Genomic DNA, 72,089 nt, shown 5'->3' with positions numbered 1-72,089 from the left:
CAGGGAAATAGAGAAACTAGCCCATAATTATTACTTCAGATATGACATGTGACCTTGAATAAAAGAACAGAATATGCAACCATCATGTGTGAAAGGAGTCTTGAGAAGTTCATTTAAGATGCCTGACATTTTCTTTGACCTGAGTTGTGCAGAAAAAGCAGGAAACTTATTAAGCACCCCTTTTATGGTGCAGTTTTATGAGAAGAAATCCATAAAGTCTTTTTATAAGTTCTTCCCACTGGGTGAGAAATAGGACATACACTGTACTGAAATGAGTTTTAAAATGACTAACAACATACACTGTAAGGCTGTCTCCAGCTGGTGTAACCAATTAGTAGAACAAATACCAAATAGTCTAAAATATGCATATGTGTGTGTGTGTGTGTGTGTGTGTGTGTGTGTGTGTGTGTGTGTGTGTGTGTGTGTGTGTGTGTGTGTTTGTGTGTGTGTGTAGGGGCCTCCTCTGCAAGAAACATTTTTTTATTTTCTTTGAATTGTGTTGGATTTTGGAGAAGTGTGTGCAGATAAGTTCTGTTTAGATTACTTGTGCTTGTGTGTGTGTGTGTGTGTGTGTGTGTGTGTGTGTGTGTGTGTGTGTGTGTGTGTGTGTGTGTGTGTGTGTGTGTGTGTGTGTGTGTGTGTGTGTGTGTGTGTGTGTGTGTGTGTGTGTGTGTAGGAGCCTCCAATGTAAGAAACATTTTTTTTATTTTCTTTGAGTTGTGTTAGATTTAGGAGAAGTGTGTGCAGATAACTTCTGTTTAGATTACTTGTGCATGTGTGTGTGTGTGTGTGTGTGTGTGTGTGTGTGTGTGTGCATGCACGCGCAAGTATATATTTATATACACACACACACACACACACACACACACACACACACACACACACACACTACAATTCATATATCGCTCACTCTGTGTACACACACTTACACACACACACACACACACACACACACACACACACACACACACACACACACACACACACACACACATCATATATCTCCGTGTTTCTCACCTTCTGTGTACATACACACACAAAAATAGCCATCCATTGACTTTTTGCATCCTGATGGAATGAAAAACAGCATAGACAAAATAATTCTCCTTGTGTAGGGTGGTTTCTTGAAAAAATAAATGAAGTTTGGAAATGAAATGCAGCTCATATACAAGTTAGTCTGCAGTCCACCTCTCAGTATTCTTTTCTGAACAGGATTAAGACAAGAGTAGCCAACAAAAAATTAATTAGTACCTTCCAGGGCCTCTAGATACCAAATTAGCTCTCTTATCGATTCTAGCAACAGGAAGCAGCAAAACGTTTCACATTCTACCCAGCCAATGGAACAGTCAGCTGGCTTTTCCTCTCAAGGGTTTGGTCCTTTCATCACATGGATAGTGTCTGGATTCCCTTTATCTTTCAACTAAACTACTCTCCATACCCTCCTCAGACCCAAAAGTCACAAATCTAATGTGTACTAGGGCACCCTTTTTCAGTTACACCTACGTGCAACTCTCTCTTAGTACTAGCATCCTTGGTTATTTCTAGTTTAATCTCCTTAAAAGGATCATCCACTACTATTCTATCTGGTACTTCTAGGCTAGCACACATAAAAGGCTGTCACCATTATGCTACAGTATATCAATATCTACATCTTTATATCTGTATCTTTTTCTGGAAGTATAGCTAGGATGAGGCAAAGGGGGCAGCCGTCCCCTATGCAAAATGTCAGGGGGTATGATCCCCAGTACTGGCTGATACTGCATTTGCTGAAGCACTTCGGCACAAAGTGTGTGGGCTAATGTAGTGCTGGCATTCAGAAATGAATGCATGCAAGGTTCAATGAATGTTTGCACTTAACAGTTGTAAGCCACATGATATAGTTTTAGTAATCATTTGCTACAGTTTAAAGATGAGAAAGGACCTTTTTTAGCTCTTTAATGTTAAGGTAGAGATCAGGGAGGAGAGGAGATGGATGAATGCAAATGAACAGATAACATATCTTATTTTTCTTGCTTCTCAACTCTAAGGCGATCCATTTCAGGGAATTATCTCTCTATCTATATGAGTATATATCATGTTACTGAGTACACTACCTATCATAACCCAACCTATCAAAAAATTGATCGCTATCACAACTTACCGAGAGTTAACCCAACCTTTCAAAAACTTGATGACTATCACAACTTGAGCTCATGTAAAAATACACCCATAACCATACCTAGAATTAAAGCATTTCCTACACATTCATATAGACTAAAGGCAAGAAAGTGTAAGACACCATAACCTCCATCCTCCATTTTTTATCTCTCTAATTCAGTTATTATTCTGCATAAAAACACTATATGTGCATTTGAAGTAGTGATCTATGTATAATACAATTGTCTGTGTACTTCATTTAGCGTGCATGTCAGTCGACTGATAGTACTTTCAGTGAGTACCAAATAATCTAGGAAATTTAGCCAAAAACAACTTTCACCAACAATGAAGTTCTCTTTTTGCTCCACTGTTCTGCAACCTTAGAATAGGTATATTTAAGTTTGGGGGTGTGGGAGGTGTTCAGCCACATCAGAATGCACCCTGAAAAAAAGGATACCCCCAAGGTTCACTTTAAGTTATTTTGGTCATTTATTTCAATTGATCAACACTTGATAATAGAGTTGTTGATCAATTGACATAATTCCATTAATTAGTTATGCCATGTGAAATCTGTGCTGATCAGTAATTGTGGACCTGATAAATTCATACAAGATGTGTAGTAAACACATTTTACCACATGCATTTAATTACTGTGTTAAAACTCCTAAGAATTTGGATACAGACCATCATCTCTACCCCTCCAGAACCATTGTCTATGCTCCTCAATTTTAATTTAAACATGGCAAAACAAAAAGATTCAGAAATTATTCTGCAACAAATAAAAGCGGACAGCCTACCAGGTGTATACGGCCTCTAGCCCTGGTTCATATACCTCTGCAAAAACTTCTTCACAGCTCCCTTGCAACACATCTTCAGTCTCTGCCTTACAGAAGATATGCCAAAATACATGGAAAATAGCCATTATCAGCACAATCCCAAAGCAATCTAAAGACACCAGAACTTCCCAGTACAAACGAATCTCTATCTTCTTCACTCTAGGCAAACTAAATTATCTCTGTTCAGCTTAACCAAAATATCACTACCTACAGCTTAACCAGTTCCTATGGCAAATACATGGAAAATAGCCATTATAAGCCCAATTACAAAGCAATCTAACCACACCAAAACCTTCCCAGTACAAACCAATCTCTATCTTCTTCACTCTAGGCAAACTAAATTATCTCTGTTCAGCTTAACCAAAATATCACTACCTACAGCTTAACCAGTTCCTCACTACCTACTTCCTACTCTTCCATAAACATGAATTCTGGTCTTTTCAGAGCATGTTCACAGCCTTACTTGCCTTAAATAATGAAATACTAAAACCTATGTATGGAGACCAGCTCACTGGTGCCATCTTTATTGACCTTACAAAAGCCTTTGACCTCACTGACCTCAACATTTTACTCCATCACTTATTAAAAAAGGCATAAGCTACAATTCCCTACTTTGGTTTCAGAATTACCTTACCAATTGCCACTTCTCCATCCAAAATCATACCTTGACCTTTCAGCATTCAGAAAGAAGTACCACAAGGTTCCATACTTGCTTGTCTACTATTCTCCATTTTACAAATGAGCTTCCCTGTAAAGTATTTCATTTCACTCTCCTACTCTACACAGATTATTTGGTATTATTTTGTAATAGCACATCAGTACCTAGCCTCCAGAATGACGTGTAAATAGATTTCCTAGACCTAATCCACTGATTTGCTGTCACAAGCCTCCTTCTCAACTCAATGACTTTTTTTTTGGCACCAAACAGAAACTTAACAAAATGCCCTCTTTGCATATATATGAGAACATCAACACCCTGAAAGAAAACACTGCTTCATTTAAATACCTTGACATTTGGTTTTGCCCCTCCCTTACCTTCCTCCTCTACCCTGACTATACTAGAAAATGTTAAGTCTCTTCTATTTTGGGTCAATAAAGGGCCGGATTCACAAAACCTCCGTGTAAGACTTAATATGTCTTACTCGGAGGCTGCAGTTGAACGGTATGACGTCAGTGTTCCATGAATATTCATGAGGGCATGCTGACTCATCCGTAACTCTTACACGGACTAAGTAGGCAAGCAGGGGGCGTGTCTGACTGCCGAGCAGTCTAAAAGTCCACGCTCCTGCAAGGTTTTAAAAAGCATAATGTCAACAGACAAGAGCGAGTCCACTCAAATGTACTTGCACCCAACACCACACTCCCTGACACTGTAAACCCCCATCAGAGTTATAAAACGGAAAACATTATTATTTTTTTTAAATCCACGATATAGCTGCCCATATTTGCGCTTGTTTGCACGGGTGTGCCCATTGCTTAACCACAGTTAGCAATTGTGACATTAAAGAGCATATAAGAACTACTTATGCAAATTAATCCAAATAGTAATAGCAGAATGGTAGAGCGTATGCACAAAGAGAAGGCATTCACGGTTCGAGTCTCACCACTCCCCTTTTTATTTATGTTTTAAATCAGTATTTGAAATAATACCAGACAAATATGATTAAAATTTTATTAAAAGCAGTGACATGGCCAATGTATCAGCGAACAAAATATATATTTTTAAAAGACCCAGATATATAATAGCCTGCCATTAAGCAACATTTTACACAGCTAAACACAGGTGCCCATAGTTTAATAGCATTATACCCATCTAAACAGAGGTGCCCATAGGTTAATATCGCTTTATCCAGCTAAACAGAGTTGCCCATAGTTTAATAGCGCTTCACCCAGCTAAATAGAGTTGCCCATAGTGTAATAGCGCTTTACCCAGCGCAATAGAGTTGCACAACATTTAAAAACGCTTTACCCAGCGCAATGTGTTTGCGCGGATGTGCATGCCGCGCCAACCATGGCACCGTAGGGCACAGGGGAGCAACTTAGAGCTAAGTTGCTTAAATGCAGCGACACCCCCGTAGCCTGTCTAGACAGTATTAAAATAAAAGAATGACAAGGTTTGAACCCAGGACCCTTTGCATCATAATCAAAGTACAGAAACACTAAGCCATGACAACATAGGGGAAACAGCCACTATTAACATACATAAACTTAGGAATGGTAGTTTAACCATTACTAAGCAGGTCTGCAGTCAGCCGAGAATTTTACAAAATGGCCAATCACAAAAAAGTACGGGAAATGCAGCATATTTAAGCCCCACAGGTGGGAATACACACCATAACTGATTGTAGCTCACATCTGTGGTCAGAATGTCTGGTGTTGGAGAGGGAGTGTGCTTCCGAGTGCAGAGATGGGGCATCGAGGAGTCCAAATACATGGCTTGGCTCCTAGTCCACCGTCACGAGGCAAGACTCCTGCAGGGCCAGTTCCAAGGGACGGAGTACAAGGCAGAGGCTTGGAACCAGTTAGCTTGTGACCTCACTAGTGCCACAGGCGTTCCCTGGACTGGTGAGCAGGTCCATCACCACCATGCAGACCTGAAGAGACGAAAGGAGGACCACCTGAACCAGTGGATACAGGAGGACTGTGAAATGCGGGATGCCCCACAACTGAGTATGTAGCCATAGAACGCAGTATGTACGGATTTAAAATGGAGTATGTATAACGGATAGGAATGTCTCAATATCCCTTCATTTACTTTACAGCTGCAGGTGACCATGTTATGAATCAGCAAGCCTATGAAGATAGGCTGCTAAGGCTGCGCCGCCAGGCAGGTTAGTGATTATTCTGCATGTATTGTTATATAAAATATGGGAGAGAGCATGAAAGAAAGTGTTGTAGTCCAATAATACAGCCATAAAATGGACTGAATAAGTCCTGTGCATGTACTGTCAGATAAAAATGTTAGAGAGGCAGAAAAAGAGTGTAGTAATCCATTAAGAAAGGTAAGAAATGTCTGGAATAATATCTCTGCAGGCACTGTCATATAAAATGTGAGTGAGCCTGAAAAAAGAGTGTGCTAACCTATTAATAAAGGTATAATATGTCATGAACATGTCTGCCATATATACCATTAAAACAAATAAAGGAGTGAGCCTGTGGAAAAGTGTGTAATGTCATTAATAAAGATCTAAAACCCAGAGTGTGTCTGTTTCACTTAGTATGAAATGTTGTTGTACCCTTGCATTATACAAATAGTAATGTGTTAGAAAGTGCTGGCAACTTCTGCAGTCCCATCTAAAGTGGGTGATGGAAGTGCTAGTAGCTGTGAAATAAATATACAGTCCTCAACAGTCAGTTACTGGCTGGCATGCATAAGTAAATCTGGCACACGAGTAGCATGCAAATATGTTCCCCAGAAATGTAAGTGTGCTTCAATAAATGCAGGGTTCTGTACAATTAGAAGTGAAAATGTCATGTGAAAACATCCAGATATGTAGATAAAGAAATATAAATGCAACCATGAAATATGTAGCAGTAACATCTGCATCCTGGACAGTTAGTATGTGAGATATAGGTCAAGTATAGATTGAACTAGCCAAACCCATTACACAACCTAATGCATGGTGGCAAGTGTAATAATACATGTAGGGAATATACACCTGCAGTCACTAGGAATGTAGTGTAGAGTAAAAATGTTTATAAGATGTTAATGGAGGTTTTTTCTACACCCTACTGTTTGTGCATAAACCATGCATGTGTAATCTTAAATATTTGTCGGGATATGTGTCCTATTGTTCCATAAATATTTGCACTCATGTTGATGCATGTGCCCTGTTCAAACACCATGTTCATGGTGCCTGTTGCTGCCAATCATCCCTGCATGTGGTTGGAATAACCACTGTTGTTCAATATATGCATGTGAAATGTTTGCTGTTCAACTGTTGGTACTGTGGTGTGTTGGGTTAATGGGAATATTACTGCATGCTGTTACAACTAATCTGGAATGTTGTCATTTATGTTGTAATGAAACACCCCGAATCACAGAATGTATGGGAAGGCCGGTCCCAGCGGACCCACCTGTCCCTCCTCAGTTGGCGTGTGCACCTGGCACCAGTGGCTCTGGTGCACAGCCCGGACTCCCCTCCTCCATTGGTCCTGTGCCACCTTCAGGTGGAAGTGCTGCAGGGGATGGGGCTTGTCCCCCCGTGCAAGCGGGGTGGAGAAGCGCCAACCATCACCCTTTGAAGGGTCCGGGCTGTGGTGCGTAGGGAGATCCAGCGTTCAGTCGCTGATCCTCTATGCCAGCTTGAGGCGAGAGTGGCGCATCTCACGGGTGAGCCTGCCCGTCCTACTCAGCCCCCAGCACAGCCACCCCCGGGGCTGTGAAGGTGCAGTGGTGACTGCCCATGGGTGGGGATCTCAGTTCCACTGTTACCATATGTGGGCTCATGGGCTTGCAATTTCCAAACAACCTTCCCCGTCAATTGTGTTCACCCACCCCATGTGTCAAATTCTGCCCCTGTATGCATCTTGTTTGTCTTGTCTATTTACCTCCCCAACCTACCTCCCCAAATATACCTATTTCCCCTACCTCACTTACCACTCTCACCTGGAAAAAAAAAAAAGGGGGCAATCTTTACCCGAAAAAAAATTATGCCCCATACATAGCTTCCGATTTTGCACACATGTCCATAGGACATGTACACTGATAATTCTAATTGGCAGTGCAACAAACTATGTTGTCCTCACCCCTCTCTCAGGGGTGGAAGGTCTCAAAACTCACTCCAAATTTTCAACATATGCACAGCTGTTGCTGTTAAAGAAATGGTCAGCTATGGGCCTTCCCTACACCCTTCCTGCACATCCCGAGCTTGTTTTCCTACTGTCTGTCCCTCTCTGTGCCCCCTTTTTTCACCACTGTCCTATCTCCCCATTTTCTTTTCTTTAAAAGAAATTAGCGCGGGGGTTAGTGGGAGTAAGCATTTTTAAATAGTAGTTAGCGGGGGTGCATGAGTGTGAGTTTGTGTGCTTAGCTAAGTATTGCTAAGCGTCCCGCAAACCCACGCCAACCCACTTACAACTGCTTAAAAGTGCCCTAGTCACTCTGTATGACAAGGCCCTTGTATTGCTCAGCAGCAAAATAAAAATATCCTTGTCAATCTCGAACCCGGGACCTTGGACTCACCAGTCTGCATGAAGTACCAGTAAACCACAGCAGATATACCATAACTTAGTGCTGAAAGCAATTTATCATGCATTACCATGAGGGAATGTAAAGGGAAAATAGGAATGGCATAACACAAATATTGTTCTGTGGGCCTTACCCAGCAGGTGTTGTTGAATTGCATGACATGACTTTGAAAAGAGTATCAGCCATGCTAGTAGGGAATAAGGTTACAGTAGCAGCTTACAAACCCCACACAGTATCAGAGCAGGATAAACACTGGCATATTTGCATAGGTCACAGGCCAGACCTCCCAACAGTGACTGCTCTACAGTGATGACCCTGATTTGTAAACAAATGTTAGCTGTGCCCCTCTGACACCCTGTGAAATGTACTAACAGTAGGCAGAAAGGTGTTGAATCTCGCTTAATAACAAATGTCAGTAAGTGAGAGTAGACACCGCTTGCACGTCAGAAAAGGTGTAGTAATAGAAATGCTCTGAATCACCCAAAGTCTGAACTGCAAAATGTCAGAACTTTATCACAGGTGTATCCCAGTTATATGTACCTTTCCCTGAGGCTGTTCAAATATATATGTGAGAGTATCTGAGGCCTGGAAGAGTCAGAAACACACAGGCATATCAGCTTGTCTGCTGTTACACACTCTGCAAATAGCTGTAGAATGAATCCCACAAGCATGCCCTTATGTAGAAGTACAACACAGAAATAGCAAAGGATGTAGCCATGTACTGCTAGGAACCACCTGTGACAATGCCATTGTTCAGGTGCTGATAAGACTGCTGTGGTGCGCAGTCAAAGAATACTAGGCTGACCTCTGTCTACCATCTGGATATGTACACAGGTGGGAGCTACTCAGACAGACTACAAGCCTTCATAGACTTACAGGTACACAGCAACTCTGCATGTTCAGCAAGATAAACATCACATGATAATAAATAATGCACACTGCAGTTCTGCACCCCTACCCAAAGGTACTATATACCCATGTAGTCAGGCACAACCAAGGGTGTAGGTAGGCATACACAGTACAGAAATATGTCCAGTCATCCTGAGCAGACTGTGCTAATGCCAACACAAACCACAAACTGTTCAGATGTGAGTAATGTGCTAATGACAGTATAGCAGTTCACAAACAGTGCATGTGCCTGATATTCATAATTGGTAGTACAACATACTTAGATGTCCTCACCACTCTCTCAGGGGTGGAAGGTTTCAAATATCCCACCTAATGTATTGCATATGCACAGCTGTTGCTGGTAAAGAAATGGGCAGCTATGGACCTTCTCCACACCCATCGTGTACATCCCAAGCTAGTTTCCCTAATGTCTTCCCCTCTTTGAGCACCCTTTATCACCACATTCCTATCTCCCCATTTACTTTTCTGTCAAAGACATGAGTGCGGGGGTTAGTGGGAGTGAGCACTTGTAAACAGTAGTAAGCGTGTTTGCATCAGTGTGCGCATGTGTGCGCCTAGCTTAGCATTGCTAAGATATGATAAGCTATGCCAAGCTTAGCTTACTATTGCTAACATAAAATAAGCTAAGCTTAGCTTAGTATTGCTAAAATACAATCAGCTAAGCTAAGCATCGCACAAACCCACGCCAACTCGTTTACAACTGCTTAAAAGTGCCTTTGTCACTCTGTATGACAAGACCCTTTTATTGCTCAGCAGCAAAATAAAATACCCTTGTCAGTCTCAAACCCCACACCTTGGACTCACTAGTCTGCATGATGTATCACTAAGCCACAGCAGATATACAATAACGTGGTACTGAAAGAAATATAACATGCATTACAAGGCGTGAATGTAAAGGGAAAATAGGAAAGCCATAGGAATACATTGCAATAAAGAAATATAACATGCATTACTAGGAGTGAATGTAAAGGGAAAATAGGAAAGCCATAAGGAATACATTGCAATAAAGAAATATGACATGCATTACAAGGAGTGAATGTAAAGGGAAAATAGGAAAGCCATAGGAATACATTGCAATAAAGAAATATAACATGCATTACAAGGAGTGAATGTAAAGGGAAAATAAGAAAGCCATAGGAATACATTGCAATAACTACTGTTGTATGCCAGTTAATTCCCTAATTCCAAAAGAAAGTACATACTCCCATGTATCCAGTGTTAGCATTAGGAGGTGTGAGTAAACTTACACACTGAGACGAGTGTACTGGAAGAAGCAACAGTCAGGTTTCAGTACAACATGCATTTCACTGGCTACAACCCAGCTTCAGATATGAGACATATACCAACCTTTGACTGACACAACAGTGTCCACAGCAAACAAGCATGGTCCCCACCTTGCAAAACTGAAAGGCCTACGCCTACCTAACCTATCCTTTTATAGCAGTGTCCTGACATCACAGTGAGAACTGCAATTACCACACAGCAGGCTGCATGCAATCACTAAATGGTGGGCACTGGGCACCAATTGGTGCAGAGGCCATCACATGCACATGTGCAGATACCTACAAAAGCAGCCTGTACTTGCTGTCCACACATGCAATAATATCATTGCAGCAACTGGAGAGAGAGAGAGAGAGAGAGAGCAAGCGAGAAACAGACAGACAGACAGACAGACAGACAAACAAACAAACAAACTGAGGCAGTTGGAGACCAACCCAATAAATAGCAACAAACAGAGGCAGTTGGATACACCAACCCCCAAAAAAAAAGAAAACAGAGGCGGTTGTAGACACCAACCAAAACAAAAGAAAAAAAAAAACACAGGCAGTGGAAGACACCAACCTAAACAAATAAAAAAAAAAAACATCAACAGGTACAACAGACTGAGGTGAGAAATACAAAGGTAAGGTATGTAACACAGATGTATTTTCTGGCATCTGAATGATGTGTTTGAAGGGTACTCCACATTCTGTGAACACTCCTTATGTGGTAGCAGTCCGTATCTATATGTATATGCAGATGTGCAAAGGGCAAGGGACATACTGCAACTGTTAATGAGGGCTGGACATATATATGTATTTAAAGGTTGCTATGTGCACATATCTATGTAGGTTGTAGTGTGTGGCACTGAAAACAGCAAGCAGTGCAGGTATATGTCATGTGGTGGTTAAATGCTGTGGGACTGAGTCACAGCCAGTGAGGTCTGCTACGGCTATATGGCCTGAGGACAGTGAAATGCATTCTGCACAACACTGTGCAATATTATTACATAATTGTATGTCTCACAACTGTTCCATAATTAATATTCCCACCATGAAAGGTGGGCAGTATATGTGCATATATGTGCATGTATATGTACAGCAGTGGCTGTTTACAAGTATGTGTATATAGATATATATATGTATATATATATATATATATATATATATATATATATATATATATATATATATACATATATATATATATATATATATATATATATATATATATATATATATATATATATATATATATATATATATATATATATATATATATATATATATATATATATAGATACATATATATATATATATATATATATATATATATATATATATATAGATACATATATATATATATATATATAGATACATATATAATATATAGATACATATACATATATAGATATATGCATATATAGATATATATAGATATATACATATATAGATATATATATATATATATAGAGATACAGATATATATGGATATCTATGGATATATATAGATATGTATATATATATATATATATATATATATATATATATATATATGTACATAGATATATATAGATATGTATATATAGAGTGATATATAAATATATATGTATATATATATATATATATATATATATATATATATATATATATATATATATATATATATATATGTAGTGAGAGAGGGAGACACAGGGTCAGACATATTGCAACAGGTACCTGGTGACCAAGGCATGGACTGAATACCAGTGTTGATACTGCAGTGCCATACCCCATTCCAAAACACTTTACCCACTAACTACCAGATAGGTGGTTGCCTGACTAGCGCTGAAGGTGTCAGAAGGGAACATGGGACACAGGTGAACAGTACTCTCCCCTTTGATATTCACAGTGCCACACTAGTCTTGTAATCTGTCTACGTGGTACATGTCATCACAAACGATGTGTCATGTACGGAAATATAGGTCAGTGTTCCCCTGTACTCATCACAATGTCCCATGTGGTATGTACCTCACATGACAACTACAGCAAGTGGAAAGGCCACAGACATACCTTACAAAAGGTAATATTGCCCTGAAACACATCCCCTATGCAGACTGACTCACATAACCACAGCTACAGTGTGTTGCATACCGTCCACCCAGAGGTTACCTCTGCCGAACATACAGAGGTATGCCACACCCATAGCAGTCAGACAACCACCATGTCAAGACCTCACAATCCCACTGGGTTACACGGCCTAGGTCCCTAATCCCTGCAACCTCACTAAACAGCACATGCTGGAGGGATAAGCTCCTTTTGGCAAATATGCCATACTCTGGAGTAAACCACCCAGTATGAACAAACAAGGCTCCTCAGTAGCAGATGTCAGACATACCCCTGATGATTGTCTGGGGGATAGGTAACACGCCCTGGGAATCACCTCTGTGTATCCGGTTGACAGGAGGAAGTGAAATCTAATTACATGTGTGTCAAAGGCCAGGGTAGCATATGGCTAGGCTGCTGTAGGCCCCAGGGACAATAGCGTATTACCTACTTATGACACAATGCACACAGACATTTACACAGTGCAATACCTGCTATGTGAGGTGGAATGAGTGTGACAGTGAATGTGTGCAAGGTCTGTAATGATGTGATAGCGAAGTGTGAGGTTGTTTCTGTCATGGTCGATTGTGTCCTAAGTGTGAGGCCAGAGAAAGATGTGTCAGTTATTGGGATGCAGACATAGTAGGATGGTATATGTTGTGATGTAGTTCCTTGTGTATGACTGTGGTGTCCCATGATAGGCTGAAGCAATACATGTATGCTCAGTAAGTGGTACTGCTGGTGAATCCAGCCGACATTTGAACTGTTGTACCACCTGAAGTTGTAGGCCTAAACAGCACAGTATGGTGTATGTTCACATTTCCTGGTAACACTGTCTTGTGTGTTTCCTGTAGTCTGCACAGATTACATTCCTCAGGCATAGGTATCTGTAAGTAGGGGCACACAGTACTGTAAGGTACACAGGAAATGCTCATCTGTGTCAGCATACATTTGTGTGTTGTATGAATGTCTGATGTGTGTGTAATGATGCCTGTACCATATCCGCAATCACATGTGTGATGCAGGGTTTGCGTGTGTACCTAGCAACATGTATACTCTGTTACAGCAGTATGCCAGCTGTATTAACAACTGTGCACATATGTTAGATAGGGGTATGGCATCAACGGCTAGGGTGGGTTACTGGTTATACTTTAACTGTACTTCACATTCATTGCAATGCATGACATATTTCTGCATGCATTAGCTTGACATGTACCCCCCCCTGGCAAGGCTGTGTATTGGATCCCAAACAGTGAGCCGAGTACTCGTGTATACTGGTGTGTCATATGGAGTGTGGCAGGCACTGTCAGCCAGTTGTGGGCTGAGCACTGATATGTGGTATTGAATGTGTGTATCCCCTGACAGACGAACAGATGCTATATATGGCAGTTAACTGATATCTGTACTCTATAATGTTAAGTGTGCCACATGACTTGCTCACACATATCGTTTACTTGTCTTCCAGGCTTATGGCTCATCACAGGAATCCCTGCTACACAGCTGCAGAGGAATAGGAAATCCACCACAGCCTGGTTCAGCACTATACCCTGCTGTTTTCCAGGGCCAGCCAGCACCAGCAGGAGCATACTGCACTGTGGCAAGAACTTGTTTGTCAGGTAAATGACATAGGCATACATAACCGGACATATGAGCAGGTACGCCATCACTGCAGTGATTTAATTAGACATGTGTGGCGGCGTGCGTCTGATATCCACAGACAACAGCTTGCCACAGGTGGTGGGGTGGCCATACATTCCCCCTCCCCAGAGTGGAGGAACTGCTACTAAGTGTGGTGGCTCCTGGCCTACAGCAGCAACAACATCACACATGCGTCATCGTGGAGGCCGGAGCCAGCCAGCATGGTGACATGGAGCGTGCCGATAACATGCCCTAACTGTAGACTACTGTTACCTGTATTGTTAGATTATGCATGTGTGAGATGTGTACTGTGTTTAGCAGTTGTGATGCCTATTGTGTGCAATACTGATAATTTGAATAGTATCTGCACACCTATGCCTGTTGTTCTACTGTAGTTTAGCACACTCACAGTAGCAATGCCACAGTTGTGGCCACTGACAAACTGTGTCATATTCTTGCAGGTCGCTCTGGTGTAACAGCAGTGCAGACATTACATGCTGATGAGTGTGTTAACACTTTAAACTTGGTATTGAACTGTGCATGTCATAGGTGAGGTGTAAGCCATGTACACATAACACACCTACACATAATGCATGCTGTGCATGTTTGCTGTGAGACGTGAAACATCTCAGTAATGTCAGTAGCTGCCTCAATCACATGCAGTGCACAGAGCATCAGACACAAATGTTGCAACACTGTACTGCCCATTGGATAGGCATAGTTGACCATGTACACAACATAACACATTTGTCATACGCAGTACACCTTAACATGCTACACACAGTGTAACTGGACACCCGCTGCCAGGTCCGACTTCAGTATCCCACATGTCATCCACACACCACACATAATATACCTGAGGGGTAGGGGCCTAGCATGGGGCTGTGCAACACTCCTCAACACATAACACAGTCATGTTAGGCAATGCTCCCTATTGGGCACCTCACACATCCTTGTGCAACATGGCTGTGTAATTGTGAACTTAGCCACAGCACTGCGGTTCAGGTACAGCATGCTAGGCGGTGGTCTAGCACACTTTAGTGGCCTTGAGTGACCACATGATGCATGATGATGATGGCTAATGGTACTACACCCCATACTGTTACAATGGCCATGTCCAGGATTGGTATCCTGTCATGTATACATGCACCACTCATCACTTGTGTGTACATAGCATGCATGTGCTACACCTGTGTCCACAATTATCTGCTACAGACACAGACACTGCAATCAGACATGGAAATCCATTTGACACACAGATAACACATGCAGCCATGGTATGTATACCTGTGTGTGATGTTGCACAGGACATTTCAGAGCTTATAATACTTGCACAGAAATGTCTTGTCCTTGTACACATTGTGTTCCAGGGTGTAGGAAATCACTGAACATGTACACACATGCACCACAGCCATGTACACTGTCATTAACTATGGCTGTCTACACTCACACTGCATGGACTTGATCAACACTTATTCTGTATGCTGACATGTGTGACGTGACTGTTTGCCTTGTGATACTGTCACCCACCTTCAACCAGTATTGAATATGATTTGGATTTCTGTTGTGTGTGTGTATCTGCTGTAGTGAGGAGTGTGCATGTGTTCCTGTGTGCATGTGTTCCTGTGTTCCTGTGTGCATGTGTGCATGTGTTCATGTATGCATGTGTGCATGTGTTCATGTGTGCATGTGTGCATGTGCAGACCATAACGTGTGTTTCCTGTTTTCCTCTCACAGATGCTGAGGTAGGGGTTGGCGAAAGCAGCAGGCAACCTGAAGCCACTGCCACGGATAGTGGTGATGATGACACATGTATTTTGGCACAGGGAGATTTGACAAGGTCTGTCATTGGTCCGCCAATCAACAGTACACGGCATTCAACCCCATCTATATGCACACTCATACTGCCATTACATCCCTCAATACCAATGGCCATAGGGGAGGAACAGCATACAGTTGGCATTAACCAGGAGAGTGTGGTACCCATGGCACTTGCATCCCCTCACAGCAGCCATAGCCATAGACCCGGAACAGTACCACATAGGCGGAGGTCCAGGGGTTCTCGGGGGAGCACCACTGGACGTATTGCCCCTGGCAGGCATGCCCTCACAGGTCTTACGATGACCACTATGTTCCGGGCTGTAATGCAGGCTCAGGCACGTATGGAACAGTACACCAGGCAGGGACTTAGGGTGCAGAGGGCACATTACACCGCTATCAATGACAGCATCCGTGACCTTGCCGGTGCCAACCGGATGTACACCGAGGTCATTGATAGACATTGGGGGGAGACAATAGATGCCCTCCACAACATGTCTTCCTCGAACCAGGACCATGCAGGATGGTTGCGACATCAACATGGATGCATGCCAGCAGCAGCAACAGCTGGCAATGGTCGCTGACAGCCCACAGTTCATAACCGCTCCCGTAGTGGCAGTACCAGCTGCAGCAATGCTGGGGCTGGCCTGTCCATTGTCCGTCCCAGTAGACCATGTGCACATGGCTCTGGCCAGTCCTAGCAGGGACATGGGTCCAGTCATCATACCTCTGCCTCTGATGACAGTACCCAGTCAGGGTTGGTACCCAATACGGTCCATAGCACCCCTGCCAAGCACAGGTACTGTTTCCATGGCCAGAGACAGTGATCTGTACAGCCAAGCATGTACAGTCTGTGGCTGTCCCACAAACCACTGTATATGGCAGCCACATGGTGGAGCTGTGTGCATGCACACACACATACACATTAACCAAACAACTAGGGCTCACACATACACACATACATTACATCAACATTGGCCCATGCTGTACTGTTGTCCCTCACACACACACACACACACACACACACACACACACACACACATGTCGATTGGATGGGTCAATGTCAGGCTCTGGCAAACAACAAAATGCCCTGTGCATATGATGATACCTGTGCCGCCTCCTGTCATCTGCATTATCGACGGAGGGACAGCTAACATGGTGCTGATGCACAGGGTGACACTATAGCAGTGTAGCAGTAATAGCACGTTGATAACAAGGAAGTGTAACGATGTCCTTGTAGGTATATCTGAGCAGACATTATGCATCAAAGCTCTGTTTGTCAATGTAGCATTGTTTACACCACTGTTAGGTCTGAGTATGTATTATCCACCCATGTGCCACTTGGCTGATGTGTGATGTGTTGCCAGCATGTGTTAGTGAGTGGACAGTACGTGGGTGATGTGTGCAGTACAGATTAGCAAGTGTACATCTCTGAACATCGTGGGTGCGCACTGTCTGGATGTATGTGCATAGTGGACACATGGGATGTGTGGGATACCCTGTCGTACACATTGTTAACATCTCATTGCATCTTTCAATGGCCAGTATGCATTCTACTATAGTTATGTAATAACATGGGTAGACGTGTGTATGACATGGGTTGACACTATGCTGCAGGTGATACCGTTAATATCAGTCATTGATTTGCGGTCTGATAGTATACACAACCTCAACAGCATGACTATAAGCAATCATTGGATGATGTCCTGACAAATGACACACAGTAATAGGGAACCCAGTATCAATTGGATTCTTCTGGTGCTACACTATAACACTAACCAGTGGTGATGACCGCCACCCATTACTGTGACCACACCTGTGTGTCATATAGCCCCCTTAGGTACATGCAGACACACTAGGGATGTGTCCATCCAAATCTGAGAATGCATGGATTGGCCTACAATGCATTCCCTGGATGGGACGCATATCCTACAATGCATTCCCTGGATGGGACGCATATCCTACACAAGGGTATCATACAGACAGATACCTGTTGTGTGATACATGCTGTATAGCAGTATGCCAACTATGGCATAGTCATCCTCATGTACTAAACATACTATCCCATCAGTACCACACAGGTGGTAGCCCTCAGCATGTATGTCAGGTACCATTGTGTACATACAGACCCATGTTATGTCATGTGCCCCTTGGTATCCACATATCCATAGGTATTGTGGAGTCCTAAGGTGTATCACATAAGACATTAGAGGCCTGAATGCATATCCACAAGGCAGTCATACACCTATATAGACTTTCCATTCTTGGCAGACTTTGTTGTGTATGACCATGTCTGACATATACCCCAGGCACATACCCTCACTCACACTACTCTTAAGTAGCTGTCATGGGTGTGTGTGCCACAGATGACCTTGGCCACAGAACACGACAGTGGATGGCTGTGTCACATACATACATATGTGACCTACGATCTGAGAAGCAGTGGCACAACCTGTCAATGGAAATAAATGTATTCATGTAGTATGCAGGCTTCACACCTATGTACTGATTGAGGGGACATGTACCCATATATATTTGCCACGCAGATACCTGATGTCTGCAATGCACTTACTGTTGTCATCATACTATGTCATACCATAGTAAAAGCAAAACCCACACTGCGTTGACCAACAGTGACACACACACAGTCAGCATTTGTAGGATTCAACCCCCTACCTAACTATGTTATGATACTAGAGAAAAACACATTAACACAGGGCGCTACTTGTTTTACTGGCTGGTTTCCCTTCTCCTGCAGTCTTTGTAGGATGGTGACATCATTAGACTTTCCAAAGAGGAATGTACCTCTTTCAGGGTATTTTCACAGTCTCCAAAAAGGGCACTCCTTTCAAAGACAATTGCACACATACACACACACTCACTGTTTGCAGGATTCAAACCCCTACCAAACTATGTTATGACACTAGAGAGAGACACACTAACACAGCACGCTATTTGCTTTACTGGTTGGTTTCCCTTCTCCTGCAGTATTTGTAGGATGGTGACATCATCAGACTTTCCAAAGAGTAATGTACCTCTTTTAGTGTGTTTTCACAGTCTCCAAAAAGGACACTCCTTTCAAAGACAATTGAACACATACGTACAACCCCCCCCACACACACACACACAAACACATACTGTTTGCAGGATTTAAACCCCTACTTAACTATTTTATGATACTAAAGAGTGATGCATTAACACAGCGCGCTATTTGCTTTACTGGCTGGTTTCCCTTCTCCTGCTGTATTTGTAGGATGGTGACATCATCAGACTTTCCAAAGAGGAATGTACCTCTTTTAGTGTGTTTTCACAGTCTCCAAAAAGGGCACTCTTTTCAAAGACAATTGCACACATACACACACACTCACTGTTTGCAGGGTTATGATACTAGAGAGAGAGACACACTAACAAACACGGCACGCTATTTGCTTTACTGGCTGGTTTTCCTTCTCCTGCAGTATTTGTAGGATGGTGACATCATCAGACTTTCCAAAGAGGAATGTACCTCCTTTACTGAGTTTTCCCAGTCTCCAAAAAGGGAACACGTCTCAAAGGAAACTGCACACATACACCCCCCCAACACACACGCAGTTTGCAGGATTCAAACCCCTACTTAACTATGTTATGATAATGGAAAGAGACACATTAACATGGCGTGCTATTTGCTTTACTGGCTGGTTTCCCTTCTCCTGCTGTATTTATAGGATGGTGTCATCAGACTGGACATGGGGATGTGTGTACACTTTGTTTTTTGCCATTCCAGGAATGGTCCATGTGGGTCAGCAGGTGTCAACAGCTTGCACATGACCTCAGTATCCTTACCTTGTGTGATCTATCTGTGGACAGATTGACATTCCGTCATATGTCAACACATATTTATGTACACCTTCTTGGTTTTGTGGATACTACATGTGTCTGGGATGTTGATAAAGGGCTATTCAAAGTCTATGTGACACATGTGTAGATGTGTTCATTGATGTATGTCCTGGGTGGCTGCCTTGCAAACAGTCTAGCATGTTTGGGAACCATGATCTGCACATGAACATACCACAGTTGGTAGGGTTGTGTGTGTATCAGCTTCCAATAGCTCTGTTTATGACTGCAACCATGATGGACTCCATGACCTTGCAGATCAGACCTCATAGGCGTACTGGACTTGACTTCCCATGGTGTGATGTGCACCAACACTTGTGGGGAGTGTCATATGTAGCTGTGACACATTCAACGGTTCCACATCCTGTGTAGGGGGTGCGGCTCAGCTGACTGTTCAGGTGCATGATCTGTTTGTTCTGTAGTTTGTGCATGACACATATTGGGAATCAATGTATTCCACCTGCTGCCATGCTTTTGGCAGTGGGGGTAGCTGCTCATCCATTCTACATGTGATATCTCCTGGTATGATTATGTGGACTATTGTCAGTGGGGGATGGGTATGTACATATCGGCCTGTCTGTCATGATGTCGGCATTGACACTCAGGTACAGTTGGCCCTGACTCAGGACATATATGGGTGTACATTGATATTTATGACATAGCTGAATGTGTGTCATGATTCAGTCTGGACTCCTTCTCAGCTCCTCTTTACAAAACACTAATGAACATGAGCACTAATCCCTGTTATACTCTTTTCCACGCTTAACACCCTACTGATCCTTTGTGAACAGGCTACAGAGTATGTCATGATAATATCCTGGCATGTCCAGGGGTCGGTTTCATGTGTAGTCTTCAGTCCAGCTGGTGGATATTGTGATATTGGCACAATGTCACATCTGCCTCATGTACACAGACAACCCTCTCCTCCTCCCGACAAACTCAGATATATGTGTGAGATGCACCTATATAGACATACAGGGAGCTGAACTCTCTCGACCCATGACTGGCACAGTCTATCAGGTGGTGAAAGTAACCACACACACCACATATCAGTCTCACATATCCTCTAGCAACAGCACTCAAACCACATTAGCACACATTGACATACTCATATGCTGTAAATATACTCTACCTAAGCAGCAGAGACCTCCAAAGCAGACACACACACACCTACTACCCCACTACAATACCCACATATCACAAAGTTCACAGTGTCAGTGTGCCACACAGTCACTGCCTTTCGGGCTAAACAACACACCTAATACACTTGTAATAGGTGACACTTATGTTCAGACACACTGACGTACCACTCACCAGCCCTGACAAGGGAATAGTCACTTTGGGCTGTCTGTTGGGTGCCAGGATCTGCCGCATAACACAGGCAGTCAGGTCACTCCAAAGCAAGTACAAGACTGGCACCATCATTGTCCATGCTGGTGTATGTAACCTCAGACGTTACTCCCTGGACCACATGACATGATTCATGGAGGTACACTCTGATCATGTAGCTCAGGCCAGTATGACCCTGACCTTGTCTAGCATCTTACACCCACCAATTATGATGTCACAGTATATGGACACATATATAACATTTAACAGTTGGCTAACAAATTTGTTTCATTCATAGGGAATACAGTGTCTTTCAGCATATGGTGACATGCTCAACATGCCACGTAGCTTCACTATGGACAGCTTGCACCTGTCACCCTTGGACTTTGGTATGCTGGCTAAGGCTCTTGCTACCACCAGAATGCCTTTTTTAAGCAGGGCCCAGAAGACAAACCCACCTCCATAGACATTACAGGTTAAATGAAGCTAAGGGTAATGCTGCTCAACAACAGTTGTGTTAACCTCATATTGTGGCCACTCAGGACTCTCCTCAGTATGGAGGAGAACAATATCTGTGCTCTGACAGACACCTGGTTCAGGCTCGCTTATGCACACCAGCACTACCAGGTTATGTTTCATACCATGCTGTCTGACAACAAAACTTGGAACAGACAACACAACTAGGGGGAGTATCCATATACATCACAGATACACACACCTCCAGGTTAGTAGCACTGCACAAAGCATCACAGACCATACATATACAACTACCATTGTGCAATACTGCCTTTCAGTTTGTTGCCTGCTACAGAACACACTCCCAAAGTCAGGAACCACACTCGGCTTTTGTGGGAACTATGGTGAATATGTAGGTCTCCACAGACACCATTATATTGTGTGACTTCATATACACACATATTAACTGGGGATACTACTCAAGCCCCAACAACCTCACCCAACAGTCACTACAATTTGTGGACTCATATGCTTTGGCACAACCAGTCAGCACAGCCACAAGGGGGAATACATATTGGACCTGCTCATCACCAACATGGGGACTCTATGTTCCACACCAGTGATATACCTCTCATTGGTAAGGTCAGAACATACATGTATTTCTCAGGACATACATATACCCTCCACACACCCATCCTGGGTAATCTTGGTGAACTTCTCATGAGCCAACATCTCACTTCACCAAAGCAAGGTGGTATCCTTCAGAGATCCTGAGACAGTGGCATACATGGCTCACACTGCTGCATCCTTTACATACACATTCTATGGACACCTAGTGGACTGCATGGATTGTGCTATCCCAAATAACAACAAGACCCACTACTACAATGGCAGGGGACCTGTCTGGTAGACCCCAGCCATTAATAAGCTGTACAATGTCAGGAGAATGCTACTACATGATAGAGCACAATCCCAGACTGGGAAGGCATCTGTGATCTGTACTAGCAGACAGCTACAATCACTCATGGACTTTTCTAAGGGCTGCTTCTACCAGACAATTGCACCTGACAGAAAAGAGAAAACTTGCAGAGAAAACCAGTTTAATAAAAAGCAGAGCTTTCGGGCGTAACCCTTCTTCAATACTAATACATTCAAACACTAAACTCTAGAAGCTTAAATACAGGTCTAAAATCACATGACCAGCAGCCAAATGAAATCATGTGACAGAAAACAAATTAAAAATTAAAGACATATACATATAAATATATTAAAAGATGTGTAGATACACAGTATAAAATATTTACTTTACAATATTACGTAGCTTAACTAACACAGGTTTTAAACTGACAGTGCTGTTTAAACCAGGATGAGTGTCAGCAGCTAATCTCAATATCCATTCAAATTCTTTGAGCTCAAGGCGGTTGTTGACATCACCACCTCTTTCATTTGGACATAGAGCATCAATCACTCTAAACTTAAATGTATGTGTTTCACCACAAGTTTTAATATGTTTACATAGTGCATTATTGTCACAATTTCTCCTAATTTCAGAATTATGGTCTATAACACGTTCCTTAAGCTTACGTATTGTTTTTCCCACATAAAATGAACTGTATGAGATGCAGGTAGCCAAATAAACCACAAAAGTGGTGTTACAAGTAGCTGTAATTTTAAAATTAAATACTTGTCCATTGGCAGGATGAGTGAAGATATCACTCCCATTCCCAAAGATGTAAGCACAGGCAACACAGTTAAAAACATGGAAAAGTACCAGTTTTAGCAGCCAATTGTGTATAACAGGGTCTATAAAAATCTTTATAACAGAGTAAACTTTTAATCGTCCTCATATTTTTATATGTAAAATGTGGCTTGGTGCCCAATATAGTTTTTAGTTCATCCAATGCCATCAGAATGGGCCAGTTCCTGTTAATAATTTGTCTAATTGAACTTGACCTACCATTAAAAGTTGTGACGTACCTTATTTCATGTTGAGTAATGGTGTTATTACACTATCTGTAAGGCTTGACCTGTCTTCCAAAAAAGTTGGTATAAGTGATGTCTGCCTAGCTTCCATTACATCAGATTTAAGCTTGGATAATAAATTCATATCATATCCACTAGAAAAAAAGTCCTCTACCATATTATCAAGTTGTGAAACAAATGTAGTATTATCAGTAGTTAGTCTACTTGTTCTAATAAATTGAGATTTTGCTACACCTTTAAAGACATGTGGCGCGTGCATACTACTGTGATGCATATATCTTCCATTACTAACATTCTTTCTATAAATACTAGTGTTTAATATGCCATCATTCAATTGCAGTTTGACATCTAAAAAACATATACTGCTGTCAGACACATCCATTTTAAATTTCAAAAAATTAGTACTAGAATTTAAATAATCAATGAAAATATTCAAATCATCCAAAGTACCATTCCATATTAGTAGACAATCGTCTACAAATCGCTGATAGAAACTAATGTTACTAAGAAATAGATTTTGTGCATTAAACAAATAATTGCATTCCCATTGGTAAAGCACTAAATTAGCGTAAGTATTTGCTACGGATGTGCCCATAGCTACGCCTGTTAACTGAAGAAATAAGGTATTATTAAACATAAACACATTGTTCCTCAGAACTACATCCATAAGGCAACAGATATTGCTAATGAGCCTATGGTCAGGACTAGGTTGAGAAGACAAAAATTCTCTAAGTAGTTCTATTCCCACATCATTGGGGATAACTGTGAAAAGGGACATGATATCAAGCGTCACTAAATAATATTTCTTGGTATTTAAATCAGTTTTACATTATTATACCATACCCGTAGCTTTGACAATAAATCACAAGTATCCTTTAGAATAGAACTACATTTAGGTAAATAAACTTCTAATTGCCTATGCAAATAAATTGATATGGGTTCAGTAACCCAACCACCTCCAGAGACAATCGGTCTCATGGGTGGATTTTCCAGGGATTTATGAATCTTAGGGATCCCATATAAATGTGGAATCAGAGGACAAGGTACTGTAAAATAGTTAAAAGATCAATATCTATGTCATTATTAAGCTGCAGCTCATACACAACCATGTTCACATAACTTATACAATTTTTACATCAGTTCTAGTGATAACTTTAAAGGCAGTATCATCATTTAAAAGCAGAGAAACAGCTGAAAAATAATTATCACGATTCATTAAGACAGCCTTGCCACCTTTATCAGCTTGTTTTATAATAATGTCATTACACTGTTGTAAACTTTTAAGGCTTTATACTCAGAGAAGCTTAAATTATATGCCTTGTTTTTAACAGGTTTTAAATAGAGTTCTCTAATCTGAAACTAAAATGTCATGAAAAGCCTTTAGTACAGGAACACTAACTGGCATAAAAGTGCTACTACGTTTACAACATTTTTCAGGCAGGAGTATTACCAAATAGCAGTCTTAAGTTGAGATTTCGAACAAAGATTTTTAGTTCTGTTAAAGCAGAGACAATATTGTCACAACCACATGGTATAAATTTAAAACCTTTACTGAAAAGCGAAAAGTGCTGATTGTAATTCAAAAGTGGAGAGGTTTAATACACTGTTCATTTTGACTTACTTTGTTCAGTCCTAAAGGGCTTTGATTCTTCCTTTTGTTTGTAGATGTAATTTGTGTAGACAACAAGCCCCTCGACTTGGGGATTTATTTCCAACTGCTTCTGGTTGTTCTAACTGAAAACGCTTAGGTACAAAGCTAAAAGTAAGTTGTTGAGTCTTTTTCCAGTTAGCGTATTCACGTTGTCAGCGCCATCATTCTTATTTCAGATCCTAACAGATGCGCTGCTGGTTACAGGCGTAGGTGTAGGTTGGACTATCCCATCAGATGTTGTATTGGGGAATCTCTTTAGTTGTAGGTGTTTCTACGACATTAGTGTTGCATACAGGTTCATCAAAAGTATCTAAGGCATCAAGTGCTTCTTTATAAGTAGGCTTTTGATAATTGGAGGTTGTATGATAATCAGATTTAGGCCAAGAGAAAATATTCCCCTTTTGGAAGTCCCCAATGTCACGTAAAAGTTTACGTTTCTTAGTAGCTTCCATTCTTATGTCGAGGGTATGCAGTCTATCTAGCATTTGATGATAGACATGAATTAACTTAGAAAAAACAGAAAGTTCCATAATGGCATTTTCCATGGTGAAGATTTCATTTTTATATTCATCTTCTATTTTAACAAAGAAATCATTCATTAAGCACATATAGTCTAAAGACAACTTGATGTTCAACTGTTGCCATGATTTTAAAAGTTCAGGAAAAGTATTGCCATATGAAGGCATTTTAAGAATCCTAAGCCCACGTGGGACAATACCTCTTTCCACATAAGCTAAAAAGCTAAAACGCTGCCACTGCAAGCGTTTAAATGCAGTTACCTTTCTCTCTAATTGTTGCAAGATTTTATGAAACTCTGCCAGGCTTTCTGGCTCAGGAACAACATCAGACAAAGTAGCAGAGTTTGTAGAGTCCACACAGTTCAGTAAAGGGTTGGTCTCAATATTAATCAGAGACTTTAATGAATCGTGATAATTATTTTTCAGCTGTTTCTCTGCTTTTAAATGATGATACTGCCTTTAAAGTTATCACTAGAACTGATGTAAAAAATTGTATAAGTTATGTGAACATGGTTGTGTATGAGCTGCAGCTTAATAATGACATAGATATTGATCTTTTTAACTATTTTACAGTACCTTGTCCTCTGATTCCACATTTATATGGGATCCCTAAGATTCATAAATCCCTGGAAAATCCACCCATGAGACCGATTGTCTCTGGAGGTGGTTGGGTTACTGAACCCATATCAGTTTATTTGCATAGGCAATTAGAAGTTTATTTACCTAAATGTAGTTCTATTCTAAAGGATACTTGTGATTTATTGTCAAAGCTACGGGTATGGTATAATAATGTAAAAACTGATTTAAATACCAAGAAATATTATTTAGTGATGCTTGATATCATGTCCCTTTTCACAGTTATCCCCAATGATGTGGGAATAGAACTACTTAGAGAATTTTTGTCTTCTCAACCTAGTCCTGACCATAGGCTCATTAGCAATATCTGTTGCCTTATGGATGTAGTTCTGAGGAACAATGTGTTTATGTTTAATAATACCTTATTTCTTCAGTTAACAGGCGTAGCTATGGGCACATCCGTAGCAAATACTTACGCTAATTTAGTGCTTTACCAATGGGAATGCAATTGTTTAATGCACAAAATCTATTTCTTAGTAACATTAGTTTCTATCAGCGATTTGTAGACGATTGTTTACTAATATGGAATGGTACTTTGGATGATTTGAATATTTTCATTGATTATTTAAATTCTAGTACTAATTTTTTGAAATTTAAAATGGATGTGTCTGACAGCAGTATATGTTTTTTAGATGTCAAACTGCAATTGAATGATGGCATATTAAACACTAGTATTTATAGAAAGGATGTTAGTAATGGAAGATATACATCACAGTAGTATGCACGCGCCACATGTCTTTAAAGGTGTAGCAAAATCTCAATTTATTAGAGCAAGTAGACTAACTACTGATAATACTACATTTGTTTCACAACTTGATAATATGGTAGAGGACTTTTTTTCTAGTGGATATGATATGAATTTATTATCCAAGCTTAAATCTGATGTAATGGAAGCTAGGCAGACATCACTTATACCAACTTTTTTTGGAAGATAGGTCAAGCCTCACAGATAGTCAGTGTAATAACACCATTACTCAACGTGAAATAAGATACGTCACAACTTTTAATGGTAGGTCAAGTTCAATTAGACAAATTATTAACAGGAACTGGCCCATTCTGATGGCATTGGATGAACTAAAAACTATATTGGGCACCAAGCCACATTTACATATAAAAATATGAGGGCGATTAAAAGTTTACTCTGTTATAAAGATTTTATAGACCCTGTTATACACAATTGGCTGCTAAAACTGGTACTTTTCCATGTTTTAACTGTGTTGCCTGTGCTTACATCTTAGGGAATGGTAGTGATATCTTCACTCATCCTGCCAATGGACAAGTATTTAATTTTAAAATTACAGCTACTTGTAACACCACTTGTGGTTTATTTGGCTACCTGCATCTCATGCAGTTCATTTTACATGGGAAAAACAATACGTAAGCAAGGAACGTGTTATAGACCATAATTCTGAAATTAGGAGAAATTGTGACAATAATGCACTATGTAAACATATTAAAACTTGTGGTGAAACACATACATTTAAGTTTAGAGTGATTGATGCTCTATGTCCAAATGAAAGAGGTGGTGATGTCAACAACCGCCTTGAGCTCAAAGAATTTGAATGGATATTGAGATTAGCTGCTGACACTCATCCTGGTTTAAACAGCACTGTCAGTTTAAAACCTGTGTTAGTTAAGCTACATAATATTGTAAAGTAAATATTTTATACTGTGTATCTACACATCTTTTAATATATTTATATGTATATGTCTTTAATTTTTAATTTGTTTTCTGTCACATGATTTCATTTGGCTGCTGGTCATGTGATTTTAGACCTGTATTTAAGCTTCTAGAGTTTAGTGTTTGAATGTATTAGTATTGAAGAAGGGTTGAAGCTCTGCTTTTATTAAACTGGTTTTCTCTGCAAGTTTCTCTTCTTTGAGTTCGTGTTTTGCAGCTGGTTTTACTTGTGCTGTTACTGTTTCTGCTGTTATTGGGAATTCCTGTTGGAGGTCTATCTAGCCCTTAGCCTGGATATGGCAGTTGGAACTAGCATTCTTTAAAGTCTCTGATTAATATTGAGACCAACCCTTTACTGAACTGTGTGGACTCTACAAACTCTGCTACTTTGTCTGATGTTGTTCCTGAGCCAGAAAGCCTGGCAGAGTTTCATAAAATCTTGCAACAATTAGAAGGTAACTGCATTTAAGCGCTTGCAGTGGCAGCGTTTTAGCTTTGCTTATGTGGAAAGAGGTATTGTCCCATGGGCTTAGGATTCTTAAAATGCCTTCATATGGCAATACTTTTCCTGAACTTTTAAAATCATGGCAACAGTTGAACATCAAGTTGTCTTTAGACTATATGTGCTTAATGAATGATTTCTTTGTTAAAATAGAAGATGAATATAAAAGAAATCTTCACCATGGAAAATGTCATTATGGAACTTTCTGTTTCTTCTAAATTAATTCATGTCTATCAGCAAATGCTAGATAGACTGCATACCCTCGACATAAGAATGGAAGCTACTAAAGCGTAAACTTTTACGTGACATTGGGGACTTCAAGGGAATATTTTCTCTTGGCCTAAATCTGATTATCATACAACCTCTAATTATCAAAGCCTACTTATAAAGCACTTGATGCCTTAGATACTTTTGATGAACCTGTATGCAACACTAATGTCGTGAAACACCTACAACTAAAGAGATTCCCCAATACAACATCTGATGGGATAGTCCAACCTACACCTACGTCTGTAACAGCAGCGCATGCGCATCTGTTTAACTGGAAAAAGACTTTTCAGTTAGAACAACCAGAAGCAGTTGGAAATGGCTTGTTGTCTACACAAATTACATCTACAAACAAAAGGAAGAATCAAAGCCCTTTGGGACTGAACAAAGTAAGTCATGAAATGAACAGTGTATTAAACCTCTCCACTTTTGAATTACAATCAGCTCAGTAAGGTTTAAATTTATACCATATGGTTGTGACAATATTGTCTCTGCTTTAACAGAACTAAAATCTTTGTTAAATCTCAACTTAAGACTGCTATTTGGTCCTGAAAAATGTTAAAGAGGTATTGTCCATGGGCTTAGGATTCTTAAAATGCCTTCATATGGCAATACTTTCCTGAACTTTTAAAATCATGGCAACAGTTGAACATCAAGTTGTCTTTAGACTATATGTGCTTAATGAATGATTTCTTTGTTAAAATAGAAGATGAATATAAAAGAAATCTTCACCATGGAAAATGCCATTATGGAACTTTCTGTTTTTCTAAATTAATTCATGTCTATCAGCAAATGCTAGATAGACTGCATACCCGACATAAGAATGGAAGCTACTAAGAAACGTAAACTTTTACGTGACATTGGGGACTTCAAAGGGAATATTTTCTCTTGGCCTAAATCTGATTATCATACAACCTCTAATTATCAAAAGCCTACTTATAAAGAAGCACTTGATGCCTTAGATACTTTTGATGAACCTGTATGCAACACTAATGTAGAAACACCTACAACTAAAGAGATTCCCCAATACAACATCTGATGGGATAGTCCAACCTACACCTACGTCTGTAACCAGCAGCGCATGCGCATCTGTTAGGATCTAAATAAGAATGATGGCTGACAATGAATACTAACTGGAAAAAGACTCAACAACTTACTTTTAGCTTTGTACCTAAGCGTTTCAGTTAGAACAACCAGAAGCAGTTGGAAATAAATCCCCAAGTCGAGGGGCTTGTTGTCTACACAAATTACATCTACAAACAAAAGGAAGAATCAAAGCCTAGGACTGAACAAAGTCGCAAATGAACAGTGTATTAAACCTCTCCACTTTTGAATTACAATCAGCGCACTTTTGCTTTTCAGTAAAGGTTTTAAATTTATACCATATGGTTGTGACAATATTGTCTCTGCTTTAACAGAACTAAAATCTTTGTTCAAATCTCAACTTAAGACTGCTATTTGGTAATACTCCTGCCTGAAAAATGTTAAAACGTAGTAGCACTTTATGCCAGTTAGTGTTCCTGTACTAAAGGCTTTTCATGACATTTATAGTTTCAGATTAGAGAACTCTATTTAAAAGCTGTTAAAACAAGGCATATAATTTAAGCTTCTCTGAGTATAAAGCCTTAAAAGTTTACAACAGTGTAATGACATTATTATAAAACAAGCTGATAAAGGTGGCAAGGCTGTCTTAATGAATCGTGATAATTATTTTTCAGCTGTTTCTCTGCTTTTAAATGATGATACTGCCTTTAAAGTTATCACTAGAACTGATGTAAAAAATTGTATAAGTTATGTGAACATGGTTGTGTATGAGCTGCAGCTTAATAATGACATAGATATTGATCTTTTAACTATTTTACAGTACCTGGCCCTCTGCTGCCACATTTATATGGGATCCCTCAGATTCATAATCCCTGGAAAATCCACCCATGAGACCGATTGTCTCTGGAGGTGGTTGGGTTACTGAACCCATATCAGTTTATTTGCATAGGCAATTAGAAGTTTATTTACCTAAATGTAGTTCTATTCTAAAGGATACTTGTGATTTATTGTCAAAGCTACGGGTATGGTATAATAATGTAAAAACTGATTTAAATACCAAGAAATATTATTTAGTGACGCTTGATATCATGTCCCTTTTCACAGTTATCCCCAATGATGTGGGAATAGAACTACTTAGAGAATTTTTGTCTTCTCAACCTAGTCCTGACCATAGGCTCATTTGCAATATCTGTTGCCTTATGGATGTAGTTCTGAGGAACAATGTGTTTATGTTTAATAATACCTTATTTCTTCAGTTAACAGTAGCTACGGTCACATCCGTAGCAAATACTTACGCTAATTTAGTGCTTTACCAATGGGAATGCAATTATTTGTTTAATGCACAAAATCTATTTCTTAGTAACATTAGTTTCTATCAGTGATTTGTAGACGATTGTCTACTAATATGGAATGGTACTTTGGATGATTTGAATATTTTCATTGATTATTTAAATTCTAGTACTAATTTTTTGAAATTTTAAATGGATGTGTCTGACAGCAGTATATGTTTTTTAGATGTCAAACTGCAATTGAATGATGGCATATTAAACACTAGTATTTATAGAAAGGATGTTAGTAATGGAAGATATCATCACAGTAGTATGCAGCCACATGTCTTTAAAGGTGTAGCAAAATCTCAATTTATTAGAGCAAGTAGACTAACTACTGATAATACTACATTTGTTTCACAACTTGATAATATGGTAGAGGACTTTTTTTCTAGTGGATATGATATGAATTTATTATCCAAGCTTAAATCTGATGAAATGGAAGCTAGGCAGACATCACTTATACCAACTTTTTTGGAAGACAGGTCAAGCCTCACAGATAGTCAGTGTAATAACACCATTACTCAACATGAAATAAGGTACGTCACAACTTTTAATGGTAGGTCAAGTTCAATTAGACAAATTATTAACAGGAACTGGCCCATTCTGATGGCATTGGATGAACTAAAAACTATATTGGGCAGCAAGCCACATTTTACATATAAAAATATGAGGACGATTAAAAGTTTACTCTGTTATAAAGATTTTTATAGACCCTGTTATACACAATTGGCTGCTAAAACTGGTACTTTTCCATGTTTTAACTGTGTTGCCTGTGCTTACATCTTAGGGAATGGTAGTGATATCTTCACTCATCCTGCCAATGGACAAGTATTTAATTTTAAAATTACAGCTACTTGTAACACCACTTTTGTGGTTTATTTGGCTACCTGCATCTCATGCAGTTCATTTTACATGGGAAAAACAATCGTAAGCTTAAGGAACGTGTTATAGACCATAATTCTGAAATTAGGAGAAATTGTGACAATAATGCACTATGTAAACATATTAAAACTTGTGGTGAAACACATACATTTAAGTTTAGAGTGATTGATGCTCTATGTCCAAATGAAAGAGGTGGTGATGTCAACAACCCTTGAGCTCAAAGAATTTGAATGGATATTGGATTAGCTGCTGACACTCATCCTGGTTTAAACAGCACTGTCAGTTTAAAACCTGTGTTAGTTAAGCTACGTAATATTGTAAAGTAAATATTTTATACTGTGTATCTACACATCTTTTAATATATTTATATGTATATGTCTTTAATTTTTAATTTGTTTTCTGTCACATGATTTCATTTGACTGCTGGTCATGTGATTTTAGACCTGTATTTAAGCTTCTAGAGTTTAGTGTTTGAATGTATTAGTATTGAAGAAGGGTTATGCCCGAAAGCTCTGCTTTTTATTAAACTGGTTTTCTCTGCAAGTTTTCTCTTTTGAGTTCGTGTTTTGCAGCTGGTTTTACTTGAATTGCACCTGACACATAGGACTATCACACGGCCTTCTTCAGTTATGTCAGGAACCTGGGTGGACACTCACTGATATGCTGTGAGTTACTGCATACTGACTAAACCTACCCTGAACCCACTGGCATTGCCTACATCCTGGCAAACAGGTTCAGTGCAGATGTTTCCCACCCATCCCCCCTAAGGAGCAACTATCCATCCCAACAGAGTATAACCTCCCTGACATCACGCAGTAACAGGTGAGTGCTGCCCTCCCCACAGCGTACATCACAGTATCAGTGTGACCAGATGGTGTCCTAGCCTGCATCATACACGAGCATCACGACAAATGCAACCCTCACATTACATCACTGTTCAATATTTGAGTTACCACAGGATATGTACCCAAGGAATGGCGTACTGTGACAGTGGTCCCGCTCCACAGAGTTGGTGCCACAATGGACCACAGACAATATTGCCCTATAAGCCCATGTAGCCTGTTCTGCAAAGCTGTGGAGCATATTGTCATAGGACTCCTACACATAGACATCGGGAACCTACAGACACTGTGTCTTACTCATTTCAGCATTGTTGTGGGCAGATCTTGCCTCTTGAACCTGTAGGTATTCTTTAAATGGCTAACAGGTCCATCGACATAGGGACGGATGTCCACACAGCCTACCTGAACCTTGCAAAACCATTCAACACAATAACCCACTGGGCTATTATGCATAGGCTCACCAGTGTCAATTTGGACACATATCTCACACAATGGATTGATACCTAGATCAGGGATAGCACCCACATGGTCAGAATTGCAGGTGCCATGTCTGACTATACACCAGTTACACATGGCATCCCACACAGCTTGGTCCTGGGATCTCTCTTGTTCAGTATATATTTGTCTTACGTACAGGCTATCACAGGGGAAATATGGCTGAACATATATGCACTTGACTGCAAACTGGGTGCCATGATCAACTCTCCAGCTGCCACATGCATACTCAATCAGGGTCTCACAGAGATGGATGTCTGGTGCCTGAGCTATGGCCTACAGCTAAATGCCATTAGTTGCATAGTCATCCCCTTTGGGAGTAACAACATGCCCACACATTACCACATAGGTAGTACTCCATTACATATGGTAGGAGTTGTTAGGGGTTTGGGGACATCCCTTGTTCGTACTGTCGCCTTTAGCATTCACGTTGCCAAAGTGGTTGGACACACCTTCTATGTGTGCCACCTTATCGCATATGATTTCACATCTAGATCGAGTGAGGTCATTGTGCTCCTATACCCATCACATCCATGCTTGGTTACAATGCCACATTTGGGGTGTACCTTACCTGACACCTGCAGCAACTGTACTGGCCATGGACGGTCCTCACCAAGCAGATCTAGGGACTCACACAGATGCCCTGCATAGTTCAGATGCAGTAACTCCAGCTCTACTCAGTCGCTTACCACCTACTCAGATATGATGTGTGCCTGTTGTTTACAGCTATACCCAAACCAGAATTACTGGACATGCTCCACCTCAGGATATCCAACTCCCTTGGAGCTACACACTGCAGGGACATATACCTCAGCACAGATGTTAATAAGACATTGTGGAGGGACAGATTCTTATCCCAGAGGCTCCACTCACTACAGAATGTAATCCCAGTTTCACATAGGCAGAGCCATGCACTGACCACCTACTGGAGACATCTTGACGACTGTATGGGTGATTGTATATTTACCCCTGGGATATCTTCTGTGTCCCTGCTAGACAGAGGCACACTAACATAGACGTACATGGGCTATATTGTGTGACCTACTATTCACCCACACAGTGTAGTAATCTGACAGGGTTGCAAATGCCAAACACACTCTGGCTAGGCTTGTACATGCCCTAGGGCAGATAGCCTAGTATTGACCTCTGAACCTATGCTAATGTTCAAGATGCACAATGTTTATTGCTGATACTGTTTGCAGGTCTTTATCATCTTTGCTTTACCAGTTTCCATGAAGAACTTCAGTATCTGCAGAACATATTTGATTATGACAGGGTTCCACTATATTATAGATGTGTCTATTGTCATATAACTGTGTGCACAGGGTGGATTGCTGTATAGTGACAGGTTCCTGGGTTATCACATGCAACTGCCAGATATGCATGGCCCACTGCTGTACTCAGACATGGCCTAAGTGTGTGAGCATGCCCAGTTCTGATATTCCATGTTTTGTTGCCTGACATTTGTCTCATTTATTCAAGTGAGTGAGCATGCCCAGTGTGACCCTTCAGTATGTTGCTATCTGAGGTCCACTACATTTGCTGATGTGTGCGAACATGACCAATATTAACATTTATACTGTGTGTGTTGGAAATCAGGTTCTGTTCTCACTGCAGGACTCACCTTTGTGTCATAACTCAACAAGGATTATGCTGTGCCTGCAGAGTTTCCATGGAATACTTTGCATAGACTTATCAACATTCCATCATACAGGTGGACCACTGCAATACTGTTATGGTTTAGTGGTTCAGTGCTTTGGCTATAGTGCACAGTATCCTGGGTTAGAAGCTCATCACTGCTTTATATTTTCATACTGAGCAGACCAGACGGCTTAAGGGCCTGTTAAGCAAATATGAGCATGTTGGCTTTTGTTCAGCTATGCCCTACTTAGACCAGGCTTGTCCGACATTGCTCAATATTCACCAACATTGCTGGACGTTGCCCAATATTACTGAACATTGACCACAGTTGTGCTAGTTGGTGTGTGCTATTTTGTTTGCATATACTACATGGTGGTAATTGCTGTTTAGCACTGCTTTATATTGCTTAACACATGGCATTCTTGCCTTAGGTGGTGCTGCAGGGCTGCCTATGTCGGATGCACATACTACAATCCCTGCACATGTTTGGAAGCAGGTAGTGTCAACTTAGGCATCCCTTTTACTTTATGTGCAAGTCGGAGAGGGGTCTAATTTCCAGAGTTCCTACTGAGCCAGTGTATGTGCTATACGTTGCCTCTTTGCCAAGGCCAAAGCATACTGGGCACACCTCCTTCTGCCTACTGGGGCAGGCTCAGGTTGTTCCTCCTCTGAGTCACGCTCTGCCTGTGATGGCCTTGGCAATGGTGGGGGGCTGTTTTGTTCAGGCCTATGCTGGTCCTGCTGCAGCTGTTTTTGCAGGATGATATTATGTAGCATAGCACATACCATGACAATTTGGGTACATGTAGTTGGTGAGTACTGCAAGGCTCCACCAGATGTGTCCAGGCACCGGAACCATGACTTGAGCAGCCCAAACACATGCTCTATTACATTACATGTTTGTGCGTGTGCCTCATTATGGCTTTCCTGTTCAGGTGTGTGTACGTTTCTGATGGGTGTCATCAGCCACGGCTCCAGTGCATAGCCAGCATCCCCCACTAGGTGACCATGTGGGATAGCCCCATTGGCAAATGTCTGGTACAGCTGCGTCAGATGCCAGATATGGAAATCATGGTATCTTCCAGGGTAGCCTGCACACTCATTCAGTATTATGCCCTGGGCATCACACACGACCTGGCAGTTGATGGAGTGGAAGCCCTTGCGGTTGAAGTAGACCCTACCCTGCTCACCGGCTGGTGCTTTGATGTGTATGTGCGTGCAGTCTATTGCACCCACTGCCTCAGGGTATTCTGCTATTTGCTGGAAGAGACGCATATTGCTGGCCAGTACCTCACGGGAATTGGGGAAATATACACGATCACCGACATGTGCTGATATGGTATCCAGGAACTGGTGTAGTACCCTGGATGCTGATGCCTGTGATATCCCCATCATATCACCAGTTGGACTCTGGAAGGTACCTGTTGCTAATATTGTTAGGCCAACACATACCTTGGTTTCCACTGGGATGGGTTCCCCTCTGTTGGTTCTGTGTGTGAGGCGTGGCCTCCATAGCTCAACAATTTGCTGCAGGAGGTCTCTGTGCACTCTATAGCGCTCCACTATCTCCAGCTCATGTAGCCCCTGGTAGGTTACCCTGGGCCTGTACACTCTTCCCCGTCTCCTCACTGTGGGTTGTCCAGCAGCATTTCCATTGTCACCACCCTCAGCATGTTGCATATGTCGCCTTATAACAGCAATGGCAGCCCCTAACATTTCTTTGTCTCAGTAAAGCTTTTTCAGTTTTCACTTCTATTAGCTTACTGCAGTGTCTGTTGTGAGAAACATAATGGACTGTTGTTGGCAGAGTATTAAGTGCTAGGCTGGGCTGGGCTAGTATACTGCCTGTGTAATTGCCTGATTCTGATTGTTTTCACCTGCTAGCTCTGCTAGTACTCCCTGGTAGCTTCCTACTATTTGTTGTGCTTCCTTTTTCCTTTCTGTTTCCTCGGGTTTACAGGCACACACACGTGGGCATACCTGCTCAGCAAGAAACGTTGGTGTTATCCACGGCATACACCTTCCATTTCTTGGCTTTCCCTAGCCTACCTGTTGACACACCTCTTTCCATGATGTCTAAATGACAGCGGACACATGCCACTCTGCTCCAATGAGCTTCACTTCTTTCATACATACCCCCCTTGTGATGTCACCTATCTTCTACTCTGTTACACCCCATATCCTACTCTTACACTCCACTGACTGTGATCATTTGCTATGTAAACTAGCGATTCACTATCCTAACACTCATTTACATAGGATTGCCTACTAATGCTTGGTTACATGTCTTAGACTGAGCTTCCCCCCTTAGCAACCTCTACTCGGTGGACATCTTGTCTTCAGCCTGCCATTCCCTTGCATTGTGCATTACCATTTTCAATAAAATCCACATTTGTGGGTTTTAATTTGTAGTATTCTGTGTTTTAGAGCGCAGCCCATTTGCGCGGCGCTGCGGTACGCTTAAACATTGGAAATCGGCGAAAGAAAAATTATTTTTATTTTAATTTTGCATCAGGGAACATTTCCAATGGCCGTATATTTGGCCATTGGCATGCTTCCTACACTGGATGCAACCTTTATTTGGAGCTGTCACGGCTCCGTTTTGCTAATTGCAGAATGGTACTCAGTTGTCAACTGAGTACATTTCTGCAAATAACACTGCTCTTACTCAGACAGGTTTGGGTTTCCTGAATCGCAAATCTACCTCATTTGCATGCCTTTCACCTGCAATTGAGGTGATTTGCATGTCCCAGCCCTGTCCGTGAAGGAGCCGTTTTAGGAGCTCTCTTACACGCCCCTACAGGCTGTTCCTGGATCGCTCGTCGGACATGATGGCTGCATGGAGTCTTACTCTACTCTTAGACTCCGTGCAAGCCATCATGAATCCGGCCCAAAATCTCTCACTTTCTTACTAAAGCCTCAATTACAACTATAGAAAAGGCATTGTACTCTTCCAACTTGAATGTGGCATCCTCTCATAGCCTCAGCAACAGACATAAACTCCACACACATTTAAACATAACCAATACATATTGCACAATTATTTAAGTAGCTCAACAGGTAGTGCCCTTGCCTTTGCTGCTGGAAGATTGGACGGACGTGGGTTCTTTTCCCATCCCAGGCAGGTGGATTCATTTTCCATTACTGACACTGCAGTACAGCATGGAGGTGGGGATGCTGCATTCCTGAGTGTGCTGTCCTTTAGATGAACTGTAAAAACAAGGTCCTACCTCCCTGACTTGGTAATGGCTTGCAAAAATGGTTAAATAACTACAAGGTAAAAACTAGATACACAGCCTAAATGGAACAAAATAAGACATGTGAAACACTGGATTTTGTTAGCTTTATGTAAGAAACCATATTTCAGTTCCCTTAAGGTAACCCACAGTAATAAAAAAATCTTTATTCTTAAGAATCTACTTGGGTACAAAATACACCCACTGTTCCAGTGGGCTGTGCCCCTTCTGAGAATGTACACCACCCCTGACTATGAAGTTGCTGCAAAATATGATGATAAAAGCAAACTTTGCTCTTTGATGGATACCACCCTCCAACAAACGATATCAACCAAAACTGCCCTTTGCTCTCATGTATTGTCTGCCCCCAAAATGATAGCGTCTTTCTGCACACTAATTTCTCACCAAGATAAGGATGAAAAATGTAAGAGTAACATTTTGCCATTTCAGCTTGTGATCGTAAACAAATAAACTGCCTCCAACAAGTCATAACACTTTTATTTGCCAGCAGTAATTATATGACGGCCTTGTGCTTTCATGTACAAGATGCCACCACACCCCTTCCCCAAAAAGGCAGCCGCAGTTCTCTGCACATATCTGATGCCTGATGATGAGGAGAATGAAAGAAAAAAGGAACTACTACAATAATTGCTCTTGAATGCATAAACTCACTCCTAATCATACACTAAGCACCTCTCAGAGATTCACAGCACTGAGCTAAAATCAGGGACAGTTGAAAGACTGGGGCCTCCCTCAATAAAAACAAAGAAACACAAAAGTATTCTGCCAATGCCGTACTTAGTATTGGTAGTGCTTTCCAAGCTCTCCTGATCTCTTTCTCTCACTGAAATAGGCTCCTCCCCTCGTTGGAAACATGCAAGCACTTTGGAGTAAAGGAAATAATGCAACCCTCATCCTAAAAATACATATATACAAATATTTCAAACACGGGCATTAATGCCATTCTAGCCTACCAAAACCACCAAAACACTTGCTCCCATAATAAGTGTCCAGACTGTTCTTAAATTATCTAAACTAGTGCTTTCTTTAATATAATTTGGTAATCTGTTCCATGCATCAGCTACTCTTTTAGACATCCAATTAGCCCACTTCTCATTTCTATACAATCTTCTACATAGGTTGTCTGATGATTCTCTACTGCTTTTTGATAACCCCAAACATTCCCAAAGGTAGCTGTCTCTAAATGCCATATATACTTGAATAAGATCTCCTCTTAGATATCTATGAGAGATACTGTACAAATTCAGATATTTTAGTCTTTCATAATAACTTAAATTTTCACATCCATGGATGCTCTTGGTATATTTCTGCTGTACTCCTTCCAGTTTACTCATGCTTGTTTTCTTATAAGGTTTCCATATTGTTATTCCATACTCCAGTTTGGGTCTAATGTAACTAACAAACAATAACATCATCATTTCTGATCTCCTAGAGTTTATAAATCTTTTTATACAACCTATAGCTGTATAACTATGTATCTGCAAATCTTTTTTTATAAAAGAATTGTCCAACTACGATGTCTTGCAATAATCCTCTCCCATGAAAAACATTTAAGTCTTCTTCCTTTTCAGCACTATGGCACGTGGCACCAACCTGTCTGGTATTCCAGCCAACCTCAAGGCTTAGGTATGCAGACCTGACTTAACAGTGCTGCACTCTTGAGCGTGTCCTTCTCTGGATGAGATGCCTACTAACTATGTCCGTGATGTCTGTTTGCCAGCCATTCCCTAATGCATATCACCACCACACTAACGCTTTTTTTTAAAATAACACAGGCAATTTTATTCTTCAAGGCAACAAGCACTGAATTTGTAGACGAAGCACTGAAATGCATAATTGTTTGCCAGCAGCAACATTTTCACTAATTATAGATCTCTTTAATGTGGAATTATTCAGATGACTTTTACTTCTACAGAGATTGTGCAGATTGATTGTTATTGATGGGTTATAATGACAGCAGTTTGAGTGGCCTTTTATGGTTGAAATGTTCTGAAACGGGTAGTCTTGTCATTATTGGTTCATATGTTTTGTTTCAATGCTTGTTGGAAAAAATGTTCAAAACTAAAAATATAAAGCACACTCTAAGAAGTGGTGATGCACTAAACAAATAATATAATTTAATACAATCAGGAAGGTGAATCAAAGGACACATGCTTTATGCATGGTCCTAAAAATGTGTGCAGGGGGCCCATGGTTTGAAAACAGCCCAGAAGTACACATACTCAGTTACTAGCCAGATGTATTTTCTATGAATGTGGGTTTCAATGCAGTTTCAATGAATGCGAGTTTCAAGGCCAGAGATTTTTACTGTTGCTCATGCTAAGTCGGTTTTGATTATGAGACTGTATTGTTTTGTTTAGCAAATGGCTATTAGGTGTTTGTGTTATACAGTTTGAAATAAAATTTTTAAATTAAGTCCAAATATCTGTAATCACCGTAGAAGTAAAGAAGAAAATAATATGCACACTGAGAGGTTTGAACAGGGTTTATGGTGACTGGGGAGCGACAGCCAAGTAATGTGACACTGGAATGGCTGGGGGTGGGGATACGGGGAAGGGCCCTGCTCCATTACCCTGCCTAGGGGCCCCATTTCACCATGATCCAGTTCTGATATTCACCACTCCTTCTTTACTCTTTCTTTTCTTGCCCTATCGCTCTGAGAATGAAGGAGCCTACAGTAAGACCTAACACTTTCTGTTCCCCAGCCAATGCCGCTTCAGCAAATATCTTGTTTTTGATCCTTAGAAACTGTACTCCTTATCCTACTTCCCAAAAGCAAAATTGTAAGGGCATCCAATTCAGACTAACAAAATTCCTCTCCTCCAATTCACAATAACCAAACCTCTAACTCTGCAGTATTCACACTGAAAATATTTTCCCACTCTGCCATACAAGCCTCCACATCTCTTTAGCTGTACTTACTCCCAAAACATATGAATATTGCCTGCTTCTGGTGTTTCACACCTCCAACATTTCCCTTCGCCCAGTCACAGTCCTTGGGCAATCTGTAGTGACATCATAGAAAGACCTGGAAAACCAACACAATAGGAAGTGCCTTCAGTCTGGATATCCTCTTGCAATTCACTTCCTCCTTGATTTTCCATCTTAGTCTCAGCTTCTCCATCACCTTTTATACTTGTATATTCAGTATACCATATAAAGTCTTCTTCTTTCAGCTTTTCCCAGTTAGGGGTTACCACAGCAGATCACCTGTCCTCTCATGATTGGCAGTGGAGTTTTACGGTGTCGCATTGCCAGCCCAGCGCCCAGCCTTCCATGGAAGGCACACACATGCACGCACTCATGCCTAGGGCCAATTTAGAGTATCCAATCCACCTACAGCATGTCTTTGGGATGTGGGAGGAAACAGGAGCACCCAGAGGAAACCCATGCGACCACAGGGAGGGCATGCAGACTCCACACAGAAGGCACCCCAGCCAAAGATCGAACTGGAGAACCTCTTGCTGTGAGGTAGCAACGCTAACCGGTGCACCACCACGGCCGCCCAGTATACTGTATAAAGTATTGCACTTAATTACAGAATTCTGATCCCCTTGCCATCCTTTGAAGCCCTCATCCAAGCCTTTGCAGGCAATTTAATTTCCTCAAATTGAAGCCAAGCTCCATACAATATCCCATATTTAACTTTAAACTGGATGCAGGGCAAAAAATTTGGAGGCCTACCCATAGAGAAAAGCATCATGACTCCCATTACCTGCATCCCTTTACACTGCCACCCTTTTCAGTAAACCTTTTAAATTGGACTCGTACATCAAAGTTATTCCAAAGCCTAACTGTCCCTTCCACTGTCTGAGAGCTATCTTTCAGCAGTACCCATCCATAACAAAATCTGATCACCAGGTGTTTGAAAGAAAGTGGAGGACATATACTTTTTGGTGGAGGAAGTATTTTAGATCCAAAATATAAGTTCTAAAATCATTTGAAAGATGACATATTTTTGCAGTCAAAACAATACTTTCTGGGATATTAAATGTAGTGTACTGAAAGCAACTCAGCACGGTCATATACAATTCAATTATATAGGCTATTGATTAAAAAAGTAAGCCAGATCCTACAAATCATTAAGATACAGATTCTGACTCTAGCTTAAAATTGTTGGTCTCTAATAAACTACTGACCTCCCACCATGTAGAAAAATAAATTAATATATAAGTTACTAAATAAAGCTGAGAATGATGAAAGTTTGGAGTGGGTAATACCAGGTTTTGTATTGCTTAATAAATTACTCTTACCTCCTAACCATTAAGACAAAACGTAGAACAAAGTATAAATAGAATAGTGATGTAACAGTATTAACTAACTACTTAATGCATCCATATGAATAACTATTATAAAAGTAATCATTAAAGCAAAGGCTTGTAGGAGAATGCAGTAAAAGCAGAGACAATAAAACTTTTTTTGCTGTGCTACTAGGCAAAGTAGTAATTTTTATTTTCAGACTGCCTGAAGCATTTTGGTATTTCTTTTCCAGTGCAGGTCCTGACAAAGCAATATATACAGTTACATTTATTTCAGAAAGTGGAAACCTTTTGTAGATATGGTCTGTGCATACTACTGCACGGTGTGCTACACCCAGTGAAATGTAAAGTGTGTTTAGTTGAAAGCCTCTCTGGAAGTAGACACTCTACATAAGTTGAAAGCCATGTTTTATTGATTTATACAATACTGTAGGCTGTTTCTTCAGTATCCTTAGCTGACATGTTGCAGTCCACAGCAAAGTGACAGGAACACATTTTGTTTAAAGAGTGCTGAGTTGTGTGAATGACTTCAGTGCACATAACTGGAATCAACTTGTGTTACAAGGAACAGCATATTTGTAAGACATTCTGGCAGTATTTGTTATGGCTTTGTGAAGATAGTAATAAGTTAAAGCTGTAATGGGGATTGTGTGGTGGGAGGGAGTGCAGTCATCATTTTGTAAGTCAGTTCTCTAACACACTGACAGCAAGATTACATCTAACAGACTGGATATAATATTTTAAATAAGCTTTAGCTGGATTGCTAGAATGTAATGAAAATTATCATCATCTTTCTGTTGCAACATAATAGCTCTTTGCTTTTTTCCTTTATTCAGTAACAAAATACTACCAACACTTAAAACTGAGGAGCAAAAAAAACAAGCAAACAAATAAACAAACAAACAAACAAACAAATAAATAAATAAATAAGTACAAACAATCAGGATCGGCTCTCACTCTGAATAAGAAATAGTGAGTGCAGTAAACTTACTGCAGGGATTGGTACGCTGCAGATATCACCCTCTAACTGCATGCTTGGAGCCACTGACCTTTCGCTGTGCTGTAGCTATGGCATTGCACATTTCGCTACATGCTATGCATTCAGAATGCATAGGTGGCTAAATGATTTTTTGCATAAGCTTGTCAGTTTCAGGATTATTTTCATGCACGTTTTTTTTTGGGGGGGGGGGGGGTTGCTACACTGGGGTTGCCAGAGCTGTATTCTGAAGTTGACAGAAAATTTCAAACTTCTCAGATGTACTCTTGCTTGATATGTATTCCACATAATCTAGTTAAATGAGTGACTATCTGTTAACACTGCATGAGAAATGCTGCCCATAGCCAAGGACCAGATTCAGAGTTGCTGCCTACAATGCATGTAACTCATAAGACAGAGGCTGACATTTTGCATCCATCTGTAGCTATTTACTGTGTACTAGGCAGTCAGGCAAATGGCATAAAAGCAGAACTGCACTAAATGATGATAGGGGGAGTAGTGGTAGGACAGACAGCAGAGAGGCACTGTACACCCTACCTTTGTATATCACAAGAACACTCATAGGATTATAGGAGGTTACTAGGCTAATGGCCTTGGGGCCCTTACAAGCCTAGCTAAGATTTTATCCCCAAAAAGAAACCTCAGTCAGCACCTGTTGCCCCTGTCAATGAGGGACACAGGTGGAACCTCTGAGACAAATTTGTGGTTTCCCATCCACTCATCAAGGTTGCACTTGAAGAGGGTCAGCAAGGTGCTCTGTTTGACATGTATGGGAAGTCTATTCCAGAGACTGGACAGCCTCTAGGAGACAAACCTGTCTCTCCAGCAGGTTTTGTTGATGTTGCATATTAGATTTAGGTCTTTCGAGCAGGTAATGCATGAGAAGTTAGACTTGCAGATATGGTGCATCTCTAGTAGGGCAGGGTCTGAGATTGCCTTGTAGGCGAGTCACAGATTATCCATGTGCAATCTGTACAATACTGAACAGAGTGATAGTGATTTGAGCCTGTCCACATAGGACAGGTGTTGGAGGCCATGAATTCTCTTGGTGAGGTATTTCAGTGGCCTTTCCAGTTGGTGCAGATGTTTGGAGAGGTACATACCAAACAGGGCATTATACTCAAATATTGGTCTAATGAGGGAGGAGTATAGAGAGGTAATAACCTCCTTTTTTCTGGATGCAATCCATTTACTTATGAGATGAACCAAGTAAAAGGCTTTTCTGACCACTCCTGCTACATGATGGTCAAATGTGAGGTTGTTATCAACCTCAGTGCCCAGGTCTCTCACTACAGGTTGTGTGCTTAGGGGGTTGCCATTGATGTGGTAATCAGTAGGGGCCATGTTTTGCCGAATGGTATGATGATATATTTTTTTTGCGTTTAGCTTGAGGCCATAACTTTGGGACCAGTCATTAGTTGCTGTGAGACCCTCTTGCAATATGTTAACATAATTTGGGGAGTCAGTGACAGCACCCAACTTACAGTCCTCCACAAACTTGGTCAGCCACAGGCCTTTTGTCTTTGTCTGGACCTCTGAGAAGTAGATGCCAAACAGTAGGGGACCCAGGACAGATCTCTGGAGAACTCCACTAGTGACAGATCTGCTGTCTGAGGTGGAGGTACCTATTTTGACTTTGAAGGTCCTGTCAGTGAGGGGTCTATATTATGTTATCAAAGAGTGAATTTGCCAAACTTTATCTGTATCGGAAATGCAGTTCACCGAACTGTTGATGGTAAGATCACAGTATAGTGATGATTGGAAAATTTGCCCTTTCCTCACTGTAGTGTGATCCCGTTGATATATACAATTAGCGGGGGTGTGGGGAGTGCAGCCCCCCCACAAGAGCGAATTCGCTGAACTGCATTTCCGATGTAGATGCAGTTTGGCAAATTCACTTTTTGATTACATAATATAGATCCGTCAGTGAGGCAGTTGGCCACCCACCTGATGAGATAGGGATTTACACCAAGTTGTGTTAGTCAATGATGCCTGAGTGGGGGATTGTGTCAAAGGCCTTGGCCAAGTCAAGGTAAGCTGTATGCACTTACTTTCCCTCATCCAGGGCCTTTATAACAGTGTCAAAGAAGTCAACCAGGTTTAACAGGCAAGATTTGCCCTTAATGAGTCCGAACTGGGTGGAGTCAAGTGCTTGGAGATTGCCTATGTCCTTCTTTATGAGATCCATAATAATACGCTCCATGGCTTTACAGATCAGACTTGTCAAGCTAATGGGGCGATAGTTTCCAGGGTCAGTAGTGGCACCACCTTTGTGCAAGAAGATGACAATGGCAGTTCTCCACTCTGCTGGAATGAAGCCTGTACTTAGGTTGTGGTTGAATAGGGTGTTCAATGGCGAAGCCAGTTCTTGCTGGAGGTGGAGCAGAATACAGCCTGGGATACTATCAGGTCCCATGGAAGCTGTGTTCTTTGCCTTGGATAGGGCCTTTAGCACTTGATCTATGGAGATGTGAGGTGCAGGACAAGTATCGGGGATGTGGAAAGGGCCTTTGTGGGCAGGGGGGTGAAGTTTGCACTGAACACATCTGCTAGCAGGTTGGCTAAGTCAACAGGATCAGTTTAAGTTATACTGTTAAGTACTAAGTCAGAACAAACCTGGGCTTTGCCATGGAGGTTCTTGAAGTAACTGAAGAAGGCTTTGTGGTTTCCCTTTGTTTCGGTGGCTAGTTTTGATTCATAATTGTCTTTGGAGGCTTTCACTAGTGCTCAAATTTGCTTGTTAAAGTTAAGGAGGGAGTCTTTCCAATTTGGAATATGTTCCTTTTTACTCTTGGACAACAGTTTCTTCCTTTTGTTGTAAAGCCTATTAATAGAGGATATCCACCAAACACTTTTGTGTTTTCTTGAGGAGCTGGTTTTAGTTCTATTGGGTATGGCTGAGTCCTTGCAGTTGTACAGGTGCTTGTATACTGCATTGGTGTACTGTTCAGCATAGCTGTCTGTATCCTCTGATGGGGGCGGTGGTGTGAAGCTGCAGATACCCTCCCTTAGGAGGTTATAGTCAGCTTTTAAGAAGTTTTTTAGCTTGATTACGGTTGGGGGACTGGGTGGGATAGAAACTTTGAATGAGACAGTCCAATGATTTAATCTCACCAGGGAAGAACATACAATGGGAGTGGTGCAGCAGTCACCCATGTTGGTGAGAACCAAGTCCAGAATGTTATCTCCCTTTGTGAGGGATGAGATGAGCTAGTCTACTGCATTAGAACTGATGAAGTCAAGGAATCATTGAGTGAGTGCATTAGTGCAGGAATAGTTCACCCAGTCTATGGTGGCGTAGTTGAAGTCATCAAGGATCAGGCTGTTAGGGGGTAACTTAATGGAACCAAGTAGATCCAGGTAAGAGGAATGGGTATCCTGAGTCATGGAGGGGGGGGGGGTCTATAGCTGGCTATAATTTGGATGGGTGTCTTGCCAACTGTCAGTTGCAACTGGAGTAGTTCCAGTGCATCATGCTGGCAAACCAGTTTGGAGGTGTGCCTGTCCTTAATGAAGATAGAGACTCCACCACTCTTAGTCTTCCCAACCTCATTTTGGGGTCAGAATGTGTGGAATGAGGTATAGCCTGGTAAGGCAGGAGTGGTCTCTGCAGCTCTGAACCAAGTTTTGATAACCACATAGACATCTGCATCTTCCAGGGCAAGGAGAGCCTCCAGTGAGTGCATTTTCAGGTAAAGGCTCCTAGCATTAAGCAGCATGACCTTCAATTTGTTTTCTGACAGATATTTTATGTTGGAAGATTTATCTTTGAGATATTGCCTAAAAAAGACACAATGGGGGAGGTGAGAGCCTTGGCCAGGATCCAAAACCCAATGGTGACAGGTGGAGGCCATCTCTGGCAAAGTATCGAGGCCTGTCAACCATGTCATCCCAGGCAGACAGATACTGGATCCCCTTGGAATGACAGCAGAAACTAAGCCAATTGCTGAAGTCAATTATTTTTTATTGGTATTGTGGTATCATTCTTGGTGAAGCTAGGATGCTGCTTAGGGCTAGGGTCATACCTGGCTGGGACACATGCTCTGAGAGATCAATCATGTCTCTTCATATAGTCCAGGGAAGTTTCATCTCAAGTCAGTCACACCAACATGGACAATGACAGAGTCATACTTGTACTTGTTGTGGAGAGACATAAGTGCATGCATGATGTGGTGGATTCTAGCACCAGACAGACAACTGACGATGACCTTCTCCTTGTCAACCTGGTGAGGGGGACATCAGTGGGTCTCACAACTGAGTCACCAGTGAGTAGTATGTTTGATTTATTGTTATGTCTTGTGGGCTGTGATGGTTTATTGTTTTGCCTTATGGGCTGTGTTTGTGAGACACTGGTGTGTTGTCTGCTGTGTGTGATGTGTTTGGTGTTGTGTGTGGAGTGTTTGTGTGCATGTTTTGGAGGTGTCTACTGTTTAGGTAAGTTTTTTATTGAGGACCTCTGCACGTGTGTGTGTGTGTGTGTGTGTGTGTGTGTGTGTGTGTGTGTGTGTGTGTGTGTGTGTGTTGTGCTTGGCTATGTGATGTGTGTGGTGTGGTGTTTGTGCTGGCAATATCCTCTTTGTCAGGGGTACTGACTGTGGTGAGAGAGAGCATGGGCTCCAGATTACTGATGTACATGCATTTCTTGCAAGTAGAAGAATTATATGCTAGGCCATTTAACATGAGTGATAGGGCACAGAACAAGGCTCTGTGTGTTCTACATTATTAATTCACAGCTGCATTTGGTGAAGATTTTAATGAGTCACCCAACAGGGTGGCACTGTGCAGTCTAGCTAAATAGTGCTCAAGGTACTTGGGGCAGTGTCATCAATAGAGAGCATAGCACAGCACAGGAGCACTAGAGAGTTGACATTCCTGTGTTACCCCAAACATATATATATATATATATATATATATATATATTATACTGTTGGTGCTGCGGTAGCATTGTCACCTCACAGTAAGACGCTGTCCGATTCGATTCTCAGCTAGAGCGTCTTCTGCGTAGAGACATGCGTAAATGGGGAGTACCTTCGTTGAAGGTTGTGCGTCAGGCCTGGCAAGCCGGTATGTAAAATCAACTGCCAATCATTAGCGGACCGGAGTTCCGCTGTGGCGACCCCTAACCGGGAAAAGCCGAAAGACACAAACAAACATACTGTTTACTAGTTATTCAGGAGACAAGTGTTACAGAAGTAGGGGATAGTAGGACAATGCCATGCACCCCACAGGGGTGTAAAATAGCACTTCCAGGGGTGTCAGCTATTTGTATGCATCGTTCACCATATGGATGTATAGCAGTACTGCGGAATACAGTCTTGACCCTAGTAAACAGCACTGCACATCTGGTACTGAACTAGTACAGAAAAATAAATAGCACATTTCAAAAACATACTAAACTACATTGTACTTACACTTCATTCCCACATGCTAGCTTCTCATTTATGTCTCATTTGCATTTTATACAAGACTGTTCCAATCAGAAAAGTAGTAATATTTGTCAAGTTAGTTGTTAAATGCAGAGCATTTTATACACACACACACACACACACACACACACACACACACACACACACACACACACACACACACACACACACACACACACACTATTTACATAGCTATAAATATTGATAGATATCTTGTATTTCTGTCATGGTGCTTCTCTGTATTGGACTTCAGTAAATAGCCTTGGTGCAAAGTCTGATTGTTTTTGAATTGCAGTAGCACTTCTCTTTATGCTGTATAGCTCATTTGCATATATGCTGCACACAAACTCCCTTTTTGGTCTACAGTAAGATGTTCCTTTTGCAATAGCAGCATGCTTATCTTTGAACTCTGAGGTGGTCCTTTCCATTTATTTTATGTTGCAGTGGGCCAGGCCTCTGAGTCTTTGTTATGCTTTTTGTTTGACAGAGTTCATTGTTTCACCTAAGGAAAAGCTTTGCCATTTTCAATGTAGTTGTCGCTTTGACTGTAACAATAAATACTAAAGGCTAATTGTTCACTGATACCAAATAATTATAATGCATAATGTAACTTATACAGTAAAGGGTAATTACCATTTGAAAACATGCATGGTAACCCATTGTAAATCAAACATATACCAAGACGAATACATTGGCCACTAAGGTATTGTTCAGCAGCTGTTTTTTCTATTGGTATGTGATGAAAAACACCATCCATAACCTGTTTTATGAAAGACAGAGTAAAATAAAAGGAAAAATTGTGACTTTCTGCAAAACTCTGTACAGTTGAGAGGAATAGTTTCCAACATTATGATCAATCATATTTCCAGTGTGCATACCTCTCAGCTGTGCAGAGTTTTGCAAAACATCCCTGACTTTCCTGATATATTTGTCTTGCCCTTCATAATTTGTTTTTATTTTTTGCTCAATCACCAAGAATTTGTCAATCAATAATGTCACACATTAGAGTTTTACAATATTGTCTCCCTCTTTTTTAAGATCCAGATAGAAAGAGACACAGCTGCTATGGAGTTGCTGCTTCTCTTACACTGCACAAAGTCCTGTGCAAGCATAGGGACATAAGTGCATATCCCATACATCTGAATGCATAGAAGAACGTGTTGTCATACAGTGTCACTGTTTAAGAAATAATAAATAATGCCTTTGTATAACAGCAATAACCCACAACTGGGTGTCGGTATCACATGATTTACCCACTGCTGGCTTTGTTTGATAACTCTTATAGACAAGCCACACTAGCCATGGGTAAATCCTGTGATACTCACACCCAGTCATGGGTCATTGCCTAATGTATTAATAGTTTTGCCATTCCTGTAAAGCTTGTGTCAGAATGGCAGCTAAATCATGCACTGTCACTAATGCACCATACCATACCAGACTGACAGGGAATTGTCTGAGACATTTTATTTAGTGAATTAGGAAAAAATAAATCACTGGCTTCTTTACATGTATTCCTGCTAGTACCAAGTTATTACAACTGCAAGGCACTAATGGAAATGACATAGCTGCAGGCATACTGTTTCACACCTCTACGTCCTGTTCTTAGCACTATATAAAATTTTGTGTGGAACCACAGTCTTTGTCCCTAAGCTTTCTAACTATCATATGTATTGGATGTTGCAGAATAGTCTTCTAGCTACATTCTCAAGAGGGTAACCACATCTCTTTGTAGGAACTTAATGAATACTTTCACTACCTATCCAAAATCCACAAAAGTTTTAGTTTGTCGCATGTTTTTTACTCAGAAGCTTCCTTATTTGTATTTCATTTGCATTACTTGGGTGTCACTTCTTTTTGAAGATCTTTCTTTGACTTCTTGTGACTAGGTGAATGACCACAACTTGACTTGTTTTCCTCCACAGACGAAGGCAACAAACAATGGAAAAAAATAAAATAAAAAGGATATAGTGACTATATTTTAAAAGAAACAGTGCAATTTATAAATATGACTATCTCACTTTTGCCGTTCAAATCAGTGATCCTGCCATGTGTTTTCATTTTGTTGTATTTCAGGAAATATGCATCCCCGTTGCCAAGCCCCTTTTACAAAGATGGAAAATCATATCATCCTGGAGGCCTTGCAACAACATCATCAAGTGCTACTGTCCAAGGGGAGGCCAAACAGACAAGAGTGGGCAGCATTGTAGACTGACTTGGACTGCAATGTGAATGCTGTTGGTCACCAGGGCAGGACATATGAGCAGGTGCAACACCGCGGCACTGATATGATCCATGCGGCATGCAGAAGAGCAGTGGATGTGGCCAGGGATCATGGTGTCACTGGTGGAGGGCCTGCTGCAGAACAACCACTGTCAGCCACTAAGGAATTCCTGGTGAACTTAGGAACACAGGACAGCTCCCAGGCATCCATCACACAATATGTTGTGGATGTTGGTGCCACCTTTTCCACCCAAGAGGAGCACCCAGGTATGCTTAATTGCATCATCATTGAATAATGTAGCATTCAGTGTGTCAGGGTGTACATAGTTTTATGTGGGTGCCAGTTTTTTGGGGGGGTGGAGGTTAGCTGCAGTTTGATTCTCATGCTCAGATTGTGATTAACATACCAGTTAACATAGTAGATACTGCAAATGTGAGATACTGTAACATGCAGTGCTGTTTACATTACCTGTCCATCAACTGTTTTCAGGATCATCAGGAATTGGATGAGGCTGTGCTCCTGCTCCTGATAAGCACAACACTGAGATGTATATTTAGTGCAATGTATGCATTGAAGTGTCATCCCAGGCATGCTGGCTGGATTGATGTACTGTCTGCATGATTGCCAGCTGTACAGATATTTTCTGACTGTACACAGTTTAGACTCATACCTATGCCTTGTAACCACAGTGATAGATTCAAAAGTATTGTCAGGACATTACAGATTGCCATACGTGCCAACTGTGCAGAGCTTTTCCAAATATCAGCAGTGTACATCATTTAGGTCTTGATCATGAGATTCTTGTTTAAAGAGCTTTTACTTGCAAGTAACTACAGATTTGGATTAGACAATAATGTCCTTGTGTCCAACTACATGAGGTTGTGGGTTAGACAAGTCTGTAATAGTGAGAGCAGTGTATACAGCTTAAAATATATTGCAACATAGTAATGCAGAGCATAGTAGTGCAAGTATTAATGTAATGCTTTTCCCTTTTTCTCACAGGTGACTAGGGGGTTGGTGTCTATCCCCTTCACAACCTGATGTCATTATCTCTTCACTCTGATGATAATGGTGGCCAAAGGGAGGCACAGGTGGGGGTTGCAGGGGCTGAATCTGTCACAGAGGTTGACATCCCTCATCTACCTTCATTATCGCCATACACAGCCAGTATGCCTATGTATACCCAGTCCCCTGTGGCTACAGATATTGGACAGTCAGAGGGTGGGGACATTGAACAGGGAAGTGTGGCTACTGTGGCTGTAGTGAGTGTCAACAATGGCCATAGCCAAGCAGTTGATGAGGTTCCAAACAGGCAGACTGATAGGGGTGCTCGCAGAAGGCCTGCTGTCCCTTGCAGGTGTCTCATTACATGTGACTCAGCATGTTTAAAGCCGTCATGGAGGCACAAGCATGTTCTGAAAGGAACTCCCAAAGAATGCTGAGGGTTACGGATGCAGCACAGTCTGACATCTGTGACTGCCTCCACCATGTTGCTGATACCCTGAAATGGTTGACTGATGCAGTGGAAAGATGTTGGTCTGAGGTAGATCACACAGTATCTGTCTTGGAATGCATGTTGTCTGTGATGGAACATCTTGGTGGAGTTGAGCGTCTGCCTCATGGACATAGGTCAGCAACTACATCTGCTGAGAGCCAAACACTCCCATAGTGGTAGTACATCCAGCACTCCAGAGGGGGGTGTGCTGTTCTCACCAAAATGTGGCAGGCCATGGGCTCATGGTCCTGGGCCTTCCCATGGAGGACATGTTCCCAGCAGACAGCAGTCAACCTCAGGTAGTAGCACAGCATCTGACCTTGGGCGTGGAAGTGCCAGTGCAACTCCTGGCAGAGTCAGTCCACATGTTCAGGGGCAGAGACAATGAACTGTCAGCTCTACCGTGCATGGCTCACAGCTGTCCAGCATACAGACATGTAGGGCTAACACTAAGCTTGGCTGTGTTCATGCAGACACTCACACACCACTGTCAAATTCAGGTCACCTGCAGACACACACTCCACATTTCCATAGTCCATCTTGCCTGCTTCTCTTCCTGACTCACACACACTTGCCAACCTATTGGGTCACTCTAGTCCTCCTGCACCCCCACACAACACCCTGTGCAAGTGATGTTATCTATGCCACATCCCTGTAATCTTTCTTATGGAGGCAGGGAAATAAAGCTATATGTCTGATGCACTGGGTGACTATCTACATTAATATGAACTTGCATCATCCTTTGTTGCTTTTCACATGCTACTTGTACTGGTCATTTACAGATATTGTACATTGCCATTTATAATGAGCTTACAATCATAAAGTGTGTACATTACCATGGATGCTGTTGTAATGGCTGTGTAATCACACAATGAAAGGTATCTCATGGAAATGTTTAAGATTCACTTTCAGGATTTTGTAGGACAGACCTATGCCTTCACATCTACAATCAAACCATCAAACATCATAGGTTCATGGGTTCATATGTGTTTAACAGGCTAATGAACACAAGGGCTTCTTGAAGCCTAGCCATACATCCCTAAATTCTGACAAAGTCTGATTCCCTGGATAAGTGTAAGCAGGGTTTTGGGAGCTGAAACATCTAGAGGCCAGGGTATGGGAGATGAACCATCTCCAGTTTCCCTGTGCCCATTAGATATTGGTCCTAAATAGGTATGATTGTCCTGTTCCCCATCCAGTTGTGTAACTTGCACTTGATTTGTGTTAGGGTGGAACTCTGCTTCACATGGATGGAGAGCCTGTTCCATATAGGGTGTAGTCTCTGGGTTATATACCTGTCTCTCCAGCCTATCCCATTTATACCACAGGCAAGGTGTAGGTCTGGAGAACAGGTTATTCTTTTGCTAGTTGTTTTGTGGATATGCAAGAGGTCCACAGTGGGTGTCTGACACCACCCTGTATGGCAGCCATACATCTCCCCTACAAAGCATGTAGGAGACAGAATACATGGATAGGGCCCTGACGTGGTCTGCATAGGACATGTTACATATACCATGTAGTGGTTTACTGGGAACCTCAGTGGATGTTACAGTTGTCGGATATGCCTGGGTGGTTACATGCCAAAGGTGGCATTGTACTCAATGATGGGTCTGATGAATGCCGAATACAGTGGAACAATGGCTTCCTTGGATTTATCTGCCATACCTTTGTTTATAGGTTGCAAAATATGGAATGATTTTCCCAATATTTCAGACATGTTACAGTGAAAGGCTAGATCACTACCAATGTGTCCATAAGTCCCTGACTACAGGGTCAGCTGTTGGAGGAGTGCTGTCAGTACGATAGTTACCATGGGTGATGACTCCCCAAAGGATAGTATTATGCAATTCTTGGCATTTACTGTCAGTCTATGGCTCTGACAGCAACTGTATGTCTGTGTCAGCCCCTACTGGATAACATTTGTGTCAGCCCCTTCCAGATAACATTTGTGTCAGCGTGGAATTCAGTGACATCAGCAAATTTAGTCAGCCATAGACCACTAACAGTGGCAGTGCCTGAAGAGAAGTAATATGGCCTAATAACAGGATTATGGTTTATGCAAGTGGCACATGCCTGGCAAAGCAGCATACTCAATCTGCCATGTTATCCCACATTGTCATACTGTTTTACCTTAGAATTACATCATGAGGGTCAGAACATGCTACATAAAAGCCTCTGTCAGGCCACTGCCTAACCATAGCCTATTATGATGTATACACAAGCAATAATCTATTGATAATAGCATTATCACTGACTGTTGTAGAGATGTGGACAGCACCTCAACCCTTTACTCCTAGTCCACACAAGCACAACCTGTGAGGGATGCAACTATATTAGAAACCTTGAAGCCATGCTATCTTACACACCAGTTGGCACATATGACAATGAGCAGGTTGCCAGCATGCACACCTCACCTCCTACTTCACCCAAACCCTCATCATATATACCTACATATGCAGAGGTCCTTAACAAAAACATGCCTACATGCCAGACACCTCACAAACACAAATGCAGGAATGCTACACAAAATACTACCTCTGCAGAACAGTACACATAATAGCACATGCACCACTGTCTAAACCCTCAAACTCCTAAGACAAAAAGCAAAATCAAACATATTAGTCATAGGTGAGTACATCATGAGACACATTAATGTCCCTCTCACCAGACTACATAAGGGAACGGTCATAGCCACTTGTCTGTGAGGTGCCAGGATACGCCATATCACACATGTACTCAAATCTGTCAACACCAGGTACTGTTATGACTATATCATAGTTCCTGCTGGTGTGTATGACTTGTCATGTACCTCTCTGGACTGTATGAAGACAGACATGATTGAACTCTCAGACTATGTGTCTCAGGCAGGTATACCCTTGGCCTTCAGCTTCATTTTATCTTCATCTGGGATGATGCCTCAATATAAAAAGAATATGATTGACTTCAATAATTGGTTTAGCATCTGGTGTCATTCTAAGGGGATCCACTATCTGTTAGCCTGGGATGACATGCTCAGTAGACCCCGATGCTTTGCCAGAGATGGCCTTCATCTGCCACCTTTGGGATTTTGGCTACTGGCCAAGACTCTTGCCACCACCATAGTTCCCTTTTTAGGTGGTGTCCCAAGGTCAAAATTTCTAATGTAAAAAGCTCATCTACAAACAACCTGAAGCTTATGTTGCTAAATGCTAGGAGTGTCAACAAAAAACTCCACTCACTGGAAGCTGTCCTCACCTTGGAAGATGCAGACATTTGTGCAGCCCAGACACCTGGTTCAAGGCTGCAGAGAGCAACACAACTATACCAGGCTACAACTCCTTCCACATGTGCAGACCTCAAACTGAAGACATGCAAACTAATGGAGACGGTGTATAAATATTCATTAAGAATACATACACATCCAGATTATTTATACAGTATGATTCCCTGGAGACAATTCAGGTGCTATTGACTGTTTCTAGGCTACCTGTTCAAGTAATTGCCAGTTACAGGAGCCCCTCCATGAATCAGGACACCAACTCTGCTTATTTGTATCTACTTGAGTCTATCAAGGTACATCTGGACACCATGGTTTTGGATGACTTTAACTACCCGCTGATTGGGAATATTACTCATGCCCGAACTCACTTGCAGAAAGGTTTCTTGACTTCATTAACTACAATGCCCTGGGGCAGCTGGTTGACACCCCTACAATGGAAGCTTACATACTGGAAGGGGTGCTTACCAATATGGGGACCACTGTAGCACCCCCACTGTGTGGTCTTCCCTGGTGAGATCTGGCAAATAATCGGTCTCATTCAAAGTATCACACTTGACATCCTCCCCTGCAGAAAATAAAGTAATAAACATCACCAAAGCAGATTATAACCTCTTACAGGATGATATAAATAGCTTCACTGCACCCCTCTATGCTGAGCTTTACATCAATGCTTTATAAAACCTGCATTGAATCAGCTGTACTTGGCAGGTGCAAAAGAAGCTCCTCATGGAACAGCAAACCTGCCTAGTGGATGACTGCCATTCACAGGTTTTACAATAAGAGGAAGACATTGCTTTCTAAGAGTAAGAGGGAGAGAGGGAGCCCCCTAAAATGGAAACACTCCCTCCTCAGCATAAACAAGCAAATACGAGTTGTTGTGAAGTCCTCCTAATCAAAGTATGGGTCCAAATTAGCTTCCTCCACAAAGGACAAAAACAATGCATTCTATAGTTACATCTGTAACCAAACAGTAAAGGTCCAGATTTGTGCCAAACTCATATTTAATGACACCACATATACTGGAGCTGTAGACATAGCTAACCTTTTGACCAACAGGTTCTGTGAAAATTTCACTCCCCTGTCCCCACCACACATACACCATGATATCCCTACCACATGTCCCTCTACCTTGTATCTCTAAAGAGTAGGTCATAACTGGCCTCCATAAGGACAAAAACACAGCATCTATGGGATCTGATAACATCACAGGATACATTCTACATGGGCTCCAACATGGATTAGCAACACCCTTGGGAACTCTTTGCACTCATAGTGTAACCAAGGGCTTCATCCCAGCTGACTGGAAAACAGCCACTGTTATTCCATTGCACAGAGGTGGTGCATCCACTGACCATGGAAACTATATACTATTAGCCTGATTAGCCATATCTGCAAGGTCATGGGGCAGATAATCATGGATATAATCAACAAAGATGCAGGTAATCTCCAATTAGTTGACCCTACACAGTTTGGATTTGTCAGAGTGAGATCATACCTGTTAAACCTGGTGGACTTATTTGAGACAGTCACCCAGGACTTGGCTGATGGGAAATCTGTGCATACAGCCTACCTGCAAATAGACAGGGCATTTGACAGTATCTCCCACTCAGGCATCATTGACAAACTCATGCAACTAGGCTGGCTTCAACCCTTATATCATTAGAGGGGTTGTTAACTGGCTCACTGATATAAGTCAAATAATCAAATTAGGGGACTCCACCTCCAATAGCAGAGCTATAACCAATGGTGTCCCATAGGGGTTGATCCTGGGTCCTCTACTGTTTGGAATCCATTTATCTGAAGTACAAGCACAAAGTAAATGTCTGTGGCTGACAATATTTGCTTATGCCTGCAAACTGGGAGCAGTCATAGAATCTCCAGATTATGTTAACATCCTACATGAGTGTCTTACATGAACAGGTGATTGTTCCCAAACTCATGGCCTTAAACCCAATGCAAATATATGTAGTATAATTAATTTCAGTAACACAGAGGTTCCTGCTACGTACCACAGCAATAGCAACACCTTAAGTACATACTCAGGGGTGAGAGACCTGGTCACATGTGTTGACAGCTACCTTAACTTAGATCAACATGTCTACACAGTAGTGAGAAGGGCATTCTATCTTGTTCATGTCATATATGAGGGCATTGTCTCCAGAAAAAGAAGTTATAACCTCCATGTGCTCTTCTCTCATCAGACCAATATTTGAGTGTAATGTCCCTTTTGGTATGTACCTCTCCAAACACCTGTGGCAATTGGAAAGACCTCAAAGGTTCCTCACAAGGGAAATTCAAGTCTTCTGCATCTGTCCTGTGGGGATTGTCTGAAATCACCATCCATTTAGTGTGTGTCATACTGATTATTCAGAGGTTATCTCTGCCTTGCATACGAGACAGTCTCTGACCCTGCTTTATTGGAAATGCTTCACATTCATAAGTGAAATGGTATACAGGTTACTCACAGTTAAAAACATAACCTGGTATGTAACATTAATAAAACCTGCTTAAGGGAGAGAATTGTCTAGCAATGTTTAGAACAGACTTCTACTTCATGTCAAACAAAGCACCTCATTGGCCCCTTTCAGACAGAATCTGTACAATTGGATGGGTGACCCTAATTACACCATCAGGGTTCCATCTGTGTACCTTTTGGACAGTGGCAGTAGAAGTTGATTGTGATAATCAGTGTAAAAAAGTTGACTAGAATTATAAGGGCCCTAGGGCCATTAGCCTAATAAATTCCAATGATAGACTGATGTAAAACTCTGACTAAAATCCACACACACCAACTTGGCTGTCGTGAGAACATTACCACTACCTATTTATGTGTATAGAACACTGGACAGCACACACACACACACACACACACACACACACACACACACACACACACACACACACACACACACACACACACACACACACACACACACACACACACACACACACACACACACACACACACACACACACACACACACACACACACACACACACCAAGTGTGCTGGAGTCAGATTAGAACCCCTACCCATTTAGTCTTATATACTACAGATGACAATATTCATTGTATACGCCATGGTGTAAATCTAACATTGATATGGCTTTAGGTACTCTTATAGTAGATGACAGCAGCAGGCCTTGTGGGGGACAAGAATTTGGAGGTCTGCATCAAGTGCAAAGGCCAAAAAGTGCAGAACCATTGCAATTTGGTAGTGTGTGCGGGATTCACACTTGTTTTGTGGGGAGATGCACATACACAAATGCACCAAATGGGATGGGGTGAGACTAGAATCCCTACCTAGCTAGTCTTACACACTGCCAATCTCAGTACTTATTGCACAAACCACAGTGTAAGTCTAGCATTGTTATGGCTTTAGGTACTCATATGGTAGATGACATCAGCAGGCCTTGCAAAGGACAAGAGTTAGGAGACCTGCATCAAGTGTAACGGCCAAAAAGTGCAGAACCATTGCAATTTGGTAGGCAGTGTGGGATTCATACTTGTTTTGTGGGGAGGTGCACATATACACACAAACATACCAAGGGTGCTTCAGTGAGATTAGAACCCATGCCTCTCTAGTCTTACACACTATAGACAACTTTACTTATCACATATGCCACGAGTCAAGTCTGCTCTGCAAATGATTGCAGGTGAAGTTTTCCTAGAGAACATGAACAAGTCTTGTATTTAACAGGTTGGGAGGCCTGCAGAGTCAAATTGCTTCGTACTGTTATCTGCAGATAGTAGCCGGTGATGACCCACCACTGGAACAGTAATCAAGGATCCTCAATCCTCACCACTGGCAACAGTGGGGGGTATACACTGGGAGGATAGCAAGTACACACACAGTATTTCCATATGCAGCTCTTTGCATCAGGTGCAATTTCCCTTAAGAGCGGAGACAGCAGTCAGTCTAGGGCTGGTTTCTCCCTTTTCTCCAAATCACCAATAAGACTCCCCACTGGCACAGCTAGAGAGTTGAGATCTCAGCTGAGTGACCAAGCCAGACCTCTAGCACCCTCTCTGTACAACCAGTGCTTTGTGTCCCTGCCCAAGTAGCTGACACACACTCTTTGAGGTTTGATTTACACACACACACACACACACACACACACACACACACACACACACACACACACACACACACACACACACACACCTGGGAAAGGCTGTCATAGGTTTACAAGCTATGCCTCCTTCTGCCCAGACTATAAGCTAGTTTTCACTGCCACCAGTCACTCCTTATCAGCTGCTTTAAGGCCCTTAACAAAGGATGACCAATTTTGTGTAATATTAATATTAATACTAATGGTAGTTTGACCAAGAGCAAGGCTATTAGGAGTGACTCAAACAGTGTCACCAAATAAATATGCAAGTACTCTTAAAACTTAAATAGCTCCACAAAGATCAGCCACAATGAAAGGTTTAAATATATTTAATAATAAAATAACAAGACAATACTAAAGATATATTCACAGTGACATTTGAGTTCAAAACCGCAGGAAATATTTAAAATAACATTGCAATACAGGCTTACACAAATAAAGAAAAATATCTAAAGTAAGTTTCACTATATTCCTGACTGTATCTAAGAGAATTACTATAACTTAAGAACTTACTAATAGAGCAAGGTAGATGTGGTGAATGGTTCTTCTAGTTGCTGTCAGGTCCAAGACAGAATACAGAATGCCCTGTCTCACTAAGAGACTTCTCAAATTAATATCTCAAATATTACTGCTGGGATAGCTTGCAGAATGACATCACTTCTTGTCATCTGACTCCTAGTTACCAGGTAATACCCCAACTGCTGGAAGCTGGCAGTATTTAGCATCGATCTGTAAAAATACATATACCTCAGATCTTTGGCAGATGCTGAAAGTCATAAAACAATTGCATTCCTTCATACTTTCAGAGGTAGTAATTATTTCACTCCAAAGACAATACAGAAAGCTTCTATGCACAGACCCTGTGTCTCTAGCTCCATTGAAAACTGAAAGATACAATCTTTTATTGTGTAGTCTATAAAGTAATTTAATTTCAGCTATTTTCCTAAAGTTTGCTAGACTGAAGTTAACCTCCCGTATTCCAGTTTCCACTGTTCAAATATATACATTTAGATAGTTACAATAGTGCATGTACATTTCTGTTCTCTTCCAGTAGGCACACTGTGGATGCATTTCAAACAAACACTTTATAAAATAAATTTTCAACACATGACATACAGCTTGTAACACAAACATCTTATATAAATCATGCTGATATTCACAACTGACATATAATTATTTACAGTCAGAAAACTGTATTGTAGCCTAGCTATGTCAGAAAAATACCCATACTGGGAATATGTGTATGTTTACATTTGGATGGGAAAGCCTGTGTCAAAACTAAATTTACCCTGTCAATGAGTGAGCACACAGCATAATACATTACACCAACTGTTAGGTGTTGATGTGTGTTTGGTGAAATCAAGTAGACACGGAGAGCTGTAGAGAATGTGGGTGTTATGTATTCATATACCATGCCATACATTTCAAGTGTTCCACATGCTCTCTTAGAGAGACGTGGTATGACTCACCACTGTCCAGATGTTTGTAACTATACAGGTGTGACTCATGGTTATGTGTGTTTCACAATAAATTGTGGTCTGCTCTGAAACGTGGTCTCATTTACACATGACATGGGAGATGACTGCCAGAACTGTGAACTTCAGATTTGTTTATTATTTATTTAAATAAGATAACTGTTTATTAAGAACAAGGAACAAAATGTAAGCACTTTCACAGTGTAACCCACTGCTTCTTCAGATGTATAACATTAATCTCAAGAACTGCCATTAAATACTTTTACTCAATTAGTACCTAATCAAGAAAATCACCCTTAAAGGCATATACAAGAACATATACAAGAAGCGCTCTAGCAGTAAAAATAATATTTAAATGTACATATAAAACATATAAACACATTATGTAATAAAAAATACTTATAACAATATATAATATAAATAGATAAAAAACTATTATAATAAATGTATGCGTAAAATTTTTACATAAAGATTAATTTCTATATGATCTAGCTTGTAATAAAGGTTTAATAGGGACTTTATCACTAAATCCCTTACGTGCATCAGCCCCTAATCTTACAATCCACTTGGTCTCATTTATTTCCGTTTTATTTTTAATATCTCCTAACCTATTACTAACCTTAGTGTTTTCTACTATAAAAAACTTAAAAGTATGGGATGCTAAGCTATTCATTACATGTTTGGCTAATGCATTCGTCATAATCTGTTTCTGAATATCATACAAATGCTCCCTGATCCTAAACTTAAACTTCCTATCTGTTTTTCCTACATAGAATGCCATGCAGATTTCACAGTATGCTAAATAAACCAGATGTTCAGTATCACAGGTACCTTCTGCATGAAACCAAAAGGTTTTCTTTAAATCAGGATGGTAGAATTTTCCTGAACTATCTATATACTGACAGTAATTACAGTTGCTACATGGATTAACCTTCTTACTTACACTTTTATTAACTACATCCTTAGGGTAACATAATAACCTCTTGATATTGGTCATATTTTTGTACATGAAAGATTGTTGTGTACCTACTACTTTCCTAATTTCAGGATAAGCTGCCAATAACAGGTTGAGAAGCAGAACACAACTGAAGAGGAAATATGACCAGAGTACCAACAATATCACACACACAATAAAGAAAATGTGGTTGAACAATGTGAGTCAATAGTATGGAATATTTCTGCAAGAGAACATAGCCGAGATGAACTTATCCAATATTACCAAAGAACTTTTTAAATAGGTCTTAGAAATGTGGCACAGATGCACATGTGTAATTAATATGCAAAATAGATTCATACTAGTATAGCACACACAGTCACTACAAAGATATAAGTTATTGCTACATCATATGCAAATTATCTGGATATCTCAGGATTAGAACCCTGGATACCATCACACAAGCTACCTGTCTTAGTCCTTTGAGCCACAAAAGCTGCTAGATGATCAAGGGGTTATTCATCACACCATCACCTGCATAAAAATGTACTTTGCTATTCTCAGTTAAATAACACATAAAATATAAGTTCATATTGTACATTACTGTACTGATGCTGTGTGGCATACTAACTGTGTGAAATGCTCATACATCATATATTAAGTGTTATAGCAGTTACATGGGGGACATTGCTCTTTTTAGGGGTGGGGAACAAAAACCTATTTCTGCTAGGACACACACTAGTCTGGCTACCATTTAACCTTTTTAACCTCCCTTTCTAACATGTCCCTTGAATGATGTACCAGTAAGCTGTTGCAGTAGGACTGCATGAATATTCCATGCATGAGGCTTACTGAATACAAATGGTGACATGTTAGTGGAATGGGTGTCGGTACTCCCATGTGGATGTAATGTCTGTCCAAACAGCCCAGTATAGTTGCTTGCATAATGTACCTAGTCCATAGCTACAATGACCTAACATAACATACTGCTATGATACTGTGTAGATTATGGACTTACCTTGCAAGTGCAGCAGTTGACCTGACTGTATTTCAGGGCTGAGTCTGTGTGATGCAAGTAGTACACAGCCAATACATTGATAGGTAAAGGATGTATGAGTTTGCTGGCATCAGTGTTGATATCTGTATGTGAGTAGGAGTAAGGTGTTAGTTCTTAGGTCCCAAGATTGTCAGTCAATGTGCTATGCATTGCCTCTTATCCAAAACCAGGGTGGACTGAGCATGCCTACCTCTGCCTACAGGGACGTCATCAGCGGGTTCATCCTCTGAGTTCTCCTGTGGCTGTGGTGACCTAGGCACTGGTGGGAGACTGTGTATCCCTTCCCTTTGCTGATCCTGCTGCAGCTGTTTCTGCAGGATCAGACTGTGTAGCATAATGCATAATGTGAATATCTGTGCACATGTGGCTGGGCTCCACCAGCAGAACCGTGACTTCAGTAGCCCAAAAACACACTCAATAATGTTCCTAGTTTGTGCATGTGCCTCATTATGGCATTCTTCCATGGGTGTGTGTGCATTTCTGATGGGTGTCATCATCCACGGTTCCAGGATATAGCTGGCATCCCCCAGTAAATGGCCCTGTGAGATGTCCCCCCTAGCAAACATCTGATATAGTTGTGATGTGTGCCAGACATTGGAGTTGTGATAACTGCCAGGGTTGCCAGAACACACATTCATGATAATCCCCTGGGCATTGTATATGACTTGGCAGCTGATAGAGTGGTATCCCTTGTAGTTAAAATATATTCTACCCTGCTCACTAGGTGGTGCCTTAATGTGTATGAGTGCAATCTATGGCACCCAGTACTTCAGGATAGTATTACATGGTAGAAGTGTTGCATATTGCTGGCCCTCACCTCAGGGTCAAGGGGAAAAGATATGTACTCACTGGCATATGGGAGCATAGCATCCAGAAATTGGTGGAGTATCCTGGATGCAGATGCCTGTGACACCCCATCATGCCCCCAGTTGGTCTTTGAAAAGTACCTGTAGCTAGTATCCTAAGGGCTACACATACCTTAGTTTCCACTGGAATGGGTTCCCCTCTGTTAGCATTGGCTCTGAGTTATGGATGGCAGAGCTCAGTGAGCTCTCTTTTTATGTATTTGTCCACCCTGTAGTACTCTACAATCTCCAGCTCATGTAGCACCTGGAAGGTTACCCTGAGCCTGAACACTCTTCTCCTTCTACTGTCATCAGCACCAGCAGCATTGACTTCAACCTCTAGTACATACAGATGTAGAATAGCTGCAGCAGCCTCTAGCATTATCTCAGTTAAAAATTCCCAAGTTTCTACTCTAATGCTTTATAGTATTGAGGTGCCTACACAAAAGGGATCTGTGGACATGGTTGCTCCTTTTAGCGATTCAACAACTTCACCTCATTTGCATACATATTCATGCTGACAGCCTGGAAACTACATGGTTCATACCCATGTGAGCTGGGCAACAACACAAATGCACCGTTGTACAGACCCGATGCAAGGTCCTACGGTACATTACCGTAAAATGCATTTATTAATTATTTTTTTTCAATTTTTTTTTAATTAAGCATGTTTGTGCAATGCAGTGCATAGCGCAAGCAAGCTGAGATTAATAAAAACAATTATTCATTATACATATTGCCTTGCATTTTCAAACATTCACAATGCATTTTTTACACATCAATGTATGTGATCTAACCATTTCAAGGGAGTTATGTCCATATTTGTGGACTTTTACATCCCCTTCTTTCTGTGTAGACTCCTGTACACGGAAAATTTCTGCTTACAATACGAACAGGGACAGAGAGTCTACACAGATGCCTTTCAGCTTGTTGGATGGCTCCAACCAGGCTAATTTGCATAGAATTCACCTGCTTAAGCCACCATTTGCATTACATGGAAGTTTCCCTATTTGTGCATGTTTGCGCAACTCTAAGCAAGGCTTACTGAATCTAAAAATGTTTGTGCTTGTGTACTCATCGCGCCACTATGCTTACATAAAAAAAAATGTGTAGGGTTTACTGAATTCCACTGATAATTAAACTTCATTAATAATGCCAAGCATTAAAAGTTTCTTACTTCTATACCTCTCAACTGTCCAGATTTTCAAAGAATGTCCAAATATTAAACTAATTTTTGTTTTGGTTCTGTTCCTCACATAATTTGTGGTTTGCTGGTAAATCATTGGAAGATGAAGTCACTAAATAATGACATCCATTTAATTTCAGGCTTCATTTCCTTCAGCAAATGCATGCTCAAACAATTCTTGTTATTCTAGCAACTTTCTAAGTTTATAAGAGCGATATTTAAAATCTGTCCCTATTTTAGAGCCTTCCCCCCATTATATTAGGCCTTATCCAGATATCTGGAGCTAAGAGGCTGAGAGATATGCATACCTCTTAACTGCTGCTGCAACTGCTCAATTTCTCTGTCTGTCACATACACACACACACACACACGCACACACACACACACACACACACACACACACACACACACACACACACACACACACACACACACTTAAGCTTTGATACATGCAAAAGCGTTGCTTAGCAAGTGTAAACTAATGGTGACCATTAGCTTCCTTACTGTCCGAGCTTCACGACACCTTAATATTCTGCCATGAAGCATCAGAGTAATTTTTCAGTGTGCATTACCTGTAAATTAACACCTTGCTAGAGAATGTTTATTCTCCAATCAGGTTACCATTGTACAGTTTTCCCATTCTCTAACTTATATTAAAAGTGAATCCAATAAAAACAGAATTAATATAATAAGTAGATATACACAGGGCTTCTCCAGGTTTCTTCCCCAAACACTAACATATAATTGGCTATTCTATAGACAGATAGATTACATTTACCTGTACCCTTGTGGCCTGGGTAGTAGCTGAAAAGGATCCATGATGACCAGTTTACTTACCTGGTTAACACATGAATACATTAAAATTAAAAACAAAACTACCTTTAAATGTTCAGCCAGAGGATGAAGAGGATTTATACAAGGAGGTCTGAACCCTTTGTTGTTGAGATGCAGTATGTTTGATTCATTGTGGATTCAAGCACATGGCTGCATGCTGACGCTTGTTAACACTGAGGCAATCACTTGTCTGTGTTTTTGCTGCACAGTCCTCTTTGGGTCGGCTCTGTGTGCTCTGGGGTAGAAAATGTAAAAAATATGACTATTCTGAAATCTTACAAGAAAAAATGCCACGTAATTGTTTTTTAATACTGCAAAATATAAATATGCATCTGAAAACATTATTAATATATACAGTTAAAGAACATCTCAAATTCTTTAACAAAGGACCTTTATTTTGGTAATAAAATAAAAATGGTTGCTTGTTTTTTTTTTTTGAGGTTGTTGTCTGTATTACAAATTTGATGGGCAGTTCACCATGAACTGTCATATTTTGAGATTCTGAAAAGGACACAGTGCAATGATTCTGTTGTCGCACCATTGAGACAAACCTTACTCATGGAAACTAACCTGACCCCAACATCACCTGGACACAGAAGCAACCCTCTCCCCTCACCTCCCTCATCCAAATACAAAGGGAATGGCCTTTGGTCATGTATGTAAGGCAAACAAAAATAATCCAATTTAAAAACTAAATCACATTTAAACTTTACACTTTAAACCTTTCAGATTCAAGTAGGCATGACTTAAAATGAACAATAATTTTCATTTACTTCACTCACATTACCAGATTGGTACGAGGCAGTCTATCCTCTCTTGCAGGAATGTCTACAGCTGTCCAAGGAACGTCTGGCACCACAGGTTTTCCACGCTTCAGTCTGTTTCCATCTATTCTGTCTACTAGGATATATTCAGATTAGACTAAGTGGTAGAAAAAGCGGCAGGAGCTTCATGGTAAGAATTAAACAGTCTGAGTAACTGCAAACACTTGCAAATGTAAATGTTTGTGAGTTTTATTTTTTCAAATTAATTATGCTTTATACTTTAATGGTCAAGTGTTACTGTTCAGCTTAACCCACTGCCAGCAATGCAAGCTAGATTGTGCAGTGACTAAGACCACATTCTAACAATATTGTACCTTGTAAACAGTCAGACTTCCAGGCTCATACGCCATCCTCCAGGCCAATATCTTATATTCCATGAAATTGAAAGGGCCATGGGCCCCAAAACCATACTTATTGCTGTATCTGTGACTTGATATGATTTGATATATAAATGAGATTACCTCCTCTACCTTTTCTCATGGCAGAAAAAAAACTACATTGAATTGAATCTAGCATGCAGCATAGGAAATAATTTTGATGATGACAAATGGCACTTTAGAATACAAAGACCATTGAGGAAATGTTCATTTATTTCATTACAAAGGAGCTGTTCTTTATCTCTGACACTAAATGGCAGTCACTAAGATAAGGGATATTTTCTATTGTCTATTATCTTAAGATGAAATTGCCAGCCTGATGGCTGACAGATTTGGTGACAATTTCACTCCCTCCCCATCCCCACTTGCCATACTCCACAGTACTCCTGACACCTCTCCTCCACCATTTATAGGTTCATAGGTTGGTACTGGGCTATCTGCCTGAAGGCATATATTAGCCCAGCCATGTTGTGCGGTATTCACCACCCCTTTAGTAGTTCCTTAGACCCTTGTACTAGCAGCTAGTAACCTTGGCCCCTATCTAGTAGTGCTGTTGGTGTGATCCCTGGTGTGAACTTTCTGTTACCCATCCACTCATCAAGGTACCTCTTGAAGAGTGATAGTGAGGGGCTCTGTCTTATGTAGATCAGGACCCTGTTCCATAGTAAGGGAAGTCTCTGCGAAGGGAATCTATCCCTCCAGCATGTTCTATTCATTGTTGTGTTGAGGTTTATATCCTTAGAGCGTGTAGCTCAAGTAGATTTGGTTTTGCTAAGATGGAGCATGTTCAACAATTCTGGGTTGGACATGGCTCTGTACGTTAGACAGAGATCGCCTCTGAGAAAGCAGTATGCAACAGAGAACAATCTTAGCTTTTTCAATCGGGCTGCATAGGGCAACTGTTTGAGGCCAGTAATCCTCTTGGTTAGGTACCTTTGTGGTCTCTCCAGCTGCTGGAGATGTCTAGCCAGGTACATTCCAATTGGTGCATTGTACTCAATAATGGGTCTGATGAGGGAAGAGTAGAGGGGCACCATTACATCCTTAGATCTTGATGCGAACCCTTTCGTGATCAGATGGGTCACATAGAAGGATTTTCTATTATCTCCAAAGAACATGTCTCTAAGACCAACAATAAGGCCTCTGTGGTACCAGATAACATCCCAGCCTGCATACTAAACAATCTAAAACAAGACCTAATGGAACCAGTTAGCTGTCTCTTTAACCACAGCCTGATCACTGGATGTGTGGCGGAGGAATGGAGAACAGCAGCAATAATCCCCTTGCACAAAGGGGGTCCATCAACCAACCCCAGGAACTATAGGCCCATTAGCTTGACCAGCCTTATCTGCATGGCCATGGAAAGAATCATCATGTACCTTATTAACCAGGACTTAGGCAACATCCGTCTCTTGATCCAACCTAATTTGGTTTGAGCAAGGGTAGATCTTGCTTTTTAAACCTGGTGAAATTCTTTGAGAAAGTTACCAAAGCCCTGGATGAGGGTAAAGCAGTACATACCACCTATCTTGATTCACTCATGGATCAATGAGAAACTATTACATCTGGGTATCAACCTATTCATCACTAGATGCTTAGCAAACTGGCTCACAGATAGAATGCACACTGTTAAAGTTGGGGAATCCACCTCCACCAGTAGACCAGTTGCCAGTTGTGTACCACAAGGATCTGTACTGGGCCTTCTACTGTTTGGAATTTATTTTTCTAAAGTCCAGTCAAAAGTTGATGGCCTGTGGCTTACTAAGTTTGCAGATGACTGTAAACTTGGTGCAATCAAAGAGTCCTCCAATGACATCAACAAATTACAGAAGAGACTGACACAGACAAATGACAATGCCAGGGCCATGGACTGAAACTAAATGGATAAAAAGCCTCATTATCCACTTTGGCAGAGAAGTAGCCCCTGCTAGTTACGATATAGACAGCACCCCTCTAAGCTCAATCATAGTGGTGCATGACTTGGGAATGAGGGTTGATAGCTATTTAAACTTCGATCATCATGTGTCCACAGTAGTAAGGAAAGCCTTCTATATTGCCTGTCTCATAAATAAGGGCATCGCATCCAAGGCCAGGGAGGTCATTACTCCACTGTACTCGTCCTTTATCAGACTACTGATTGAGTACAATGCTCCCTTATATATGTACTTCACCAGACAATTGCAGTAGCTTGAGTGATCACAAAGGTTTCTAACCAAGAGACTTCAGGGCCTCCAAGACATGACCTACATTGAAAGACTGAAAGCCCTATCACTGTCCTCTGTATTATACAGGCAGCTGAGAGGTGACCTGTGCCTGGCCTACAGAGCAGTCTCTGACCCTGCCCTAATGGGAATGCTGCACATCTATAAATCAAATGGGGCAAGAGTCACTCACTCCAGAGATATCAACCTGCCTGCGATATTAATAGGACTTGCGCAAGAGACAGATATGTCTCCCAGAGATTGCTACTCCTATGGAATAAACTCCCACTTCATGTGAAGCTGAGGTCCACAATGACCCTTTTTAAGTGAAACCTTGACAAATGGATGGGAAACAGCAAATTCACTAAACGCACAAATCAACTGTAGTTAAAGCCACGAGATGTTTGCTGGTAAAACGATAGCAAAACAAAGTAAAATCAAGTAGAAATGCTTAGTTTATTCCACACAAAATATTTTTTTTTAGACTAGACTAGAAGCAGATAAATATCCTAGGTTTAATAATGTGATAAGAATAAAACCAATATTTATTGCAAAACAGAAACAATATAAATAAGTATTTTTTATGTATGTCATTTTGTATACATTTTATATGTTTTTATGTAGCTGTCTTTTTAATACATGAGATTAGCAATTATGTAATAGTATTTATGCTACTAATTAGTTGTTTATTACTATTGGTTGGCTGTATAATGTGCTGTGCTTCACTAAGATATAAAAATAATGTTTTAAATGTATTCTGAATACCGATGAAGGGTGTTTCCTGAAAGCTTTATTTTGTGTGGAATAAACTAAGGGTTTCTACTTGATTGTACTTTGTTTTGCTATCATTTAAACTGCAAATACACCCCAGGAGTGACACCTATAGCTCTCATGGACAGGGACACTCAGTCCTTATACGGTCTATGTTATTTTGTTGAATGACTATTCAGCGAATGAACATTTGTTGAACACTTACTTAGTGAAACTGCTCTTCACCAAATAGCAAATTTTAAGTAAGGCAAACAAGTAGTTGGCCAACCAAGTGACCACAAAAAAAAAAAAGAAAATAATTTAAATCTGCCAATGTGAGGGGCTATGCCCCCACAACCCACAATGTGGGGGCCGCTCCTCCAACCCCCTAACTAAATATACCAACCCCGAGAATTCACAAGGATCTGTGGAGAAAAGGACAAATTCCAGATGGTGGCCAACCACTGGTTTGCCCTAGTGAAAATCTGCAGTTCGCTGAAGAGCGGCTTCGACAAATAGGTGTTCAATGAATGGGTATTCATTGAATAGCCATTCAACGAAATAATATAGACCTTGCTGATCACAGTATTGCACTGGAAGCAATTACAATCTAACTATGGTCAGCTAGGGTACTTGGGGTTTTTTACATGGCTAGGCTTATAAAGACCCTAGGGCCATTAGCCTAATAACCTTCTATGAACCTATGAACCTATAAGTATACATGTACTGGAGTTAAAATGTCTCAGGTGTTGAGTCTAGGTCAAAGTAGTGCAGTGAACTGGTAATGTGTATGGTTTATTGTGCCCCTGTTCATGAGGGCCATAGGTATCACCCCTGGGGTGAATTTCCAGTTTAAATGAATTTGCAGTTTAACCCTCAAGCAGCCCTTTCAGTGCTGTTTGCCTTACTTTTGTATCATGTGAGCCCCACCTGTTTATTTGCATCTCTATACATTCTCCTTCATTGCTAATGTATCTCCCTACTCTTTTTTTGTGTCTTTCGGCTTTTCCCGGTTAGGGGTCACCACAGCGGAACTCTGGTCCGCTAATGATTGACAGTAGATTTTTACGTGCTGGCTTGCTGGGCCTAATGCACAACCTTCAATGAAGGAACGCCCATTCACACATGTCACCACACAGAAGATGCTCTAACTGAGAATCGAATGGGCAATGTCCAACTGTGAGGTGACAACGCTACCGCAGCACCACCACCGCAGTCTAATCTGTGCATAAACCGGCTACTAATAAGCAAGTCAATGTGAAGACACACTCCCAACCTTAATAAACTTTGCTGTCTCTTCTCTCCTTCACTTTACAAGTAGAGTTTGTATTACTACTCATCCCCTCTGAGGCCTTCACTCATAGTCTTCCACTGCTTGCCTCTGGTTTGGCTGGTTTCTTTGCATTGCACCTGGTTCACACCCTTTTTGCTACCCCCACCCCCAAAACTAAGTCTATATTAGATTCCTGCTGTTTATGGAGCCATTTTTAAATTACTAGTCTCCCATGGGGACACAAGTGCTCATCAGCAGTTGAATTCTGCTCGTGTTAGAAACAGTGTTTACTAATTTAGCACTGC

Source organism: Protopterus annectens, chromosome 3.part1 (genome assembly GCF_019279795.1).
Source record: "Protopterus annectens isolate FY-2018-M chromosome 3.part1, PAN1.0, whole genome shotgun sequence".
In the NCBI taxonomy this organism is placed as follows: Eukaryota; Metazoa; Chordata; order Ceratodontiformes; family Protopteridae; genus Protopterus; species Protopterus annectens.
This window is presented reverse-complemented; position numbering follows the sequence as displayed.